This window comes from Lissotriton helveticus, chromosome 6, assembly GCF_964261635.1.
Source record: "Lissotriton helveticus chromosome 6, aLisHel1.1, whole genome shotgun sequence".
Taxonomy (NCBI): domain Eukaryota; kingdom Metazoa; phylum Chordata; class Amphibia; order Caudata; family Salamandridae; genus Lissotriton; species Lissotriton helveticus.
In genome coordinates this window covers 1187772558-1187844646 of record NC_136067.1, presented here as the reverse complement: position 1 = coordinate 1187844646, position 72089 = coordinate 1187772558, and positions in this window count along the sequence as shown.

Below are 72089 nucleotides of genomic sequence, written 5' to 3'. Positions count from 1 at the left end.
CCAATGAAAAATGTTGTTTTCGAGTCACATGACTTGACCTTTTTTTTAAAAATTAAATTGCGAGGTGCGCGCACCCCGCAAATTTTTCAAGAATAAAAAAAGTTTTTTTTGCCCGTCGGAGTTGTTTAGGGACCCCCTGAGAAGCTCTAGGGGGTCAGGGACTGTCTACCTTGCCTCCTTTTCACGTTGTGAAACTTTTATGTAAATCGGGTAAAACGCCATTTTAAACCGACGTGCGCGACCGGGTGCGCGCACCCTGCTATGTTTTCAACAAAAAAGAGGGTTTTTGGCCTGTCGAGATTCTTCTGGGACCCCCTGAGAAACTCTAGGGGGTCAGGGAGTGTCTAGCTTGCCTCCTTTTCACGTTTTGAAACTTTTATGTAAATCGGGCAAAACGTCATTTTCAAGCGACGTGCGCGACCGGGTGCGCGCACCGCGTGCGTGCACCCGAGCGCGCACGTCAAGTCATGTGACTCGAAAACAACACTTTTGATTGGTTTATAGTAGTTTCTTCCCTCACTATCTGTTTTACTCTCATGGGAGAAGGAGCCTTTTCAAGTTTCCTGAGAATTTTCTGAAATGGCTGCAAGACAGGATTCATCTTCTGATTCTGGGGAAGATTATCGGCTACCTCAAAGAAAAGGGAAGGAATCTTTCATATGGAAATTTTTTACGTTTCCTGAAGGACTAAAAAAAGTGAATGCCCCGAAAGTCACTTGCACTATATGTGGCACTGTTCTATCAAGAGGAAATCCTTAAAAAAAGTACTCATTTTCAATACATACAATGATGAGGCATGTCAGACAAGTGCACCCTGTGCAATTTGCACAGGCATCAACAAGAGCTCTGGCCACACAAATACCACCAGCTGTGGCCAGCACATCATCTGGAGGACCACCTGCATCTCTATCCACTGCAGAGATGGACTTAAGACCATTCTTGACAAAAGTCCACATGAGATGTAACAAATGTTTTGAAATTATTGTGTACGGGGAGCAGAGCCTCACTCTGATCGAGCGGAGAATTAATGAACATCAATGCTCCCAGAGAAGATGAATTTTTTCAAAGTTTGAATTTATTTTGTTCCTGTTGAACAGTGTTTCAGTTGAAGATTTCTGTTCCTGTTAGAAAAATCAAAAAAAAAAACTTTCAAAAAATAAAACAAAATATAAAACAACAAAACAAAAAAAAAGTTATTTTCAGAACTAACTTATTTTTCCAAAAAGAGCTCTATTTGTTACGCACTGTGTCATCTTTCTTTTGTATGAATGTGTAGTGTATAAATGACTAAATGAAATGAATGACAAAAATGGAGTAAGGGACTGAGCAAATGAGTGAGGTAAAGGAAGTATAGTGACTGAAGATAGTGAACTACAAGAGTGACTGAAACTAGGGGACAGATGTATGTTACATGGTGCATCTCTGCAAATCAGCAGGGATGCGCCAAGTAATCTACGACAAGCAAAACCACCCGTGCGCCACCACTGATGTGCCACATTTACAATGTGGCGCACCATGGGGCACAAAAGGCACACATGGGTGACGCATCTGTGCCGTAAAGGTGTCGCATTGCTGGAGTTGCGTCACATGCGCGATGCAGCTCCAGCAATGCTCCTGGGGGGCCCATTCAACTAATGCTGCTTCAAGCCTTACGCCTGCTTCAAGCAGGCGCAGGGTTTTGACATAGCATTGGCCTAAAAGTGATTGAGTGAAATCTTGTAGATTTCACTTAGCCACTTTTAGCAGGCGTTCCTGCGTAGGAACGCCCCCCCCCCCAGCACCAGAACGCCTCCTTAAGGCGCAGGGCTTTACAACGTGACGCATCTCCCAGATGCATCACGTTGTAAATAGCCCACACCATGGGACATCTTTTGCACCGCCGCTGCATCACAAAAGTGACGCAACAGCGGCGCAAAAGAGGCGTAAAGGGCTTGTAAATCTGCCCAAAGATGTCTAAAGGTAGGGTAGTGAGTTAAGGGAAATTAAAAATTATGGGAAGAGCAGTATGGAAAAGAAAGTAAAGGTGGAGGAGTCACAGAAGGGGAGTGAGGATGGATATATGGACAGAGAGTAAGGGACAAAGAGAGATACATAGAGTAGGGTTAGGGGAGTGAAGGTAAAAGAAATGGAAAGATGATGAAGGAAGGGGATTTGAGGATGATAAAAGGGAGGTAAGTGAAAGTGAGAATTGGGAAATAAGTGAATAAAAAATTGAGTAAGAGAATGAAGGGACGTAGGAAAGCATAGAAAGGGAATGGAACAGAGGGACAGATTTATGTTACCCAACACATCCCAGGAAAGATGTGATACACAAATTAATCTTTGCACCACTCATGATGCACCGCATTTGCAATGCGGTGCACCATGGCACAGGAATAAACAGATGCATGTCACATCTAGGGCTGAAAGTTTGCACAGTATTGAAATTCTGTTCCATGCAGGACGCAACTCCAGCACTTTTCCAACTTGCTCTATCTGCAACGTGCTACGTCTACCTTCACACCTGCTTCAACAGATGCAATGTTTTGACACATCAATGTTGGTGAAGTGACTCAGTGAAATCTAAATCACTAAATCACTTTTTAAAGTGGTTCTTGTGACGGAACGCCTACCCCTGCATGGAAATGCCCACATGAAAGCTGAGACTGGTTTCATGTGGTGCAGGGTTTTACAACGTGATGCATCTCCCTGCACTATGGCACTTCTTTTGCACTGCCACTGCGTAAGAAAAGTGACGCACAGGCGGTAAAAAAGAGCCACAATGGGCTTCTAAATTTGCCCCTGAGGAATTAAATGAGTGAAAGAGTATGAGGGAGAGTAATGGAAATAGAGAGGAAAAGAGAAAATGGGTTACAGGAAGAGAAGTTAGACTGAGTAACACAATAAAAGAGGGAGAAAAAAATATTCAAAATATGAGTGCGAGAGTAAATGAAAAGGAGGTAGCACAAGGGAATGAGAAAAAGAAATTAGGGAGCAAGATTGACAGATGAAGTGAGGAAAAGAAAATGAGGGGTATTGAAGAAATTGGAGAAGAAGAAAAGGAATGGGAGTGATGCACAGAGAAGAGAACATGAAGTGAGAGAAGAGGAGTGAGATTCAGTAAAGGGCAGTGATAGTGAGGGAAGGGATATAAGAGTGAGGGGAAAAGAGTAATGGAAAAAAGCAAGATAAACGTAGTGATAGTAGAAGATAGGAAAGACAAGTAAAGGACAGAGAGAGAAAAGGGTAGTTAGACAAGGTGAGTGAGGCTGAAAAAACAGTATTAATAATGACAGAAAGACTGTAAAGAAGAAAGAAGGGAAATAATGGGAATAAGTAAAGGAAACTAAAGGAAAGTAAAAAGAGTTAAGGAAGGCGAGTAAGAGATAGATTTAACAATGACCAAGAGACAAAGGGAAGTAAGAGAGTGATTAAAAAGTATTTTTGTTCATCATACTTACCTTAGAAATAGTAACAAACTAATAGTACATTTCTTTTAAAAATATACTATCTGTGGAAGAAAAGAAAAAATAGAGTTATAATATACATTTCATAAAACAAAAGAAAAGTAGGAGTGCAGGAAACAGAAAGTGAAACAAAGGAAGAGAAAGGGAGAGAGAGAGAGGGACAGAATATGTAGTGTATAAATCAATGACTAAGATGACTGAGTGAAAGAGAGGAGGGATTGAGGGAATGACTGTGGAAAGTTAAGTATGGTGAGGGAGGAAAGTAGAGTGTGATGAGTAATGGAAGATGAGAGAAACAGTGTGTAAAAGAAAAGGACTAAGGGTAGAGGAGTGAGTTAAGGAGAGTGAAAGGGCACTAAGAATGAAGAAGAGTGAGTGAGAGAAGGTGAATGGGGTAGAGACAGGGAAGGAGTGTAAGGGATGGACAAAAGGTAATAGAGTAGGCTAAGGGGACTGAAGTATGGATTGAAGGATGGTGAATGAGGATAAGTGAAGGAAGAAGAGTAAGGGAACAGGGGTGAGGTAGGGTAAGAGAAGGGCATTGAGATTGAGGAAACAGGGATGATAAAGGGTGGATAAAGGCAAGTGAGCATGGGACAAGGGGAGTGAGAAAGTGAAGAGACAGAGGGAGTGAAGGAAACAGTGACAGAAGGGGACTCAGGGAAGGAGCAAAGAAAAGTAAATGACGAAATGTGGATGAGTTAAAGGGAGTGAGCGTGAGAGAAGGGGACTGACAAAGTGAGGGGATGAAGGGAGTGAGGGTAAGAGAGAGGGAGTGAGGGAAGGATAGGGAGAAACAGAAATAAAAAACTAATGAAAAAGTCTTTTTTATTAGTCGTACTTACCTTATAAATGTAACATCTGTGGAAGAGAATAAACAAATCAGTTATAATAAATATTTGTGAATACAAAATACAAAATAACTTGTACAATATGTTATATGGTTTATTTTTGCTGTTCTCAGAATATATTGATTTTCACTATAAACAGTGAGTTCAATACTACTCATCATGTAACAGCGGGGAAAAAAAACACAATCAAAATGATTGTGTTTAAAAAACCCAGACAACATTTGATTATATAATGTAAATATTTGAAAAAAACATGTCTTAAATGTTTTTCTCTAAATCGCAATTTCTTGTGTAAGGATGCTACATCTTCAACAATCACAAAGTAATAAAATAATATGACTTATTTTTAAATACCTCTCAATAAAATTCCGTACAAGCATGTTTTAACAACATTTATCTGAAGTAGTCATTTTGTTCTCAGATACTATTCCTCACGGCCAAATAGTATGAGTAAAGTCCTTATTTTGCAAATTACTTAATTGTACTCTTAACCATTCTTTTCCCGACATTTAGAATAAAACGTTCCAACGTGTTCTGTACCATGAAACATTACTTAAACCTGTACCTGATACTATCACTATGCCAAATACAAGTTTCATTTTTAAATTTGGTCACCCTCACTCGCACGATACTTCTGAACAACAGAGTATCTTTTCTTAACAGCAGTAATCTTCCTACGCCAAGTAATTTTACTGAAATTTGGGTTGCAAAAACACCAGATAAGAATTTGGTAAGTCAAAGGGCAAACGTTTTTAAAAGTCAATTGACTATCATTACAGTGAGTCCAGCCTGTTGGAGATTTCAAATAAGCTGTGTAATGTCCTGATGTTGTTGAAGGACCTTCATGGAAGATAATTGCTACAGTTACAAAAGTTCTTCCAGAAATTGATAGTTGAGAAGCCACAACATTTTTAATTGAAGTTGTCAATTTTGTTCCATCAGGTCTGCATCGTTGGAACATTAAAATTACATACTGTCCATATCTTCGGATAAATAATGTTGATAACATTTCTGAGTTACATTGAGAACAGACCATGTTTTGATGCGCATCTCTAACTAGATTATTGAAAGACACTGCTTTACAGTCTGGTAATGTTAAATATATAAATCTTTCAGTGTGTATGTCAGTATAACTTGAAAATGAACAATTGTCACAGTTATGTTGCTATTTATAATAAAGGCCAAAAAGACTATCAATATCCTCACCTTCATCTTGTAAAACTGTAAGCATATACATAATAAATTCTTGACAATCTTGCTGAATATTCTGATAAAATTGATTTAGTCCAGCACATATGTCTAAAACATTTGCTATTTGACTATTATCACTATTACATTTCTGAAACACAGAATTTAATGAACAACAAAATGTTTGGTCCCGATTTTCAACAATCTGTTGCTGTAAACTTTTAAGAAAAAAAACAACATGAACCACTACATTTGCATAGCAGATGACACAAGAACTGTTTTCAAATGTAAATCCAACAATCTCTTCAGTAGTAACTTTTTTCTTTTTGCTACCAATCACAGGTTCATCTATTTTTTTTTCGTTTCTCTACTACTTCAGTACATTTTTCCTCATATCTCCTTTTTCGACCTACCACACACTTTTCAATTAAAGATATTGAGGTAAACTTGGAGCATATTCTCTTCTTAACCTGTTATACTCCTTCACACAATTTAGATCTGCACTAATCTTTGTCTCATCAAAATCAATCAGATACAATCCAGATAAAGTTCTAACATGAGATAAAGCAACATAGGCCATACCCTCTTTGAACACAGTACTTCCAATATTTATCAAAGCACTATCTACACTTAAACCTTGAGATTTATGAATAGTCACCGCATATGCCAAACAAACAGGAAACTGTTTTCATCGGACATATAAATCTTTTACAGGCAAAAATCGATTTGAACAACAACTGACTTGTTGTATCTCTATTTGGGTAATTCACAAAACCAACAACATTACCCATTGCTCCATTCACCAAACCTCTTTCCACATGTAAATTTCTTCGTGAAATAATCCGACATTTTAAACATACATACAGATTCTTTTCTAAACCAGCAGTTTTAGATATTGATTTCTCTAAAGAATCCAATTTTAACTTCAACCTTTCTGACAAAATAATAGTACTTCCTTCATGCTCTATTCTATCTTTAGCTTCCAGTTTCTTAATTTCTTGATTTTCTAACTTCAAAATTTTTTCATTGAACATTCTTATAGAGTTGGCATCAAGCATATAACTGACTTATCTTCTGCCTCTTTACTATATATTTTCTCTGCCACATCATTTTCGTTTGGAAACAAAGTGTAAAGGAATCGTGTTTGTAAAGTTTCTTTGGCATGTTCACTTAGTTTTCCAATTCTTATATCTTGAAGAATATTTCCATATTTAGCATCCTTTGCCTGTCGCATATTTTGAATGAGTTCAGTATATTTGAAATGTGACCATATATTAACATTTCCAATACTTCCCAGGCACTTTCTGGTTTCTTCATGTGTAACAGTTTTAAATACAGGTTGTCCTTTTACAGGAGTTAGCTGCAGTAGATCTCCAAAAACTATGATGTGTTTGCCTCCAAATAACACATCATACTCTGCTTTAAGAATCTGTTGCATTCTTAAATGCACAAAGGCAAGCATTAAATTTGATACCATGCTTACCTCATCAATAATGAGAAGTTTCATTTTTTTAAGGACTCTAGAAACTTCACAACAAGCTTCTCCAGATAGCTTGTGGTATTGTAATTTATTGCATGTTACACTTGCAGCATCAATAAACGATGTAAAGTAATTCCTTTAATGTTGTGTGCTGCCAACCCAGTTGGAGCAGTAACAACACAAGAGAGTGATGACTCCGTTCTTTGCTGTAGATATGTGGCAATTCCTTTAATTAGAAAACTTTTACCAGTTACAGCTTCTCCACTCACATATAGTCGGACAGGTTGAAATTACATGCATGAGCATTCTTTTTTTTCATGACGAAAACCATGCTCAATCTGCTCTGTCACTTCATCATATATTTGTTTTTGCTCAAGATTAAGTTGCTTTTCCAATTCCCCTAAGTTTATTACATCCTCTTGAACTTGTTCCATTGCTCTTTCCACCTCATTCATGGCAGTGGCTGCTTCATTTTGGATAATTGGTTGTCCTAGTGGATCTTGACTCAACGAAGCAGATCTTTGACTATCTTGAGAACTGTCTCTAGAAATCTCCGCTGCTATTGTTCCTTCTTGCTCTATTTCGTCGTTCAACATTTGCAGATAATTACTAAAAACAGGACATTCTATACTATTTTTAGATGCGTTGAATGAATCTTCATAACTGTCAAAGTCACCAAGTAGTTCCTCTTCTTTACGCCATGGTTTAAAGAGTTGCAAAAGAGCTAAATAGAAAAATTCTCTTTTTTCAGGAGTTTCACCACTCAGTTTTCGGTGATTAATTAAATATCCTTTTCTTTGTTTCACCAGACATCCTTCACATCCAATCACAGCATATACACCTTTATCAATATCCTCTGTAATATTCCTTTTAAAAGTGTAGTTTTGTAGTATTTCATACAGACAAATGTTTTCAAGCAGATTACTTCTATTTGGATAGTATGTATCCAACATGTTTGACTTCAGAATGTCTGTACTGTTTGGTTCTTTCTCTGCTAAATATTCAATTTCTTGAACAGGTTTCAAAACTCGGTTTCGTGTTCTTGCAAGACCTAAACTCACCCAAATGATTGTTCGAGATTTTGCATAAAGACTTGCTGATGATAATCGATCACAACATTCATATGCTCCAATTTCAAACTGTAGGTATACAATTTCTTACTTAGGCTCTTTTCATGAGAAATGTCTTCCCACATATCCTTTAGTTCCGTCTTTTCAGATTTGGTGATGTAAGACGTTACATATCGAGCCACAGCAATAGAGTTGTCTGAAACATATTGAATATCCATGTTAGCATTCCACATGGACAAAATGGCTGGGTTATAGTCATTTATGTATTTTGACTCTTCATTTCTTCTTAAATTGTACGTATTTTTTGGTGATCTTCTTGTGACAGTATGTCGCAAAGACGACATAAAATTGTTCACTCTTCCTTTTGAAATTACTGGTCGTGGAAATCCAAAACAACATTTGGTATAGAATTTATCCTTTGATTTGAATTTTCGTCGACAATATTTGCCACAACGATGGCTTTGAAATTGTAACACTTTCCCTCTTAAGTCCTTATCAATTGTACTATTGGGTATATCACATGTTGCATATTCTTCAATGAAAGACAGTACAGTGTCATCTGAGTCTTTTCCAAATTTGGGAGCATCTTTGATCCATAATAGCATATGAATATGAGGAGCACCTCTCGCTTGATACTCTTTTCTCCAAAAGAAATCCAGAACTTCGCCAAGGGGTGGTTTTTTTTGTTTGTAATAAAAGACATCATAGCTTCAAATCTATGATTAAAATATCTGCAAACATTAACTGGATCCAAAGAGCACAGTTCTCCAGGTGTCTTGTACTCTATATTTTCGATGTTTGCATTTGCCTCTCGAAGATATTCAAGTAAATCTTCCCAAGCATACCCAGCACAGCTTAGAGTTAGAAACCATGTAGGTGCTCCTAAGTTTCTTAGCATACATTTCAAATCCCCATGAGGACGGTACCAATACTCATTAGTACCACGCTGACATGCCATTAGATTAATTAGGTGAGAATCCAAAACAGTGTCTTTCTGTTGGACTTTATCCATAAACTCCCTTGCTAAAACATTTTGCAGATGTACTCCACTTTTTAGTATATGGTTTACTGCATAAGAAAGTCCAGATAAGTCACTCTCAAACAGAAGATGAAACAAATATGGAATACATTGACGAAATCTCGGATCTTCTGCATATAATCTTGTTGTCCGGTATTCAGATGCAGGAATCTGCATAGGTCGGTCATCATATCATGCACCTTGACCTGTTGGAAATAACTGAGCAAAACAACGAGCTTCCAAGCTTTTTTCCCATACACTAATGGGAGTTCCTTCTGCTTTTTTCATCTGAAATAATTCAATAGCATTCCCCATTGCTTCTTTGGAATGCAGTGGATGAACACTGTAATGTTCATAAATTTCTTCACTTCTGGACACATCCACTTTTTCAATTTGTCCAGCAGACAAATCATTATCATCTTCTTCATTTATTTCTTCTTCTCCTACGTATATATATAGTATTTATTGTTTTTGACCAAATACAACGTTGCCTTTTTGACTTTTCTAACATCCACTAAATCTTGCCAGATTTTCTTACTCTTTGTAGGCACACCATTAACTAGAATAACTAAAGGTTCCTCTTCTACATTTTCAACACCAATTGTCTCAATGTTTTTCTTTAAATCAAGAGGCAAATATACAACTCTTCCCTTTAATCCTCTTTGTAAATCTGAAGGATTTAATTTCCCTGTCTTAGGCTCCATACGAACAATAGCCTCAAATGGATGCACACATTGAATCAGAATAGTCTCATAGGTATTTAAATCCTTCAGTTCAGATATAATATTCACCAACTCAAGATTATTATGTACAGCTCTAGCATGCATTCTATTATCACTTAATTTATTATAACAATATTTACAAATACGTTGATCAGAACCCAAATCAAAACAATTTTCTACCAACAAATAAGTTGCAAAATTTTTCCACTCACTATTATTTTCCTCTTCACTTTTTAAATATAAATCAACTAACCTGGTTTGATTTTTGTAATGAGTGCGTCGACAACACACACAAGGAAATATTGTTTTTTCACCTGCAATAACCTTAAACTTTGTTATTTCCTGTTCAAAATTTTCAGTATTAAAATTCCGGACATTTTCTACCACATTTCCTTCTATTACTGTATCAGTTTCTGCACTGTCTTCTTCTGGACCAAAGTAACTAACCTCAATTTCTTCACAGATCTTCTTAACATCTAATTCAGTTCCATGCAAAAGAGCACTATTTAACTGTTTGAGCTTAAGTGCTGGACTTTTTGCATAGTACAACCTTCTCACTAATTTCCTCACTTCAGTATGATGCACTGCTAACATCCTGAAATGGTGAAAAACACTCTGGCATACTTTTTTAGAAAGACAAGCCAGAGAATGCCCTTGCAGACCTGTTTTTTCTCTCACTCTGCAAGGGTCTAATTCTTGCAACATTTTAACTTTTGTTTAAGACTTTTCTAAGCATTCTTATGTGAGAAATTGCAAAAGAAATCAATTGAACCTTGTTGTACACTGCAAATACTACTACAATTCCAAGTGTACACAGGAGCCTTAGGACGTCTCCCTAAAACTTCATCAGCTATCACCTCTTCTGTATTTCTAGGCACAATTTTCTCTTTTTCAATAGAACAACCGTCCTTCACCTCATATGCTTGACCACTGGTGTTAACTGCATGCAACAAATCATTACTTTGAAAGTAACTCTCTTCATTAAAAAATGACTCACAACTTGAACTATGCATTCATTTTCCAGAAACAACTTTACAAAAATTACTTCTATTTATTTGTCTTTTCCATTTACTCTTAGCTTTTAAAACTTTGATTCCCTTATTCAGTGTATTTATTCTATTAATTACTAAAACAAATAACTTTTTTTGTCTCAAATGCGCGTTCAACAATATTCTCAATATACTTTTTTTTTCTTATAAAAAGCGATTTCCTTTTAGAAATGTTTACATTTTTTAATAAATTCGAAACTACTCTATTATAAAACATACGCTTCCTGATTTCCGCAAACTGATTAGTACGTCTATTAATTTGTTCACCGCAGAGTTGGGAAACATTTTTCTTTTTTCTCTGATTTCTCCTTGTAGATAATGCCAAATGTTTTTCCTTTCCCACATTATCCAAAATTTTTGTCCTTTGACATAATTTCTTTATAAAATCCTTGGTTGTCTTACCAGGAGCACTCTTCTTTTTGTCCATCCTTTGTTGATTACGTAATTCTTCTAATTGTTTTCTCTTGGAATAGTATGTCTGTTTTTGTTTTTTGTTTTTTCGTTTTTGTTCGGCATGTTGATTTTTCTTTCTGTTCAAAATTATAATCTGTTATGAGTAAAGAAAAAAATATTATAGACCTCTACTAACATATAACATATAAATTATAACCACTAAATAATGTTAACACTGGTTCAGTTTATAAGTAAAATTAAGGCATAGCAACAGTCTCTGAACAGAGTAGGAAATCATGTAGTGAGTGCTGTTTGTGACTTGATGGCAGTGCATTGGTGTGTCAACATTATAGACGTATTTGCTGAGAATATTATTTCAGGGTTAAGAACAGTACAGTGGTTTTCAGGCGGTGTAGGGGGTCATAGTGGAATTAATGTTTCTGACCCTAATCTCTAATACACTTCATTAAAGCATTTATTCTCATTTTGATTAAACACATGAACGATCAATACTACAAGAAGACTGACTCAAAAAATGTTTTATTATATAAATTATAAATGTATTCGTCAAACATTTCATTTTCCAATAAAACTTGCAACATGACTTCATCCGGTATTTCATTTTCATCATAAACAAAATTTTCATTTTCCAATTCAAAATCTTCTACCACTTCAACAAAAGCACTTTCCAAACTCTCATCAAAAAAATCTTTATTTCCAGTATCATTTTCCTCTGGAAAAAGTCCATCTTTCACTTCCTCTAATAAATCACTTGAGATGTCAAAATTCAAAGCAACGTTTTCTTGATGCTCTTCCATTGTATCAATACTATTTGGTTGCTGGTCCTTCCAAAAAAATATAAAGACTTAATTATATCTTTTTCACAAATAGATAATTAAAAACTACCTTTACCAATTTTATAAGTACATACATTACCATACTTTTAAACACATTAACTACACAAATTAATCTGCCACCTTCCTCTTTTTTGAAAACAGACTCACACTGTGATCCTAGACACATAACACTATCCCTTGCAATTTATTTAAATAATTACTGCAGTCAAAGGGGGTCTTACTGTGAGTTTTGTTTAAGGGTTTTCTGGAGTGTAGAACTGTTGAAAGACTTTATAATTTATTTCTAGGGATGGATTTTCTGAGTTTAGTACAATAAACTGGTGTTTAAACTGTGTACAGACTGAAGGTGGAACTCACAGTGCACAAATGTAAATTCACTAAAAAGATTACTACTTGCCACAGAGACAGTAGCTTTTGCCTTTCAACAGCACACTCAGCATCTAAATTGCACAGCATGTGCAAAATTTCATGCTAAGCATGAGCAACCATATCATAATAGACCTCTGCAAATGCATATAAAAGGGTGCAGAGAGATGGTACAGGCACAGAAATAGAGAGATGGTGCTGACGAAAAATGAAATAACGCAGGCAGACAGTAAACTGTTACAGTCAGAAAATAGATGGTGCACTGCTGCAAGTAAAAGAACAGATGGAGCAGTTACAAAAAAAGAAGGTGCAGAGACAGTGAGATGGTATTAGCAGAGAGACACATAGTGTCAGGGTTCGGGCTCCCTTCGCGCCTACCTAGCCTATGAACTACAACTCCCATGCTGAAGTACAACTCCCATGAGCCTTGGTACCAGGAAGCTACTTAGTGACTGCATGCGCATCGGCTCATGCGCGTAATTCTGATTGTTCCGGGTCCTGTTGAGGTCCGCAGGTTCGGGGCTTGTGGCGTCGCTTGACTGCTCCAGCCTCGCTGTTTGGAGGCGTTCCTGATCTCCTCTTGGTCGCTGTGGGTGAGTGATCGTCCTTCGGCCCCCTCGTTAGTCAACGGAACGTAGTGTGTCGGCCGACCTCACGTTACCGTTGTTCTTCCTTCTTCACATGTTCTCGGGGCTCCGAGAGCATCAGCGTGGCTGCGCTAATACTGTTCCAGTACGCGTAGTGCCGGCTATCCACGCGTGTCTGCATCGCTCCTCCCTGTTATCGATAGATTGCGGAACATAGTGGTGGTCGCCACATGTTACCGTGTTCTCCATTTCCTTTCTGCTAAGAGCGGAGCGTTGTGTGTCGGCTGGCCACGCGCTACCGCTAAATCATTAATCATTTCTTCGTTTGTAGCGGAGAAAGGTGTGTTGGCCAACCACTTGCTGCCGTGATTCATTGGATTTAATGGATTCCCATATATAGAGATTTATCGTGGTGTCTGCCACTATCTACAGTTCGTTTGTGTTGGTGGGAATTCAACCTCTGGCACATTTCCTTTTGCAGCAAGCTGGATATGGTGTTACAATATTCCAGGTGTTGAAGAACTTTGGTGTACTTTGCCTGTGCTGTGCTTATAAGTAGCTGCTGACTTTCAGTGGTTATATGCAGGTGGAGAGAGCTAAGACGCCTTCCTTTGTTTTCCCTGTTTACTCTGCTGGGTATAAATAGACTCTGGTTCAGGTGTGTAAGTGTGTTCAACTAATGTTCCTTTCTTAGCGAGAATTGAAGAGAGTAGCTATGATGTTGCTATGTTGCGTTTTACTGTGTTGTCTGTTCTTATATCATTTCAGAGCCTTTGTCCCAGCAGTCCCCTCCCCGTTCCTGACTTCCCTCGCTTAATGGTTCCAATTCCCTGTGTTCTAAGATCAGGGAGTTGGTAACGTTAGGAGGTGGACCCCCATTATCAACGACCGGATCCTGTGGAACGTAATCTTGACACATAGTGCAGGCAGAGACAGACATAGTAGATTGCATGTAACATACTGGTCATGTGTCTAAGATTACACTGTGAGTCAAATTTGATTTTAAATTAATCTGGGTGAATAATTTGCTTAGTTGATGTGTTTTAAAATCATGTTTGGAAGACAATTAGGCTTTAGGATATGTACTGTTAGAGAATCTTAGGCAGCATATCTGTTAGGCCTCTTATTTGCTAAAAAGGCTCAATGTTGTGCAATAAAGATCAAGGGTGTGCTGTTGAAATGAAAAAGGAATGTTATTTCTTGCTTACATGTATATGGTCTGTTTTTTGCCAGTAGAGACGGTGAGATGGTATGAAAACAGACACAAATAGTGCAAGCAGACTCAAACATGGTAGACACAGATGATACAGTGGTACAATAGAGAAAAAAAGCTAGAAACAGACACTGAAATGTTACATCCAGAGGCTACATGAAGCACACAGAGGCGCAGATAGAGAAGACAGAGATAAAACAGTACAACCAGAGAGTGCAAAACTACAGACAGAGAGGGAAAATATTTATCATGGTAGGACTGCATAACACACACCAACAGCCATATCATAATAGGCCTCTGCAAATACACAAGAACGGGTGCAGACAGATGGTACAGCCAGAGTTAGAGAGATAATGCAGATTTAGCAAGAAATAATGCACGCAGACACTAAACTGTTACAGGCAGAGGATAGTTAAAGTAGGATTGCAAAGAATACAACACATGGAGCAGTCCCATAAAAAGATGGTGCCGAAAGACAGTAAAATAGTATGACAACATACATAAATAGTGCAAGCAGATACAGACAAGGTACACATAAAAGATAAAATGGTACAACACAGAACAAATGGTGGAAACATTGAGAGAATTTTTTCTTATTATTTTAAACTGTACAAAAATAGATCCCCTTTACAAATTAGCAACTCACCTTTAAAAATGGTTTTGAAGGTTCACAACACTCTCAATTACACTCCAGATTCTTGGATTTGAGCAGCAAACACGAAAAAAACCCAAAAAAACACTACTTTTATTACCATGTTACACACATCTTTATTACACAGCATAGAGCCTTTTTGGCAAGTAAGAGGCCTAACAGACATGCTACCTAAGATTTGCTAGCATTACATATCCTAAAGCCTAACTGACTTCAAGAAATGATTTTTTAACACATCAAGTAAGTAAATTATTCACCCAGATTCATTTACAATCAAGCTTGACTCATAGTGAGATCTTAGACATATGACCAGGATGTTATATGCAATGTTTATGATATGTACTGCTAGAGAATCTTAGGCAGCATGTCTGTTAGGCCTCTTACTTGCCAAAAGGAATCACCATGGATCTTTTGGCAACTAAGAAGCCTAACAGACATACTGGCTAAGATTCTCTAGCAGTACATATCATAAAGCCTAACTGATTTCAAGAAATCATTTTTTAACACATCAAGTAAGCACATTATTCACCCAGATTCATTTAAAATCAAGCTTGACTCACAGTGTGATCTTAGACACATGACCAGGATGTTACATGCAATCTTTATGATATGTACTGTTAAGAATATTAGGCTTCCTTGTCCAGCCAGACAGGGAATTTATTTAACAAAAGATAAAAGATAATCGGTTACAATACATTTCTACAGCATTGCAGTAAGACACAATCCTGTGCCGTACCAGGGGGGAAAAAAGGAAGGATAGAAAAGAGTGAAAGGGGTGTCTCAGGCAAAGGAAAGGAGCAGGCAGGGTACTGTTGTGAATCAAGAGTTTGACAGTATCGCCTGGAGTAGTACATACAACTTAAAATACAAATTGTTTTCATCAATGGCCACCAATAGGTGTCGACAGACGTTTCGATCCCTCGCTCAATTAATAAAGGGGATCATCTTCAGGACTTAGTTTTCCCTGGGTTACGGGCACCGGCAGTAGGATCTGGGACGCCGACATTCACCACGGCTGCATCCAACAACCTGCGGATCATTCACGGCAGTGACCGCACCGCGGCGACGGCCATCAAGCCCTCCCCGCCCATCTCCACATTGTTCCCTATTCAGAGTAATAATTCTCCCAAGGATCGCATTTACACCGCCCACGGGTCCTGCACACGGCAATAAGCAGAGCCGTGAGAAAGTTTTTACTGGAAGCACTCAACGGACCCTCAATTACTACGCCCGAAGAATTCAAACTCATCATTTTGCATTACTCTAAAGCCCCTGCGACGCTGGCAGCTTCGCAACTCGACACCTCCATCCAAGAGGCGACCGTAATCCAGGCAAAACTATTATTTAAGTCCTGAAGATGATCCCCTTTATTAATTGAGCGAGGGATCGAAACGTCCGTCGACACCTATGAGTGGCCATACATGAAAACAATTTGTATTTTAAGTTGTATGTACTACTCCAGGCGATACTGTCAAACTCTCGATTCACAACAGTACCCTGCCTGCTCCTTTCCTTTGCCTGAGACACCCCTTTCACTCTTTTCTATCCTTCCTTTTTTCCCCCCTGGTACGGCACAGGATTGTGTCTTACTGCAATGCTGTAGAAATGTATTGTAACCGATTATCTTTTATCTTTTGTTAAATAAATTCCCTGTCCGGCTGGACAAGGAAGTTAAATATATAGCAGCCTATTGTGTTCTATATAATATTTGATCTTTATTGTCACAAATGCTAAGGACCTTTGTCTCCTAAAACGTAACTGATACCCATGGTCCATAGCTACCCGCTGGGTCCCCCTTGTTTCTTAAAAATCACAGAATATTAGGCAGCATGTTTGTTAGGTCTCTTAGTTACCAAAAGGAATCTCCATGGATCTTTTGGCAACTAAGAGGCCTAACAGACATGCTGCCTAAGATTTTCTAACAGTGCATATCATAAAGCGTAACTGACTTCAAGAAATAATTTTTTAACACGCAACACATAACATTTATTTCTCATTACATGTAACATCCTGCTCATGTGCCTAAGATCACACTGTGAGTGAAGCTTGATTCACCCATCAGTGTGACCTTAAGCAGATGACCAGGATGTCACGTGTAATCTACCATGTCTTTAAAAAACATGTACTCCCATATTTTTAAAGACATCAACTAAGCATATTATTCACCCAGATTCATTTAAAATGAAGCTTGACTCACAGTGTGATCTTAGGCACATGACCAGAATGTTACATATAATCTACCATGTCTGTCTCTACAAGCAGTATATGTGTCTCTGCTCATAATATTTCACTGTCTCTGCTGGCCAAAAACAGCCCACCTATATATAAGCATATATATATACCAGACTTTTTACCAGAAAACATTTTCCACAGTAAATCGTTTTTAAACACAGCACAGCCCATTTAAATGCCCACTACAAAGCAAAGCAGAAACCTAACTAATTTCCAAAATACATTTCCAATATGCACCATACAATTTTTAAACAGCATTACAAAACAACATGACACACAATGCAAAAATAAAAAGCACAATTTGCTTCTTAATCTTCCCCATACTGCATACAGCAGTGTTCTTCATTAAATGAATCATATTTCAGATAACACACAGGCACAGAGTAAGATGAGACACAGGCACAGAATACCATTTAAGCTAAAAGAGGCAAACTGTTAGAAGGCACATGTGATATTATTTAAAATTATAAAAATATAATTTCTTACTTTAAACAGACACTCAGTGTAATCCTTGACCAAAATTTAAAAACCAGACTTTTTACCAGAAAACATTTTCCATAGTAAATCGTTTTTGACACAAAGCACAGCTCATTTAAATGACCACTACAGAAACAAAGCAGAAGCCTAACTCATTTTCAAAATACATTTCCAATATGCACAATTCTATTTTTAAACAGCATTACAAAAAAACATGACACAAAATGCAAGAATAAAGAAGCACAATATGCTTCTTAATCTTCCCCATAGTGCATACAGCAGTCTGTCTTTATTAAAATAATCATTACTCACCTTTAAAAATGCTTTGGAAGATGTAGAACAGTGTCAGTCACACTCAACAGATTTTTTAAGCAGAATCTCTGAATAATGCTTCTTTTACTGGAACCTGAGAATAATGGCACAGATTCTTTCTCATTTCAGACCCATATTCTTGTACATAGCCAATAAAAATTGTTCCCACACAAATTCAAAACCAAACTGCACATTTTAATTGGTTGTACATTTGAACACTTTGAAAGTCACATAACATTCACCCATCCCCCAGTGCTCATTCCCCTGTTACCATGGTAACTCCCTCCTCACCCAGCACACTGTTGAAAAGTTCATCATACTATGTTGCAAAAAAATGCAACAAGGGTGTTTGACCTCTCAATGTACCAGCTAATCATGTGCAATGTTTCTTGAAATGACTTTTCCTCAACCATTGAAATGACTTCTTTAAAAAAAAAGCATGCACCCTAATTTTCAGTGCTGAATTTTAAGAAAGCACCAATCATTTTTTGTTTTTCAAGTGCACTGAATCTCAACCACTTTTTTCATAACTCCTACTTTCAAACTGCCATTTCATTTCCACAACTCATCTGAAGACAAGCACATCTACCTTCAAGATGCCAAAAGTCTGGTTTGTGGGTCATAGCTTTGTCCACTGGAGTCAAAAATACGCAGCTAACAGAGGTATTTATAACCTTGATTTACCAAATGTGGACATTGTATGGATTGGACAGAGAAGATTGAGAAGTCACTAATTGATACCATTGGTAAAATCCTTTATGCATTTACCACACCGTGACCTCATAATTGTGCACTGTGGTGGAAATGGTTTAGGCACATTGACTGGGGTAGGTCTGGAAATGCTTTTAAAGGACATCTTTGGGCAATTGATGTCACTTTTTCAAAAAACTGCCTTGGTATATTCTAATATATGCCAAAGGTAAAAATGGACCTGGTCCACCAATTTTGTCCACAGATTGAGAAAGCTAGGAAACATGTAAATAAATCTGTTTCTTCTTACATGAGAGACTATGGAATGGGTAGTATATACCACAACAACTTGCGTTACAACATGCAAGGCATCTATAGGAGAGATGGTGTACATTTCACCGATGAGGGGAATAGAGTCTCTGCATCGGTACTTACTTGTAGGTACCAAAAACACCCAATTAACACAACGGCTCTTTTTAGAGCCAACTAACATCTAAACACTCAAACTTGTAATTTAACTCCATTTTTTAATCTTTTTTTTGTCGCTGTGCGCGCACCTTGCAACTTTTTTGCGAGGAGAAAACAAAAAAAAGTTTCTTTTTGGCTTTGGGGGTCCTTAATGGACCCCCTGAGAAAGCCTAGGGGGTCAGGGAGTCTCCACCTTGCCCCCTTTCCACGATCTCCGCTATAGTTTTTAACAGTCTTGTAGATCGAGGTGCGCGCACCCCGCAACTTTTGAGAAAAAAAATAAAGATTTTTTTGGGCCTTGGGGGTCCTTAATGGACCCCCTGAGAATACCTGGTGGGTCAGGGAGTATCTACCAAGCCTCCTTCTCACATTTTGAAACTTTTATGTGAATCAAGTTAAACGCCATTTTGAGACGGGGTGCGCGTTCGGGAGTGCGCACCCTGCAACTTTGTAGAAAAAAAAAGATTTGTTTGGCCCTTGGGGGTCCTTAATGGACCCCCTGAGAAAACCTAGAGGGTCAGGGAATCTCCACCCTGCCCCCTTTCCACGTTCTGCCCCTTTGTTCTCTACAATATGTTGACTCGCACTGACAAAATGGCGGTCAACACTTCCTGATTTCCTCCGAATCGAATGTTGACAGACGTCAAACAGCAAATCAGAATTCCGCTCGCGCACATGGGTGCGTGCACGGGTGCGCGCACGGGTGCGCGCTTCTGGTATATAATTGATTTCAACTTTAATTTTCTCATCAACTACTGGAGGGATTTACACAATTTAAAGAAAAGCGTAATCTGCGAGCCAGACTCTACCTTTTTGCCAAATTTCTTATTATTCCATTCAGCCGTTCGGGCTGTAGCCGTGTCTAATCGTCCTATGGAAAATAACATAGGGAAAACGTAATGGGACCACCCTTTTATCTCAGCCCCCACTTGACGAATTCCCCCAAATTTTCAAGGAAGGAGCGGAGTGGAGCGGGCCATCTTCTTTGAGAAATTCATGATGATTCAACAACCGGCGCCAAAGTAATTCCCAATAGAATGTTGCGGATTTCCTATGGAAACTAGGTCCTAACTATAACTACCTACTGGCATCCGCCAGTAGGTAATATATATATATATATTCACTGAAAAAACCATAGGTTATAGACCATATATAGTTAGGGATTAGCATTTAAAAAACCTTATTTTACTCACACAAAACCATTGAAATTCCATATATAGTTAGTTGTACTAACTATATATCACGCACCCGCAATCCACTGCTGATGATGTCACATATTACATCATTCATGACATGGTCAGTGACATCACTGATGACATCACTGATGACATCTCAAATGACATCACTGATGACATCACTGATGACATCTCAAATGACATCACTGATGACATCACTGATGACAACATCCAGTGACTGTATTTTTCTGTAAAGTTAAAATATGTCTTACATATTTATGAATGAGTCGATGTATAAGTGTCTGGACGAAGGATTTAGTAGGTGCATGACTGAATGTATGAGTGAGTGATTAAATGTGTCTCACTGAGTGCATGGGTTAGTGACTAAACTGTCTTAATTTGTGCATCATTATGTCTGTTGTTCTGTAAACTGCTGCATGTGTTGATCAGTAGCTATATGAGTAACTATATAGGTTATTGATTGGTTGCCCAAGCATTTGTATGGGAGACTGAGTGTGTGTGTGGGTGGCTGGGAAGTGTATGACTCTGTGCATAGATGTATGGGTTCAAAAGTGCATGTTGGAAACAGCTGTATGGGCGGTTGACTGTGTGCATGACTGTATTGGTGAGTGAATAGATATCTCAGTGCTACATGTCAAATTAAGTACATATGTAAAATACAGTACATGTGAGAGTTGACATATATAAATAACTGTGCATAAGAGCCAGTGAATGTGTGAGTGGCTGTATGGATCATTGTGAACTTGTATCCAGGATTGTATAAGTGAGTAAATATGTTTTAGTATATGTTTGAATAAGTAAGGTGTGTTTAACTGTATAGTTAAGGAAATGGAGGTGTGATTGATTGTTTGCATGACTGTCTAGGTGTGTGTGTAACTTCATGGATGAGTGACAATCTGTGAGTCTGTGTTTACACTGAGTGTATCTAAGGTTATATTAGAGTCTGAAGAGGTTCATCGTATTATCACATGAATGATTTTATCAGTGATGTCATCAGTAATGTCATTTGAGATGTCATCAGTGATGTCATCAGTGATGTCATTTGAGATGTCATCAGTGATGTCATCAGTGATGTCATTTGAGATGTCATCAGTGATGTCATCAGTGATGTCACTGACCATGTCATGAATGATGTAATATGTGACATCATCAGCAGTGGATTGCGGGTGCGTGATATATAGTTAGTACAACTAACTATATATGGAATTTCAATGGTTTTGTGTGAGTAAAATAAGGTTTTTTAAATGCTAATCCCTAACTATATATGGTCTATAACCTATGGTTTTTTCAGTGAATTTTTAAGGTTTTGTAAATGCTAATTCCTAACTATATATGGTCTATAACCTATGGTTTTTTCAGTGAATTTCATTGGTTTTTTAATAGCTAATATCAAAACCTTTACAATGTATTATTCTTTAAAAAGAAAAATATTTTTTACATGTTTTTTATACAATTTTTTTTTTATTTTTTTTTTGTTTCGCTCCCAGTACGCGTACCGGTTAGCTTCCCGTTAGCTCAATCCGGAGGCGCGACCCGGTACGCGAACCGGTAAACGTTCCTTTTGCGCACCTCTCGCGTTACAAAACAACATCGTGACGCTTCGCGTCAGCATGACGTTTCGCGTTCTCGCGTAATACGTCATATTACGTGCTACGTTCGCGTACCCGGAAGCGCAGCGGTACGCGAACCGGAAGCGATCCGCGGCGCGGCGCCGACCGCGTAACGTAAACATAGCAGGTCATGTGACTCGGTAATAACACTTTTCATTGGTTCATTTCACTTTTGGTTTCCTAATGATGTAATACTAGGTCATGTGATCTAAAATGAACACTTTTCATTGGTTTAGAACTTTTGTTTTTCCCAAATGATGAAAACCCCTCCTTCTTTCCTCACTCTGACTTTCATCTTGGTGAGAGAAAGACCCTTTTTTGAGACTTTGAGATGGCTTCATTAGTAGCTTCAGCTGGTGCTAGCCCACCACCTCCACCAAATCCAAGAAAGAGAGGACCACCTGCAGAAGTAATTTTGCAAGAAGAGGAAGAACAGGAAGAGGAGGAAGATGAGGAAGAGCCAAGGTTTTTGCCAGAGGAGCCCAGGAGGTACAATCGAAAGGAGAATTACATCTGGCAATTCTACAGAATTCCTGAGGGGCAAAAGAAAGTGAATGCACGCTACGTGTTTTGCCGTATATGCGGTGATAGATTGTCAAGGGGCACTGATAAAAAATACAGTTATGGCAATCATACTATGCATCGGCATATGAGTAGGTGGCACCCAAATAATTATAGTGCTGCCCAGCTACGTGACGAGCAACAAAATCCCCTCCCAATGGCAAGAAGATCGGTGGTTCCAGAGGTGTCGGGACCAGAGGCGAGGGAGATGATCGCAAACATCCAAATGTTGTTTGGGCACGTAAAGCAAGTGTGCGTGGAATGTGGCACTTTCATCTGCTACAGAGAAAGTAGCATCACTTTGATTTTGCGAGCAATTCAAAATCATATTAATGTTTGTACGAAACGCACCAAAAAATAAATTCTTTTTTTTTTTTTTGCTCCTGTTGAGCCCTTTATAATGGATCGTTTTTGTTTCCCCCCCCCCAAAAAAACCAAATTTTTTTTAAAAACGTTCAGAAAATACAAAAAAAGTAAAAAAATGTTCAAAAAATACAAAAAAAAATATAAAACAACAAAAACCTAAAAAAAAAAGTTCTTTTCAGAACTACCTCCCCATTATAAAAAAATTGGTAGAATATTTGGAACTCTGCGAACCTCTATTTCTCTTAGTTCGCTCCCCGGGGCGCTACCCGGTACGCGTACCGGCAGCTAACCAAAAAAAATATTTTAAAAAAAAAAGAACAGTAAGTATAAGGTAAGCAAACAGACAGTTATGTGAAAAGAAAGACAGCTCTAGGGAGTAAACAAGAGATACTGTTACCTACAATCCACTGCTGATGATGTCACATATTACATCATTCATGACATGGTCAGTAACATCAACAGCAGTGGATTGTAGGTAACAGTATCCTTAGTTTACTCCCTATAGCTGTCTTTCTTTTAACATAACTGTCTCTTTCCTTCCCTTATAGTTACTGTTCTTTTTTAAAAAACATTTTTTTGATCAGTCATAAACAGTGACATTAATAGAAACAGAGAGAGTGAACAAGAGTGAAGAACTATGGTCCTCCTCAGCCACCCTCAGAAAACCAAGGGGGTCAAGATACATCTACCGTGCCCCCTTCTACCCATTCTGAACATTATTTGCCCTCCATCTTGTATCTTGATTCGACCGAAACACAAAATGGTGGACTCCCATAACGCTGCTGGTTTGCGAACCGGGCAACTTCCCGGGAAGCGGTCCAAAAAAAAAAGTTGGGAAAGTAATTCACAGACACTAAGAGTAATAGAGATGGAGTGAGTGAACAAGACTGAGGAACTATGAGAACAGAGGGACTGAGAAAAAGAGTGGAAGGAGTTGAGTAAATAGGTAATAGAGAAAGGAATGAGGAAAGTAGCAAAGGCAGGAAACTGAGGATTAAAGAAGTGAAGCAGTGGATCTAATAGTAGGTGAATGTGATAGAAATGTAACGAAAAGAGTACAACTATTTACCTTGTAATTGCCGTTAAATTAATCACATTTTATTTTTATACTTTCAATCTGTGAAAGAGAGAACCAACATTTGAAAAATATTAAAACATGTATTTAAAAATTACAAAAGACAAGGGAAAATATTGATGGACAAATAGTTTTTCAACAACTTTGACACTGACAGAAGCTTCTGCTTCTCCAGGTCCTCTACACAATCCTAAAGATATACATTTTAAACTAACAGTATCTTGATGCAGATGAAGTGAGGCCTATCTTAAAACATGGTGCATCTTTTGCATTGCTCTTGTTTCAGAAAAGTGTCGCTTCAGGATGCCAATAACATGTCTCCTATCCAGAGATTTGTTTGAGGTGAGGCCTACTCAGAGTTCAAGATGAGATTTACACTTGTTGAAGTGTACAGAGGAGATAATATCTGTGAAAGTCTACTAATGAAGTGAGTCATGTCCACTGCACTCTTCAACAAAGTAGAAACCTCCTATGTTTCCCTGGACAGACCTAAACTTGATCTGCACAATGTGATTCGTAATGATAGGAAACACAGGTGATGTAATTGAAATATGTGCAATTTATTTTGCTCATTTCACAATCACATCACTTGTGTTTCCTTTGCTTAGGTATCTCATTGTGCAGATGTAGTCCAGCATATGAAAGAATACGTAGAAGTGCAGCACTGCATGCAATAAATTTAACACTTACAGAAAACTCACCTTCTCCATGCCTCCTACACAGTTCTACATATACATCATAAATGCAAACAGTACAGAATTAATTATACATGTTAAATGGTTTATTTTTGCTGTTCTCAGAATGTATCAAAATTCACTAAAAACAGTGACTTGAAGGTATTCATCATGTAACAGCGGGGAAAAAAAAACACAATCAAAATGATTGTGTTTAAAAAACCCATACAACATCAGAAATTAAAATTCAGAACTCCTTAAAGTTAACTTACTTTCCATGACGTCCAAGGATGTCCTATGAACAGCTTACACTCTTTTGTGCTGTTATTACTTTCAGCCCGCCACTTTCTGAAAGAAAACCTCCATCGTTTTTAAAAACACGTTACATGCAATAAATGACTTCTTGCTCTCTACCACTATTTTCCACAAGGCCAAATCTAGTCAGAGATATTTATAACTCTTGGATTTCTTGTAAGCCAATCCCATCATTTGGCATTTCCGCAACTTTCACAATTAAAATGTTGAAGATCATTTTCACAATCCTGGAATAGTAATATCTTCCCCTTCTTGCTCAGTCATGTTCTACATTTCCTATGACACTGATACTGCTTAATATGAAGCAGACTTACACTACCTCTATGAGTACTACAATTATTTAATTCTCTACATCACTTTTAATCACAAAGCAATGTAAAACAGTAGACAGCATTGCAGACTTACATTCCCTCTACTGCATGTTTTGATTGGCTGCTTCAATTAGCTTATGAAAAGAAACAGTTTTTCTGAACTCATTCAAAGTGCACATACATCTCCATGATGTCCAATCCTATGATTAGAAGTTATGTCTCTGAACTACACTTATCCTCAAGGCCAAATTGTGTAGGAGCCATTAGAACTTCTTGAAATTCCACAGAGCACATCCCGAGATTATTTCCCTAAAATTTTGGTTTTAAAAACACCAGGTAAGAGTTTTTAAGGTCATACGGCAATTTTTTTTTGAAAATTAAAACAGAATCATTGCAGAATGACCAGCCATTTCTAGACTTTAAATAAGCTGTGTAATGTCCTGATGATATTGAAGGGCCGTCATGATATATAATTGCTGTAGTTACAAAAGTCCTTCCTGATATTGACAACTGCGAAGCTACACATTTTTTTATTAAAGTTGTCAATTTTGTTCCATCAGGCCTACATCGTTGGAACATTAAAATGACGTACTGGCCATATGTTCGTATAAATAATGTGGACATCATTTCAGATTTACATTGGCTACACTCCATGTTGTGATTAGCAGCTTTTACTAGCTTATTAAAGGAGACTGATTTACTGTCTGGCAAAGTTAAATATATAAATCTTTCTGAGTCTACACTAGTAGTACTTGATACCATACAGTTCTCGCAGTCATGCTGCCATTGATAAGAAAGCCCAAACAGCTGATCTACATCTACACCTTCAGCATGTAATACATCAAGCATATACATTAAAAACTCCTGACAATCTTGCTGAATATTTTGAGAGAATTGTGTTTGGCCTGAACATCTATCTAACAGATTTCTAATTTCAGACACACTTTCTATGTTTCTTCTATCAGTGGTACATTTCTCTAACACAGAATTTAACAAACTGCAAAATCTTTGATCAGAATTGACCACAATCTCTTCTTTTACATTTTTTAGAGAAAACAAAACATTAATTACTACATTAGCATAGCAGTTGACACCAGAACTGTTTTCAAACTGAAAACCAACAACATCTTCAACAGAATCCTCTTTGTTTCTGCTTGTAATTTTAGGTTCATTCACTTTTTGTCTTTTTGCTACAACCTCCCCAGTATTGTTCTCATTTCTTCGTTTCCGGCCTACCAGACGTTTCTCAAACAAAGGAAACTGAGGCAAATGTGGCGCATACTCTCTTCTTAACCTATTGTATTCCTTAACACAATCTAGATCTGCACAAATGTTTCTGACATCACACTCAATCAAGTACAATCCCGATAAAGTTCTAACTCGTGACAATGCCACATATGCCATACCCTCCTTGAACACAGAACTGCCAATATTCACCAATGCAGTGTCTACACTTAAACCTTGCGATTTATGAATTGTCACCGCATATGCCAAGCAAACAGGGAACTGCTTACGGCGAACATATAAGTCTTTTACAAGCAAAAATCTAGCAGAACAACGAGCAATTAGCTGTACTTCCTCAATGCCATCAAATTTAATTTTTAAAAATTCAATTCCATCTCTATTTCTGTATTTCACAAAATCAACAACATTACCCATTGATCCATTTACCAGACCTCTTTCAACATGTAAATTCCTTCTTAAAATTATACGGCAGTTCAAGCACACATTCAGAGTCTTTTCAAAACCTGCAGTTTTAGATATACTCTTCTCTAATGAATCCAATTTTGTTTTCAGATTCTCAGACAAAATAATTGTTGATCCCATATGCTCTACTCTATCAATAGCTTCCACTTTCACAATCTCTTGCTTTTCTAAATGCAACATTTTGTTGTTAAATTTGGCACATTCTGCAAGAGTTGGCATCAAACATATTCCAGATTTCTTATCAGTAATTTTCTGAAAAATATTCTCAGGCACAACATCTTGTTCTGGATATAAATTTGACAGTAATCGTGCATGTAAAGCTTCTTTCCCATGCTCGGTCACTTTTCCAATTCTAACATCTTGTAGAATAGTCTTGTAAACTTCATCCTTTGCCTGACGCATATTTTCATGCAGTTCAGCATAATTGAAGTTTAACCATATATTGACGTTGCCAATGCTGCCTAGGCACTTCCTGGTATCTTCATGCGTGAGCATTTTGAACACAGGTTGCCCTTTCACTGGTGTCAGCTGCAGAAGATCTCCGAAAACAATGATGTGTTTGCCACCAAATAACACATCATACTCTGTTTTGAGAACTTCTTGCATCCTCAAATGCACAAAGGCAAGCATGACATTGGAAACCATGCTTACTTCGTCAATGATAAGAAGTTTCATTTTCCTCAAGATTCTTGAAACTTCAAAACAAGCATCTCCAGATAGCTTGTGATATTCTAATTTGTTGTCATGCTCCACTGGCAGCATCAGTAAACGATGTAAAGTAATCCCTTTAATATTATGTGCTGCCAGTCCAGTTGGAGCAGTGACAACACAAGACAGCGATGACTCTGTCCTTTCCTGCAAATAGCATGAAATTGCTTTAATGAGGAAACTTTTTCCAGTTCCCGCTTCTCCACTCACGTACAGTCGGACAGGCTTCAACGACGTACATGAGCACTCTTTCTTATCATGACTTAATCCATGATCAATTTGCATGGTAACTTCGTCATATATTTTCCTCTGCTCAACGTTAAGTTGCTTTTCCAACTCTTCTAAGTTAACCGCATCCTCTTGAGCATGTGCCATGGCTCTTTCCACTTCATTCATAGCAGTGGCAGCTTCATTTTCAATAAGAGGTCCTCCTAGTGGATCCTGACTCAATGAAGCAGAACTCTGACTGTCCTGAGAACTGTCTCTGGCAATCTCGGCTGCAATCGTTGCTTCCTGCTCAATTTCCGCATTCAACATTTCTACATATTTGGGAAAAGCAGGACATTCTATGGTCTCCTTGGCGGCATTGAAAGAGTCTTCGTAACAGAGGAAATCTCCAAGCAGTTCCTCTTCTGCACGCCAAGGCTTGAAAAGTTGCAAAAGTGCTAAATAGAAAAACTCCTTTTTTTCAGGAGATTCGCCACTCAATTTTCGATGGTTTATCAAGTGGCATTTTCTTTGCTTGACCAGACATCCCTCACTTCCTATTACAGCATACACTCCTTTCTCAGTATCTTCTTTGATGTTCCTCTTGAACATGTAATTTTGCAGAACCTCATACAGACAAACATTCTCTAGGTGACTGCTTCGATTTGGATAATATGTATCCAACATGTTTGTCTTCAAAATGTCGGTACTGTTTGGCTCCTTTTCCGCCAAATACTCAATTTCCCGCACAGGTTTGAGAACTCGATTACGCGTTGCAGCAAGACCAAGACTCGCCCAAACGATACTCCTGGACTTGGCATAGAGACTTGCTGAAGACAACCGGTCAGAACATTCGTACGCTCCGATTTCTCGATGCGACAACATCTTCAGACTGAAACTGTACAACTTCTTGCTGAGGCTCTTTTCATGGGAAATGTCCTCCCACATATCCTTCAATTCTGTCTTCTCTTTTTTGGTGATGTAAGACGTCACATACCGAGCCACAGCCATACAGTTATCAGCCACAAACTGTATATCCATGTTAGCATTCCACATGGACAAAATCACCGGGTTGTAGTCGTTGATGTACTTGGACTCTTCGTTCCTCTTCAAATTGTAAGTGTTTTTAGGTGATTTCTTCATCACATTATGTCGCAGCGAAGACATCAAACTGTTTACTCTTCCTTTAGAAATCACCGGTCGTGGAAAGCCGAAACGACATTTGGTGTAGAACTTGTCTTTGTTTCGGAATTTACGTCGGCAGTACTTTCCACATCGATGGCTTTGGAAACGCAGAACTTTTTCTCTTAGGCTTTTCTTCTCCTTTGCGTTTGGAACAGCACACGTAGAATACTGTTGGATGAAACTCATCACTGAGTCTTCTGGATCCGTTCCAAATTTAGGTGCATCCTTGATCCACAGCAACATATGTATATGAGGAGCACCTCTTGCTTGGTACTCCTTTCTCCAGAAGAAATCCAACACCTCTCCAAGAGGTGGATTCTTCTTATTCATGATGAAAGACATCATAGCTTCAAATCTATGATTGAAGTACCTACATACATTGACTGGATCCAAAGAGCACAGTTCTCCGGGTGTCTTGAATTCGATGTTATCTACGTTAGCATTTGCCTCTCGTAGAAATTCAAGTAAGTCTTCCCAGCCATACTCGGCACAGCTCAGAGTGAGGAACCATGTGGGAGTACCTAAGTTCCTCAGCATACATTTTAAATCACCATGACGACGGTACCAGTACTCATTAGTACCACGCTGACACGCCATGAGATTAATCAGGTGAGAATCCAAAATACTATCTTGGACATTGACTTTATCCATAAAGTCACTTGCCGAGATGTTTTGCATGTGTATACCACTTTTCAAGATGTGGTTCACTGCATATGACAGTCCAGACAGATCGCTTTCAAACAGGAGATGAAACAAATAGGGAATGCATTGTCGAAACCTAGCATCTCCTGCATACAATCGCAAAGTCCGGTATTCAGAAGCAGGAATTTGATGAGGTCGCTCATCATATCTTCCTCCCTGACCTATTGGAAAAAGCTGTGGGAAACACCGAGCTTCCAAACTTTCCTCCCAAACACTAATGGGACTCCCTTTGGCTTGTTTCAGTTGAAACAACTCAATAGCATTCCCCATGACTTCCTTGGAATGCAAAGGATGAACACTATAATGTTCATATATTTCTTCACTAGTAGAGGTTTCTACTTTCTCAATTTGACCAGCACACAAATCGCTATCCTCTTCCTCACTTACTTCCTCTTCTGCAACATATACATTCTTATAGTATTTATTATTTTTTTTCAAATACAATGTTGCCTTTTTAACTTTCCTAACATCTACTAAATCTTGCCATATTTTCTTATTCTTTGTCGGAACCCCATTAACTAAGATAACCAGAGGTTCCTCTTCCACTTTTTCTACTCCAATTGTGTTAATGTTTTTCTTGAAATCTAGAGGCAAATAAACAACTCTTCCCTTTAATCCTCTCTGTAAATCTGATGGAGGCAATTTCCCTGTCTTTGGCTCCATTCTTACAATAGCCTGAAAGGGATGGATACTTTGAATCAAAATAGATTCATAAGTATTTAAGTCCTTCAATTCAGAAGGAATCTCAACCAATTCCAGATTATTATGAACTGCTCTAGCAGGCATCTGGTTTTGTTTTAATTTGTTACAACAATAAGTACACACACGTTGATCCAATCCCAAATCAAAACAATTTTCTACCATCAAGTATGTTGCAAAATCCTTCCATTCACTATTATTTTCCCTTTCACTTTTTGCATATAAATCCACTAACTTAGTCTGATTCTTATAAAAAGTGCGTCTACAACACACACAAGTGAAATTAGGCCTCTCACTTGATTTCATGTCAAACGTCGCAATTTCCCTCTGGAAATTATCTGTACTGGAAACATGTACACTATCTTCCAAATGACCCTCTACTTCTTGCTCAATTTCAACATTCTCCTCTTTACTTCCAAAGTAACAAAACTCAATTTCTTCACATATATTCTTCACATCTATTTCAGAACCATGCAAAAGAGCAGCGCATAATTGTTTCAGCATAATTGCTGGACTCTTAGCATAATACAACATTCTAACTAACTTCCTCACTTTGTTATGATGCACTGCTAGCATCCTGAAATGATGAAAAACACTCTGGCATACTCTCCTGGAAAGACAAGCCAGTGAATGACCATGCAAACCTGTCACTTCTCTTACTCTGCAAGGATCTAATTCTTGCAACAACCTCATTTTCTGCTTCAAACTTTTTTTGTTAAATGACCGTACAAAATCACAAAGCAAATTGATGGAATCCTGTTGCACACTGCAAATACTACTACACTTCCAGGTGTACACAGGACCCTTAGCACGTCTTCCTAAAACCTCATTACCTAACAACTCTTCTGCCTCTGTTGTCACAAGTTTTTCTTTTTCAACTGGACAACCATCTTTCACTTCATAAGCACGACCACTGATGTCAACTGCATGCACCAAATCATTATCCTGGAAATAACTCTCTTCATTAAAAAATGCCTCACAGCTTGAACTATGTATCCATTCTCCAGAAAAAACTTCACAAAAATTACTACGATTAACTATTCTCTTCCATCTACTATTTCTTTTGAAATCAAAAATTGCCTTGTTTAGCTTCCTAATTCTATTGATTATCAAAATAAATAACTTACGTTTAATTTCAAATGCCTGATCAATAACTTTCTCAACTTTTTTTTTCTCTTATAAAAAACTAATTTCTGTTGACCTTTCTTAATATTTTTTAACAAATTGCCAATTATCCTGTTACGGAACATTTGTTTACGAATCTCCCTAAACTGTTGTTTCCTTCTACTATCATGCACAGATTTATCTCTTGCTCTAGCAGTAACATTTTCATTTGTCCTTTTCTTTCCATTTGATTTACTTCTCGTGTTATGGATTGAAACATTTTCTGTACTAATATTTTTTTTATTAGAAATATTTCTTATGAAATATTTAGAGCTCTTACCCGGTGCTTTCTTCATGGCTTGAGAAATCTTTTTGTTAGAGGACTGCTGCGTTTTTTTTTTCTCCTGCTGTCTTTGACGTTTTGCAGCCTTTATCTCTCTTATTTTTGTAGGCATATTTAAATCTTGAAATGATCTGCAGTTGAATCTGAGGAAAAATATAATAAAAAATGTTAATAAACATTATTATCAAACAGTAAATCAGTAATAGTGATCAAAAACATAACACACTACTTACAATCAGATAGGAGAAAGCTGCGTCAAAACCCTGCGCCTGCTTGAAGCTGGCATAGGTCTTGACGCAGCATTGTAGAGATGGGGGACCCCTGAGCCTTGCTGGAGCTGCATCGCACTTGCGATACAACTCCAGCAATGCGCCACCTTTACGGCACAGATGCGTCACGCATCTGTGCCGTTTTTGCCCCATGCTGCGCCGCATTGTAAATGCAGCACAACATGGGTGGCGGAACAGTGGCGCTGGATGACTGTCACATCCCTGGTGATGCGCCACTCATCATAAATCTATCCCTAAGCTTCTTATCTTGTTACAGATGAACTGCCATATGTATCATCAAAATATTTTACATTTTCTAAATAGCGAATTTTAAGGAATAAATAGCGATTCTTTACCATTCCTAATTTGCGATGAGCAAATTGCTAATTGCAAGTTACCCATTCATTTCCATGGCCTAGGAGGCTAATATGAATGAAGGTTTAATTTGCGATTAGCAATTTGCTCATCACAAAGTAGGAATTTTTCCAAGGGTGCAGGGGTGTCTCAAGAACACCCTGCTGCACCCCTGAAAAAGAAATTTAGGGGCATATGGCACACATACATGCCTTAAGGGCATGTGTTGGCGTCATATGGCACCTTTTGTTTTTTTGAAAAAAACTTTTTGAAAAGAATTCACAAATTACCACTAATTTACCACAATAGTTTCCAAATCCTTAATGTCATTTTTTACATAGTTTTTGTTTGATACATTGCATTTAAGTAGTCACAAAATTTACAAATGCTTCAGTGCAATCGCAAAATAAGGAATAGCAAATTTTGCTACTCCTTATTTTGCATCAAAGTTGTTTGATACATACCATTTGTCTAATTAACATTCGCAAAGGCCGAAATTCATAGAATTTTGATCTTTGCAAATGCTAATTAGCTTGATACATATGGCCCCAAGTGAGGCCTGTCTTGCGACATGGTGCATCTTTTGCATTACTGCTGATTGGGTTTTATGTGGTACGTTTTTTTTTTACACCATGACATATCTGCCTAAATGCATCAATTTTTAATGTTGTCACCTCATAGCAAATATTATGCACCACCGCTGCATCATAAAAGTGACGCACAGTGGCAGAAAAAAGGCATACACCTATCATAAATCTATCCCTAGCATTTTAAATGATTAATCCAGGATGACAATAAAGTGTGTCCTATCCAGAGGTTTGTTTAAGGTGAGGCCTACTCAGGATTGCAGATTAAAGTTACGCTTGATGAAGAATACAGAGGAGATAATACATATAAAGGACTACCAATGAAGTAAGTAATGTGCACTTTATTGCGCCAGTCATCATAAATGTATCCCTAAGCTTCTTATCTTGTTACAGATGAACCACCATATGTACCATCAAACTATTTTGCATTTCCTAAATAGCAAATTTTAAGGAATAAATAGCAATTCTTTACTATTCCTAATTTGCAATGAGCAAATTGCTAATTGCAAATTACCCATTCATTTCCATGGGCTAGGAGGCTCATAGGAATTAATGTTGCAATTTGTGATTAGCAATTAGCTCATCACAAAATAGAATTTTTTTCAAGCGTGCAGGGGTATCTCAAGAACACCCTGCTGCACCCCTGAAAAAGAAATTTGGGAGCACATGGCACACCTACATGCCCTAATGGCATGTATGGGCGTCATATGGGACCTTTTTTTTTGTTGAAAAAAATGCTTTTTGAAAAGAATTCGCAAATTACCACAAACTAGAAGTTGGTGGTAGTTTCCAAATCCTTAATATCATTTTTTACTTATTTTTTTTTGGATACATTGCATTTAAGGAATCACAAATTTTGAATTATTGACATTTTAAGTAATTTCCACATGTGCAGTGTTTTCAAAATATAATTTGAAAATCATTTTTGTGGAAAAGTAATGGTTTGCAAATTTATGACAAGGACATAATGGTGTATGCTTCTCTATAAAGCATTTCAGTATCTCTAATGTCATTTTTCCCATATTACATTATAAGACCTTTCCCCATGAAGCACATTCCTTGTAAATATGCTCCCACCTGTGCATTGCAAATTTAGATTTTGACTGTTTCAGACACATAGCCATGTTGAAAGTGACCCAAAAAAATTGCAAACGTTTTAAAATAACACATTCATGTGTCTTAAGGACATTTTAAGTCATTTCCCCATGGACAATGTTTTCTAAGTGGCACAAAAGAGGTATACACCTATCATAAATCTGTCCCTAGCATTTTAAATGATTAATTCAGGATGACAATAAGATGTGGCCTATCCAGAGGTTTGTTTAAGGTGAGGCCTACTCAGGATTGCAGATTAAAGTTACGCTTGATGAAGAATACAGAGGAGATAATTTATTGTAAAGGCCTACCAATGAAGTAAGTGATTTCTACTTCATTGCGCCAGTCATCATAAATGTATCCATAAGCTTCTTATCTTGTTAGACATCAACCGCCATATGTATCATATAACTATTTTGCATTTCCAAAAAAGCGAATTTTAAGGAATAAATAGCGATTCTTTACCATTCCAAATTTGCTTTGAGAAAATTGCTAATTGCAAATTACCCATTCATTTCCATGGGCTACGAGGCTCATATAAATGAAGGTGCAATTTGCGATTAACAATTTGCTCATCACAAATTAGGAATTTATTCCAAAGGTGCAGGGGTGTCTCAAGAACACCCTGCTGCAACCCTAAAAAAGAAATTTGGGGGCATATGGCGCACATAAATTTTAACAACATTCCTTTACCTCAAAAACGATTTTCAAATCATAACTTCAAAACACTACACATGGGAAAATTACTTAAATTGTCCTTAAGACACATAAAAGCGTTTTTTGATTGGCTTTCCTGCATGGTAGGGTCACTTTTAACATGGCTATGTAACACAAACATTCAAAATCAAAATTTTCCATGTACAGGTGGGAGCATATTTACAAGCAATTTGCACCACAAAGAAAGGTCTGACATTAAAATGGGAAAAATAACATCAGGGACAGACAATTGCCTTATAAAGAACCATACACCATTATGTCCTTCTCATGAATTTAAAAACAATTCCTTTTTCCCAAAAACGATTTTCAAATCATAATTTCAAAACACTGCACATGAGAAAATGACTTAAAATGTCATTGAAACACATGAAAGCGTTTTTTGATTGGCTTTCCTGCATGGTTGGGTCACTTTTATCATGGCTATGTAACACAAACATTGAAAATTAAAATTTTCCATGCACATGTAAGAGCATATTTACAAACAATTTGCGCCACAGAGAAAGGTCTTACACTAAAATGAGAAAAATAACATCAGGAACAGTCAATTGCCTTATAAAGAACCATACACCATTATGTCCTTGTCATGATTTTATAAACAATTCCTTTTCCCCAAAAACGATTTTAAAATCATAATTTCTAAACACTGCACATGGGAAAATGACTTAAAATGTCATTAAAACACATGAAAGCGTTTTTTGATTGCCTTCCCAGCATGGTTTGGTCACTTTTAACATGGCTATTTAACACAAACATTCAAAATCTAAATTTTCCATGCACATGTGAGAGCATATTTACAAGCAATTTGCGCCACAGAGAAAGGTCTTACACTAAAATGAGAAAAATAACATCAGGGACAGTCAATTGCCTTATAAAGAACCATACACCATTATATCCTTGTCATGAATTTAAAAACAATTCCTTTTCCACAAAAACGATTTTCAAATCATAATTTCTAAACACTGAACATCAGAAAATGACTTAAAATGTCATTAAAACACATGAAATCATTTTTTGATTGGCTTTCCAGCATGGTTGGGTCACTTTTAACATGGCTATGTAACACAAACATTCAAAATCAAAATTTTCCATGCACATGTGAGAGCATATTTACAAGCAATTTGCGCCACATAAATCATAATTTTCTCCTTAAAGCACACTATTCTCTATCTAAAGTAAAGAAATATTTTCTCACCTTAGCAAATACTTTGAGTTTGAAAACAGTCTCAGAAACACACCAATTTGTCTTCAGCAGAGCAAAAGGTATGCACTCCAGAGTCTGCAGCTATCAAAAGCACAGAAATGCTGTAATTCTTCACACATATTTCTCATGTCACCCAATCAAAACTCTTCCCTCACTTTTTTTCAAATGAAAACCCTTCCCCCTCTGCCCTTTCTGCCTATTTTCCATAGCAACCACCTCTTGGAGAAACTCTGGTGTTTGCAAGTTCACACAACAATGTTGCAATTGAACTCTGAACTCTCAGTGCACCTGCATATCCAGTGCTTTCTTTCATTTAATGATTTTTTATTGACCACTCAAAATACATCTTTCAAACAACACATCTGTACACCCTAACTTTCTGTTTTCATCAATCAAAATCCACCAATCACTGTTACTGCTTCATGAACACAGAAACTCCACAGTTTTTTTCATTTCAAACTCTCATTTTTTCAACTGCCATTTCATTGCCACACTTCATCTGACTGCAGGAGAACCTTCTCTCACCATGTTTTCTGTCTGGATTGTTGGTCATAGTTATATTCACTGGGCTCAAAGGTACGTTGAAAGCAGGAATTTACCTAACCTCAATTTACAAGATGTGGAAATTAAGTGGTTTGGCCACAGAGGATTAAAATGTCACCAATTGATACCATTGGTGAAAACCTTTATGCATTTGCCAAAACCTGACCTGTTAATTGTGCACTGTGGAGGTAATGACTTGGGCACTTTGACTGGTGTAGGTCTGGAAATGCTTTTAAAGGACACCTTTGAGCAATTAATGGCACTTTTTCTTTAGACTGCCTTGGTATATTCAAATATATGCCAAAGACAGAAATGGAGGTGGTCAAACCAATTTTGTCCACAAATTGAGAAGTCGAGGAAGCATGTAAACAAATCTGTTTCAGCTTACATGAGAGACCATGGAATGGGCTCCCTGTACAACAATAACTTGCGTTACTACATGCAAGATATCTACAGAGGAGATGGAGTTCACTTCTCAGATGAGGGCAACAGAATTTTCACTCTGAATTTAAAAATGTGCATTGGTACCTACTTATAAGTACCTAAATGTACCATAAACCCAAAAGCTCTTCTCAGAGCTACCCTACATCTAATCACTCACAATTATTATTTTACTCTAACTTTTTTCACTAATTTTCAACAAAGTACACTCCCTGGGCCGCTACCCGGTACGCGTACCGGGAGCTAACCTCGCGAAATTTTTTAAAAAAATGTTTTTTTTTCGCACATATAAACCTCCTCAGCCACCCTCAGAAAACCTAGGGGGTCAAGATAAGTCTACCGTGCCCCCTTCTACCCATTCTGAACATTATTTGCCCTCCATCTTGTATCTTAATTCGACCGAAACACAAAATGGTGGACTCCCGGAACGCTTAAGGTACGCGAACCGGGGCGCTCAACGGTTCGCGTACCGGGTCGCTCCCTGGGAAGCGCACCATCAAAAAAGGTGGGAAAGTTGTTCACAGAAAAGCCACTTGAGACAATTTCACCAAATATAGATTAGCTCATACTACATACCAATCCCTACCATTTTCACAAATTTGATTGGAATTCCATTTAGACATTTAGCCTGTAGACCTCTCTAAATACCGTGAGGTAAATTACTTCACAAAACACATCTGAAATGTTGGAATTGACAACCAATTAAAATGTTACTTTCATTTTCTACTTTTTTTACCTGACATTTGATTGGTTATGTACCCGAATATATATAAAGGAAGAGAAGGAAACACAGCCATTTTGACTACTACTTCCTGGTGTACATTTCAATAGGATTTTCATTAATAACTTCAACTTCTTTTTAAAGGTAAGTTGTTATTTTTAAAACTGAAGTATATTGTGCACTTTAAGTTAATATGGCAAACTTTTTCTGTTAGTTATATACTATCCCTCTGTAGTACTTATAAATTTAGATACACTTTTTTATATTCCTACTTCCACTCTGATACTATACACTGCCCAAAGATAAATTCTCTGTTAAAAACTGCCTATCTAAAATTAATCCCAACAGTGCCCTACCTCTACTAATATATATTTTTTTTATGCAAATTTCAGGGAAAATGGAAAGTGAACAAAACATTTCATTTGAAATTGTCCTTCCAGAGTCCAACACAGAAATCATTGATCCAAATGAGATTGAATTTATGGATGAAACTTGGGACCAAGAACTACTGCAATGTGTACAAGCAGTAGATAACCTCCTTGCAAATGAGGACATTTTACAACCTCAGAGACTACAATCTATATTCCATGATTATTATGAAATTTCTGACAATGAAATGTTAGAAAGTTTAATAAATTATGAAACACAATAAAAAAAGCTTAAAAAATAAAAAAAAATAAAAAATAATCAACAAAACCAACAACCAATTAACATACAGCATTTGAAAAGTCTATCATTCATTTTTCATTGTGGTACGCTCCCCAGAACGCTTCCCGGTTCGCGTACCGGGCGCTAACCACGAAAAAAAACAAAAAAAAAAATGTTTTTTTTGCTTCGCGGGGCCCCTTTAAAACCTCCACATTAAACCTAGGGGGTCAGCGAGGATCTACTATGCCCCCTTATAGTTATTTCCCCCTTTGTTTTGGCCTCCTCTTGTCTCTCGATCCTACCGAGAGACAAGATGGCGGCCGCTCCGGACTGTTTAGAATGTTGACAGACACCGGAGAGCCAATCAGCTTCGCTACGCGAAGTTCCGTTACGCGTCAAGTACGCGAACCGGGGCGCTGCCTGGTCCGCGCTTACAGATATATATCTTTTTTTGAACGTTAATTTCTCAAAATCCACTGCAGCACATATATTGAGACCTACAAAAGGCACATCGGGCTACCAGTCCCTACAATTTTGCCAAGTTTCGTGCAAATCCATTCAGCCGTTCGGGCTAAAAGTGAGGCTAACCGCCCTATGGAAAACTCAATGTAAAAAACACGTTTTGGGACCCCCCTTTTTTCTCGGCCCCCCCTGGACCAACTCCCCCCAAATTTCCAGGGGCTGCTCAGAAACAAAATGTTCCATTTTGCTGAAAATTTCAGCCAATTCCGTCCACAAACGCCAAAGTTATTAGACATAGAATTTTCAAAAATCCCATAGGGAAAAAATCCTAACTATATATACCTACTGGCGACCGCCAGTAGGTAATATATATATATATATATATATATATATATATATATATATATATATAGATATATATATTACCTACTGGCGGTCGCCAGTAGGTATATATAGTTAGGATTTTTTCCCTATGGGATTTTTGAAAATTGTATGTCTAATAACTTTGGCGTTTGTGGACGGAATTGGCTGAAATTTTCTGGAAAATGGAACATTTTGTTTCTGAGCAGCCCCTGGAAATTTGGGGGGGGTTCGTCCAGGGGGGGTTGAGAAAAAAGGGGGGTCCCAAAACGTGTTTTTAACATTGAGTTTTCCATAGGGCGGTTGGCCTCACTTTTAGCCTGAACGGCTGAATGGATTTGCACGAAACTTGGCAAAATTGTAGGGACTGGTAGCCCGATGTGCCTTTTGTAGGTCTCAATATATGTGCTCCAGTGGATTTTGAGAAATTAACGTTTAAAAAAAGATATATATCTGTAAGCGCGCTCCGGGCAGCGCCCCGTTCGCGGACCTTACGCCTACCGGAACTTCGCGTAGCGAAGCTGATTGGTTCTCCGGTGTCTGTCAACATTCTAAACAGTCCGGAGCGGCCGCCATCTTGTCTCTCGGTAGGATTGAGAGACAAAAGGAGGCCAAAACAAAGGGGGAAATAACCATAAGGGGGCATACTAGATCCTCCCTGACCCCCTAGGTTTAATGTGGAGGTTTTAAAAGGGCCCCGCGGGGCAAAAAAAAATAAAAAAAAATTTTGTTTTTTTTCGTGGGTAGCGCCCGGTCCGCGAACCGGGAAGCGTTCTGGGCAGCGTACTGCAATGAAAAATGAATGATAGACTTTTCAAATACTGTATGTTAATTGATTGTTGGTTTTGTTGATTATTTTTTTATTTTTTTTATTTTTCAAGCAATTATTTATTATTGTGATTGTGTTTCAAAATTTAATAACATTTCTAACATTTCACTGTCTGAAATGTCGTCATTTTCATTGAACATAGCTTGTAATCTATGAGGGTGTAAAATGTCCTCATTTTGAAGGAGGTCATCCACTGCTTGCACACATTGCAGTAGTTCTTGGTCCCAAGTTTCATCCATAAATTCTATATAATTTGGATCAATTAATTCTTGGCTGCTCTGTTGCAGGACAATTTGAAATGAATGAAACTTTCTGTTCGCCTTCCATGTTGCCTGAAATTTGGATAAAAAAAATATATATTAGTAGAGATAGGGCACTGTTGGGATTAATTTTAGATAGGCATTTTTTAACAGAGAATTTATCTTTGGGCAGTGTATAGTATCAGAGTGGAAGTAGGAATATAAAAAAGTGTATGTGATTTAACGTAAGTAAATTCATAATTATAAAAGAGAAGCCTAACTCCATCCATAACTATAACAGAGAAGTCTATCTAAATCTATAACTACTACAGAGGGATAGTATATAACTATCAGAAAAAGTTTACCATATTAACTGATAGTGCACAATATAGTTCAGTTTTTAAAATAAACAACTTACCTTTAGAAAGAAGTTGAAGTGATTAGTGAAAATCCAATTGAAATGTACACCAGGAAGTAGTAGTCAAAATGGCTGTGTTTCATTCTCTTCTTTTATATATATTCAGGTACATAACCAATCAAATGTCAGGTAAAAAAAGTAGAAAATGAAAGTAACATTTTAATTGGTTGTCAATTCCAACACTTCAGATGTGTTTTGAGAAGTAATTTACCTCAGGGTATTTAGAGAGGTCTACAGGCTAAATGGCTAAATGGAATTCCAATCAAATTTGTGAAAATGGTAGGGATTGGTATGTAGTATGAGCTAATCTATATTTGGTGAAATTGTCTCCAGTGGCTTTTCTGTAAACTACTTTCCCACCTTTTTTGATGGTGCGCTTCCCAGGGAGCGACCCGGTACGCGAACCGTTGAGCGCCCCGGTTCGCGAACCTTAAGCGTTACGGGAGTCCACCATTTTGTGTTTCGGTCGAATTAAGATACAAAATGGAGGGCAAATAATGTTCAGAATGGGTAGAAGGGGGCACGGTAGACTTATCTTGACCCCCTAGGTTTTGTGAGGGTGGCTGAGGAGGGTTATATGTGCGAGAAAAAACCATTTTTAAAAAAAAATTCGCGAGGTTAGCTCCCGGTTCGCGTACCGGGTAGCGCCCCGGGGAGCGTACTTTGTTGAAAATTAGTGGAAAAAGTTAGAGTAAAATAATAATTGTGAGTGATCAGATGTAGGGTAGCTCTGAGAAGAGCTTTTGGGTTTATGGTACATTTAGGTACTTATAAGTAGGTACCAATGCACAGTCTTAAATTCAGTGTGAAAATTCTGTTGCCCTCATCTGAGAAGTGAACTCCATCTCCTCTGTAGATATCTTGCATGTAGTAACGCAAGTTATTGTTGTACATGGAGCCCATTCCATGGTCTCTCATGTAAGCTGAAACAGATTTGTTTACATGCTTCCTCGACTTCTCAATTTGTGGACAAAATTGGTTTGACCACCTCCATTTCTGTCTTTGGCATATATTTGAATATACCAAGGCAGTCGGAGGAAAAAGTGCCATTAATTGCTCAAAGGTGTCCTTTAAAAGCATTTCCAGATCTACCCCAGTCAAAGTGTCCAAATCATTACCTCCACAGTGCACAATTAACAGGTCAGGTTTGGGCAAATGCATAAAGGTTTTCACCAATGGTATCAATTGGTGACATTTTAATCCTCTGTGGCCAAACCACTTAATTTCCACATCTTGTAAATTGAGGTTAGGTAATTTTCTGTTCTCAGCATACCTGTGAGCCCAGTGGATATAACTATGTCCAACAATCCAGACAGAAAACATGGTGAGAGAAGGTTCTCCTGCAGTCAGATGAAGTGTGGCAATGAAATGGCAGTTGAAAAAATGAGAGTTTAAAATGAAAAAAACTGTGGAGTTTCTGTTTTCATGAAGCAGTAACGGTGATTGGTGGATTTTGATTGCTGAAAACAGAAAGTTAGGGTGCATGGATGAGTTATTTGAAAGATGTATTTTGAATGGTCAATAAAAAATCATTAAATGAAAGAATGCACTGGATATGCAGGTGCACTGAGAGTTCAGAGTTCAATTGCAACATTGTTGTGTGAACTTGCAAACACCAGACGTCTTCGAAGAGGTGGTTGCCATGCAGAAAAGGCATGAAATGGCAGAGGGGGGAAGGGTTTTCATTTGAAAAAAAGTGAGGGAAGAGTTTTGATTGGGTGACATGAGAGATATGTGTGAAGAATTACAGCATTTCTGTGCTTTTGATAGCTGCAGACTCTGGAGTGCATACCTTTTGCTCTGCTGAAGACAAATTGGTGTGTTTCTGAGACTGTTTTCAAACTCAAAGTATTTGCTAAGGTGAGAAAATATTTCTTTAATTTAGATAGAGAATAGTGTGCTTTAAGGAGAAAATTATGAATTATGTGGCGCAAATTGCTTGTAAATATGCTCCCACCTGTGCATGGAAAATTTAGATTTGGAATGTTTGTGTTACATAGCCATGTTAAAAGTGATACAAACATGCTGCAAAGGCAATCAAAAAACGCTTTTATGTGTCTTAAGGACATTTTAAGTAATTTTCCCATGTGCAGTGTTTTGAAATTATGATTTGAAAATCGTTTTTGGGGAAAAGGAATTGTTTTTAAATTTATGACAAGGACATAATGGTGTATGCTTCTTTATAAGGCAATTGACTGTCCCTGATGTTATTTTTCCCATTTTAATGTAAGACCTTTCTCTGTGGCGCAAATTGCTTGTAAATATGCTCCCACCTGTGCATGGCAAATTTAGATTTTAAATGTTTGTGTTACATAGCCATGTTAAAAGTGACCCAACCATGCTGGAAAGGCAATCAAAAAACACTTTCATGTGTCTTAAGGACATTTTAAGTAATTTCCCTGTGGGCAGTGTTTTCAAATTATGAATTGAAAATCGTTTTTGAGGTAAAGGAATGTTGTTAAAATTTATGTGCGCCATATGCCCCCAAATTTCTTTTTCAGGGGTGCAGCAGGGTGTTCTTGAGACACCCCTGCACCTTTGGAAAAATTCCTAATTTGCGATGAGCTAATTGCTAATCGCAAATTGCACCTTCATTCATATGGGTATCCTGGCCCATGGAAATGAATGGGTAATTTGCAATTAGCAATTTGCTCATTGCAAATTTGGAATGGTAAAGAATCGCTATTTATTCCTTAAAATTCCCTATTTAGGAAATGTAAAATAGTTTGATGGTACATATGGCGGTTCATCTGTAACAAGATAAGAAGCTTAGGGATAGATTTATGATGACTGGCGCATCACCAGGGATGTGCCAGTCATCCTGCGCCGCTGTTCCGCCACCCATGGTGTGCTGCATTTACAATGCGGGGCATCATGGGGCAAAAATGGCACAGATGCGTGACGTATCTGTGCTGTAAAGGTAGTGATTGCTGGAGTTGTATCGCAAGTGCGATGCAGCTCAAGCAAGGCTCAGGGGTGCCCCATCTCCACAATGTTGCGTCAAGACCTATGCCTGCTTAAAGCAGGCGCAGGGTTTTGACGCAGCTTTCTCCTATCTGATTGTAAATACGGCACACCATGGGTGGCAGAGCAGCGGTGCACGTTAACTGGTGCATGCCTGGGGATGTGCCATTTAACATAAATCTGCCCCTTTACATTTAAGTATGTGCAGGGGACACAGAGTTGGTGAGGCTTATCCAAGGTTAAGAAGAGATGAGTCCTGTTCACTGAAAAATTAGACATAGGCTTCACCTGCTCAGCATCGCTGGACATGGCTAAATAATAGCTGCAAAATGTTACTCTTGTTAAACAATTTCACTATTATAATCTCTGAGATTTGTCTCTTACTCTGCAACATCTCATTGTTGTTATCTTTCTTTAAAGATAAAGACAACATCAACATGAGCGACAATCTGCAATCAGTTGATTTTGACCTCATCATTGAACTTGTAATTGAAACATCAGTGGATGTTGATCCCTTGGATGATTTAAATCCTGAGGATGAAGAAGAGCGTGATGAGGATGCAGATTTGTCCGAATTATATGACATAGGGTGGGAAGCTGACCTGCTTGAGCCTATGGAACTATAAACATTTATTTTTAAAATTTATAATAAATAAAAAGTAAAAGTGTAAACCGTTTAATTTAAAAATAAAGACACCTTCAAAAACAGGTTATGTGTAGTGTCTTCAATAAAATATTAAAATATGCTCATAAAATTAGATCAGATTCACATATAAAATAGCACAGGTAACATGAATATAAATTCCATTTCTTTTCTGCTATTTCTGTATTGTAAATTTGCCAAGGACTAAAAAATCTTCTATTTAAAATGTCAAGTAGTGTGTTAAGTTTTTGATCACTGTTATTGATTTACTGTTTGGTAATAGTGGTTAATAAAAATTTTTAATATATTTTACCACAGATTCAACTGCAGATCATTTCAACATTTCACCATGCCAACGAAAGAAAGAGAGAGAAAGGCTGCAAAACGTCAAAGACAGCAGGTGAATCAAAAGAAGCAGCAGTCCTCTAACAAAAAGATTTGTCAAGTCACGAAGAAAGCACCGGGTAAGAGTACAAAAACATTCATAAGAAATATGTGTAGTAAAAAAAATATTACTACAGAAAATGTTTCAGTCCATAAAAAGAGAAGCAATTCAAATGGAAAGGAAAGGCCAATCAAAAATTTTACTGCTGGAGCAAGAGATAACTCTGTGCATGATAGTAGAAGGAAACAACAGTTTAGGGACATTCGTAAACGAATGTTCCGCAACAGGATAATTGGCAATTTGTTAAAAAATATTAAGAAAGGTCAACAGAAAGTGGTTTTTTATAAGAGAAAAAAAAAAGTTGAGAAAGTTATTGATCAGGCATTTGAAATTAAACGTAAGTTATTTATTTTGATAATCAATAGAATTAGGAAGCTAAACAAGGCAATTTATGATTTCAAAAGAAATAGTAGATGGAAGAGAATAGTTAATCGTAGTAATTTTTGTGAAGTTTTTTCTGGAGAATGGATTCATAGTTCAAGCTGTGAGGCATTTTTTAATGAGGAGAGTTATTTCCAGGATAATGATTTGGTGCATGCAGTTGACACCAGTGGTCGTGCTTATGAAGTGAAAGATGGTTGTCCAGTTGAAAAAGAAAAACTTGTGACAACAGAGGCAGAAGAGGTGTTAGGTAATGAGGTTTTAGGAAGACGTGCTAAGGGTCCTGGGTACACCTGGAAGTGTAGTAGTATTTGTAGTGTGCGACAGGATTCCATCAATTTGCTTTGTGGTTTTGTACGGTCATTTAATAAGAAAAGTTTGAAGCAGAAAATAAGGTTGTTGCAAGAATTAGATCCTTGCAGAGTGAGAGAAGTGACAGGTTTGCATGGTCATTCACTGGCTTGTCTTTCCAGGAGAGTATGCCAGAGTGTTTTTCATCATTTCAGGATGCTAGCAGTGCATCATAATAAAGTGAGGAAATTAGTTAGAATGTTGTATTATGCTAAGAGTCCAGCAATTATGCTTAAAAAATTATGTGCTGCTCTTTTGCATGGTTCTGAAATAGATGTGAAGAATATATGTGAAAAAATTGAGTTTTGTTACTTTGGAAGTAAAGAGGAGAATGTTGAAATTGACCAAGAAGAAGCGGGTAATGTGGAAGATAGTGTACAGGTTTCCAGTACAGATAATTTCCAGAGGGAAATTGCCACGTTTCAGGTCAAATCAAGTGAGAGGCCAAATTTCACTAGTGAAAGGGAAAATAATAGCGAATGGAAGGATTTCGCAACATACTTGATGGTAGAAAATTGTTTTGATTTGGGATTGGATCAACGTGTGTGTACTTATTGTTGTTGCAAATTAAATCAAAACCAGATGCCTGCTAGAGCAGTTCATAATAATCTGGAATTGGTTGAGATTCCTTCTGAATTGAAGGATTTAAATACTTATGAATCTATTTTGATTCAAAGTATCCATCCCTTTCAGGCTATTGTAAGAATGGAGCCAAAGACAGGGAAATTGCCTCCATCAGATTTACAGAGAGGATTAAAGGGAAGAGTTGTTTATTTGCCTCTAGATTTGAAGAAAAACATTAACACAATTGGAGTAGAAAAAGTGGAAGAGGAACCTCTGGTTATCTAAGTTAATGGGGTTCCGACAAAGAATAAGAAAATATGGCAAGATTTAGTAGATGTTAGGAAAGTTAAAAAGGCAACATTGTATTTGAAAAAAAATAATAAATACTATAAGAATGTATATGTTGCAGAAGAGGAAGTAAGTGAGGAAGAGGATAGCGATTTGTGTGCTGGTCAAATTGAGAAAGTAGAACCCTCTACTAGTGAAGAAATATATGAACATTATAGTGTTCATCCTTTGCATTCCAAGGAAGTCATGGGGAATGCTATTGAGTTGTTTCAAATGAAACAAGCCAAAGGGAGTCCCATTAGTGTTTGGGAGGAAAGTTTGGAAGCTCGGTGTTTCCCACAGCTTTTTCCAACAGGTCAGGGAGGAAGATATGATGAGCGACCTCATCAAATTCCTGCTTCTGAATACCGGACTTTGCGATTGTATGCAGGAGATGCTAGGTTTCGACAATGCATTCCTTATTTGTTTCATCTCCTGTTTGAAAGCGATCTGTCTGGACTGTCATATGCAGTGAACCACATCTTGAAAAGTGGTATACACATGCAAAACATCTCGGCAAGTGACTTTATGGATAAAGTCAATGTCCAAGACAGTATTTTGGATTCTCACCTGATTAATCTCATTGCGTGTCAGCGTGGTACTAATGAGTACTGGTACCGTCGTCATGGTGATTTAAAATGTATGCTGAGGAACTTAGGTACTCCCACATGGTTCCTCACTCTGAGCTGTGCCGAGTATGGCTGGGAAGACTTACTTGAATTTCTACGAGAGGCAAATGCTAACGTAGATAACATCGAATTCAAGACACCCGGAGAAATGTGCTCTTTGGATCCAGTCAATGTATGTAGGTACTTCAATCATAGATTTGAAGCTATGATGTCTTTCATCATGAATAAGAAGAATCCACCTCTTGGAGAGGTGTTGGATTTCTTCTGGAGAAAGGAGTACCAAGCAAGAGGCGCTCCTCATATACATATGTTGCTGTGGATCAAGGATGCACCTAAATTTGGAACGGATCCAGAAGACTCAGTGATGAGTTTCATCCAACAGTATTCTACGTGTGCTGTTCCAAACGCAATGGAGAAGAAAAGCCTAAGAGAAAAAGTTCTGCGTTTCCAAAGCCATCGATGTGGAAAGTACTGCCGTCGTAAATTCCGAAACAAGGACAAGTTCTACACCAAATGTCGTTTCGGCTTTCCACGACCGGTGATTTCTAAAGGAAGAGTAAACAGTTTGATGTCTTCGCTGCGACATAATGTCATGAAGAAATCACCTAAAAACACATACAATTTGAAGAGGAACGAAGAGTCCAAGTACATCAACGACTACAACCCGGTGATTTTGTCCATGTGGAATGCTAACATGGATATACAGTTTGTGGCTGATAACTGTATGGCTGTAGCTCGGTATGTGACGTCTTACATCACCAAAAAAGAGAAGACAGAATTGAAGGATATGTGGGAGGACATTTCCCATGAAAAGAGCCTCAGCAAGAAGTTGTACAGTTTCAGTCTGAAGATGTTGTCGCATCGAGAAATTGGAGCTTACGAATGCTCTGACCGGTTGTCTTCAGCAAGTCTCTATGCCAAGTCCAGGAGTATCGTTTGGGCGAGTCTTGGTCTTGCTGCAACGCGTAATCGAGTTCTGAAACCTGTGCGGGAAATTGAGTATTTGGCGGAAAAGGAGCCAAACAGTACCGACATTTTGAAGACCAACATGTTGGATACATATTATCCAAATAGAAGCAGTCACCTCGACAATGTTTGTCTGTATGAGGTTCTTCAAAATTACATATTCAAGAGGAACATCAAAGAAGATACTGAGAAAGGAGTGTATGCTGTAATAGGAAGTGAGGGATGTCTGGTCAAGCAAAGAAAATGCCACTTGGTAAACCATCGAAAATTGAGTGGCGAATCTCCTGAAAAAAAGGAGTTTTTCTATTTAGCACTTTTGCAACTTTTCAAGCCTTGGCGTGCAGAAGAGGAACTGCTTGGAGATTTCCTCTGTTACGAAGACTCTTTCAATGCCGCCAAGGAGACCATAGAATGTCCTGCTTTTCCCAAATATGTAGAAATGTTGAATGCGGAAATTGAGCAGGAAGCAACGATTGCAGCCGAGATTGCCAGAGACAGTTCTCAGGACAGTCAGAGTTCTGCTTCATTGAGTCAGGATCCACTAGGAGGACCTGTTATCGAAAATTTAGCTGCCACTGCCATGAATGAAGTGGAAAGAGCCATGGCACATGCTCAGGAGGATGCGGTTAACTTAGAAGAGTTGGAAAGACAACTCAACGTTGAGCAGAGGAAAATATATGACGAAGTTACCATGCAAATTGATCATGGATTAAGTCATGAGAAGAAAGAGTGCTCATGTACGTCGTTGAAGCCTGTCCGACTGTACGTGAGTGGAGAAGCGGGAACTGGAAAAAGTTTCCTCATTAAAGCAATTTCATGCTATTTGCAGGAAAGGACAGAGTCATCGCTGTCTTGTGTTGTCACCGCTCCAACTGGACTGGCAGCACATAACATTAAAGGGATTACTTTACATTGTTTACTGATGCTGCCAGTGGAGCATGACAACAAATTACAATATCACAAGCTATCTGGAGATGCTTGTTTTGAAGTTTCAAGAATCTTGAGGAAAATGAAACTTCTTATCATTGACGAAGTAAGCATGGTTTCCAATGTCATGCTTGCCTTTGTGCATTTGAGAATGCAAGAAGTTCTCAAAACAGAGTATGATGTGTTATTTGGTGGCAAACAGATCTTTTGCAGCTGACACCAGTGAAAGGGCAACCTGTGTTCAAAATGCTCACGCATGAAGATACCAGGAAGTGCCTAGGCAGCATTGGCAACGTCAATATATGGTTAAACTTCAATTATGCTGAACTGCATGAAAATATGCGTCAGGCGAAGGATGAAGTTTACAAGACTATTCGACAAGATGTTAGAATTGGAAAAGTGACCGAGCATGGGAAAGAAGCTTTACATGCACGATTACTGTCAAATTTATATCCAGAACAAGATGTTGTGCCTGAGAATATTTTTCAGAAAATTACTGATAAGAAATCTGGAATATGTTTGATGCCAACTCTTGCAGAATGTGCCAAATTCAACAACAAAATGTTGCATTTAGAAAAGCAAGAGATTGTGAAACTGGAAGCTATTGATAGAGTAGAGCATATGGGATCAACAATTATTTTGTCTGAGAATCTGAAAACAAAATTGGATTCATTAGAGAAGAGTATATCTAAAACTGCAGGTTTTGAAAAGACTCTGAATGTGTGCTTGAACTGCCGTATAATTTTAAGAAGGAATTTACATGTTGAAAGAGGTCTGTTAAATGGATCAATGGGTAATGTTGTTGATTTTGTAAAATACAGAAATAGAGATGGAATTGAATTTTTAAAAATTAAATTTGATGGCATTGAGGAAGTACAGCTAATTGGTCGTTGCTCTGCTAGATTTTTGCTTGTAAAAGACTTATATGTTCGCCGTAAGCAGTTTCCTGTTTGCTTGGCATATGCGGTGACAATCCATAAATCGCAAGGTTTAAGTGTAGACTGTGCATTGGTGAATATTGGCAGTTCTGTGTTCAAGGAGGGTATGGCATATGTGGCATTGTCACGAGTTAGAACTTTATCGGGATTGTACTTGATTGAGTGTGATGTCACAAACATTTGTGCGGATCTAGATTGTGTTAAGGAATACAATAGGTTAAGAAGAGAGTATGCGCCACATTTGCCTCAGTATCCTTTGTTTGAGAAACGTGTGGTAGGCCGGAAACGAAGAAATGTGACCAATACTGGGGAGGTTGTAGCAAAAAGACGAAAAGTCGATGAACCTAAAATTACAAGCAGAAACAAAAAGGATTCTGTTGAAGATGTTGTTGGTTTTCAATTTGAAAACAGTTCTGGTGTCAACTGCTATGCTAATGTAGTGGTTAATGTTTTGTTTTCTCTAGAAAATGTAAAAGAAGAGATTGTGGTCAATTCTGATCAAAGATTTTGCAGTTTGTTAAATTCTGTGTTAGTGAAATGTAGCACTGATAGAACAAACATAGAAAGTGTGTCTGAAATTCGAAATCTGTTAGACAGATGTTCAGGCCAAACACAATTCTCTCAAAATATTCAGCAAGATTGTCAGGAGTTTTTAATGTATATGCTTGATGTATTGCATGCTGAAGGTGTAGATGTAGATCAGCTGTTTGGGCTTTCTTATCAATGGCAGCATGACTGCGAGAACTGTATGGTATCAAGTACTACTAGTGTAGACTCAGAAAGATTTATATATTTAACTTTGCCAGACAGTAAATCAGTCTCCTTTAATAAGCTAGTAAAAGCAGCTGATCACAACATGGAGTGTAGCCAATGTAAATCTGAAATGATGTCCACATTATTTATACGAACATATGGCCAGTATGTCATTTTAATGTTCCAACGATGTAGGCCTGATGGAACAAAATTGACAGCTTTAATTAAAAATTTTGTAGCTTCGCAGTTGTCAATATCAGGAAGGACTTTTGTAACTGCAGCAATTATATATCATGACGGCCCTTCAATAACATCAGGACATTACACAGCTTATTTAAAGTCTAGAAATGGCTGGTCATTCTGCAACGATTCTGTTTTAATTTTCAAAAAAAAATTGCCGTATGACCTTAAAAACTCTTACCTGGTGTTTTTAAAACCACATTTTTAGGGAAATAATCTCGGGATGTGCTCTGAGGAATTTCAAGAAGTTCTAATGGCTCCTACACGATTTGGCCTTGAGGATACGTGTAGTACAGAGACATAACTTCTTACCATAATATTGGACGTCATGGAGAAATACGTGCACTTTGAATGAGTTCAGAAAAACTGTTTCATATATTTTCCTCTGCTCAACGTTGAGTTGTCTTTCCAACTCTTCTAAGTTAACCGCATCCTCCTGAGCATGTGCCATGGCTCTTTCCACTTCATTCATAGCAGTGGCAGCTTCATTTTCGATAAGAGGTCCTCCTAGTGGATCCTGACTCAATGAAGCAGAACTCTGACTGTCCTGAGAACTGTCTCTGGCAATCTCGGCTGCAATCGTTGCTTCCTGCTCAATTTCCACATTCAACATTTCTACATATTTGGGAAAAGCAGGACATTCTATGGTCTCCTTGGCAGCATTGAAAGAGTCTTCGTAACAAAGGAAATCTCCAAGCAGTTCCTCTTCTGCACGCCAAGGCTTAAAAAGTTGCAAAAGTGCTAAATAGAAAAACTCCTTTTTTTCAGGAGATTCGCCACTCAATTTTCGATGGTTTATCAAGTGGCATTTTCTTTGCTTGACCAGACATCCCTCACTTCCTATTACAGCATACACTCCTTTCTCAGTATCTTCTTTGATGTTCCTCTTGAATATGTAATTTTGCAGAACCTCATACAGACAAACATTCTCGAGGTGACTGCTTCGATTTGGATAATATGTATCCAACATGTTGGTCTTTAAAATGTCGGTACTGTTTGGCTCCTTTTCCGCCAAATACTCAATTTCCCGCACAGGTTTGAGAACTCGATTACGCGTTGCAGCAAGACCAACACTCGCCCAAACGATACTCCTGGACTTGGCATAGAGACTTGCTGAAGACAACCGGTCAGAACATTCGTAAGCTCCGATTTCTCGATGCGACAACATCTTCAGACTGAAACTGTACAACTTCTTGCTGAGGCTCTTTTCATGGGAAATGTCCTCCCACATATCCTTCAATTCTGTCTTCTCTTTTTTGGTGATGTAAGATGTCACATACCGAGCCACAGCCATACAGTTATCAGCCACAAACTGTATATCCATGTTAGCATTCCACATGGACAAAATCTCCGGGTTGTAGTCGTTGATGTACTTAGACTCTTCGTTCCTCTTCAAATTGTATGTGTTTTTAGGTGATTTCTTCATCACATTATGTCGCAGCGAAGACATCAAACTGTTCACTCTTCCTTTAGAAATCACCGGTCGTGGAAAGCCGAAACGACATTTGGTGTAGAACTTGTCTTTGTTCCGGAATTTACGACGACAGTACTTTCCACATCGATGGCTTTGGAAACGTAGAACTTTTTCTCTTAGGCTTTTTTTCTCCTTTGCGTTTGGAACAGCACACGTAGAATACTGTTCTATGAAACTCATCACTGAGTCTTCTGCATCCGTTCCAAATTTAGGTGCATCCTTGATCCACAGCAACATATGTATATGAGGAGCACCTCTTGCTTGGTACTCCTTCCTCCAGAAGAAATCCAACACCTCTCCAAGAGGTGGATTCTTCTTATTCATGATGAAAGACATCATACCTTCAAATCTATGATTGAAGTACCTACATACATTGACTGGATCCAAAGAGCACAGTTCTCCGGGTGTCTTGAATTCGATGTTTGCTACGTTAGCATTTGCCTCTCGTAGAAATTCAAGTAAGTCTTCCCAGCCATACTCAGCACAGCTCAAAGTGAGGAACCATGTGGGAGTTCCTAAGTTCCTCAGCATACATTTTAAATCACCATGACGACGGTACCAGTACTCATTAGTACCACGCTGACACGCCATGAGATTAATCAGGTGAGAATCCAAAATACTGTCTTGGACATTGACTTTATCCATAAAGTCACTTGCCGAGATGTTTTGCATGTGTATACCACTTTTCAAGATGTGGTTCACTGCATATGACAGTCCAGACAGATCGCTTTCAAACAGGAGATGAAACAAATAAGGAATGCATTGTCGAAACCTAGGATCTCCTGCATACAATCGCAAAGTCCGGTATTCAGAAGCAGGAATTTGATGAGGTCGCTCATCATATCTTCCTCCCTGACCTGTTGGAAAAAGCTGTGGGGAAACACCGAGCTTCCAAACTTTCCTCCCAAACACTAATGGGACTCCCTTTCGCTTGTTTCATTTGAAACAACTCAATAGCATTCCCCATGACTTCCTTGGAATGCAAAGGATGAACACTATAATGTTCATATATTTCTTCACTAGTACAGGGTTTACTTTCTCAATTTGACCAGCACACAAATCGCTATCCTCTTACTCACTTACTTCCTCTTCTGCAACATATACATTTTTATAGTATTTATTATATTTTTTCAAATTCAATGTTGCCCTTTTGACTTTCCTAACATCTACTAAATCTTGCCATATTTTCTTATTCTTCGTCGGAACCCCATTAACTAAGATAACAAGAGGTTCCTCTTCCACTTTTTCTACTCCAATTGTGTTAATGTTTTTCTTCAAATCTAGAGGCAAATAAACAACTCTTCCCTTTAATCCTCTCTGTAAATCTGATGGAGGCAATTTCCCTGTCTTTGGCTCCATTCTTACAATAGCCTGAAAGGGATGGATACTTTGAATCAAAATAGATTCATAAGTATTTAAATCCTTCAATTCAGAAGGAATCTCAACCAATTCCAGATTATTATGAACTGCTCTAGCAGGCATCTGGTTTTGATTTAATTTGTTACAACAATAAGTACACACACGTTGATCCAATCCCAAATCAAAACAATTTTCTACCATCAAGTATGTTGTAAAATCCTTCCATTCACTATTATTTTCCCTTTCACTTTTTCCATATAAATCCACTAACTTAGTCTGATTCTTATAATAAGTGCGTCGACAACACACACAAGTGAAATTTGGCCTCTCACTTGATTTCACCTCAAACGTCGCAATTTCCCTCTGGAAATTATCTGTACTGGAAACCTGTACACTATCTTCCACATTACTCTCTTCTTCTTGGTCAATTTCAACATTCTCCTCTTTACTTCCAAAGTAACAAAACTCAATTTCTTCACATATATTCTTCACATCTATTTCAGAACCATGCAAAAGAGCAGCGCATAATTGTTTAAGCATAATTGCTGGACTCTTAGCATAATACAACATTCTAACTAATTTCCTCACTTTATTATGATGCACTGCTAGCATCCTGAAATGATGAAAAACACTCTGGCATACTCTCCTGGAAAGACAAGCCAGTGAATGACCATGCAAACCTATCACTTCTCTCACTCTGCAAGGATCTAATTCTTGCAACAACTTCATTTTCTGCTTCAAACTTTTCTTATTAAATGACCGTATAAAATCACAAAGCAAATTGATGGAATCCTGTCGTACACTGCAAATACTACTACACTTCCAGGTGTACACAGGACCCTTAGGACGTCTCCCTAAAACCTCATTACCTAACACCTCTTCTATCTCTGTTGTCACAAGTTTTTCTTTTTCAACTGGACAACCATCTTTCACTTCATAAGCTCGACCACTGGTGTCAACTGCATGCACCAAATCATTATCCTGGAAATAACTCTCCTCATTAAAAAATGCCTCAGAGCTTGAACTATGCATCCAATCTCCAGAAAAAACTTCACAAAAATTACTACGATTAACTATTCTCTTCCATCTACTATTTCTTTTGAAATCATAAATTGCCTTGTTTAGCTTCCTAATTCTATTGATTGTCAAAATAAATAACTTACGTTTAATTTCAAATGCCTGATCAATAACTTTCTCAACTATTTTTTTTCTCTTATAAAAAACCACTTTCTGTTGACCTTTCTTAATATTTTTTAACAAATTGCCAATTATCCTGTTGCGGAACATTCGTTTACGAATGTCCCTAAACTGTTCTTTCCTTCTACTTTCATGCATAGAGTTATCTCTTACTCTAGCAGTAACATTTTTCATTGGCCTTTCCTTACCGTTTGAATTGCTTCTCCTTTTCTGGACTGAAACATTTTCTGTAGTAATATTTTTTTTACTACAGATATTTCTTATGAATGTTTTTGTACTCTTACCCGGTGCTTTCTTGGTGACTTGACAAATATTTTTGTTAGAGGACTGCTGCTTTTTTTCATTCACCTGCTGTCTTTGACGTTTTGCAGCCTTTCTCACTCTTTCTTTGGTTGGCATGCTGAAATCTTGAAATGATCTGCAGTTGAATCTGTGGTAAAATATAATAAAAAATGTTATTAACCACTATTACCCAACAGTAAATTAATAACAGTCATCAAAAACTTAACACATTACTTAACATTTTTACATAGAACATTTTTTTGTACATGGCAAATTTAGAATACAGAAATAGCAGAAAAGAAATGGAATTTATATTCATTTTACCTGTGCTGTTTTATATATGAATCTGATCTAATTTTATGACCATATTTTAATATTTTATTGAAGACACTACACATAACCTGTTTTTGAAGGTGTCTTTATTTTTAAATTAAACGGTTTAAATATTTACTTTTTAATTATTATAAATTTATAAAATAAATGTTTATAGTTCCATAGGCTCAAGCACGTCAGCTTCCCATCCTATGTCATACAATTCTGACAAATCTGCATCCTCATCACGTTCTTCTTCATCCTCAGGATTGAAATCATCCAAGGGATCAACATCCACTGATGTTTCAATTACGAGTTCAATGATGAGGTCGAAATCAACTGATTGCTGATTGTCGCTCATGTTGATGTTGTCTTTATCTTTAAAGAAAGATAACAACAATGAGATGTTGCAGAGTAAGAAACAAATCTCAGAGATTATAATAGTAAAATTGTTTAACAAGAGTAACATTTTGCAGCTATTATTTAACCATGTCCAACGATGCTGAGGAGGCAGCCGCGGGCCGTGGAGGGAGTTACGGTGGAGCAGGGAGGCGCTACGAATTTCGTTTAAATAATTAAATTATGTACTTACCTGCAATTATCCATATGCCAGTTTTTAGGTCCCTCCACCCTGCCCCTCCCCCTCCCCGCCTCCCTGCCCCACCGTAACTCCCTCCACGGCCCGCGGCTGTGAGGAGGTGAAGCCTATCTCCAATTTTTCACTGAACAGGACTCATCTCTTCTTAACCTTGGATAAACCTCACCGACTCTGTGTCCCCTGCACATAATTAAATGTAAAGGGGCAGATTTATATTAACTAGCACATCCCCAGGGATGCACCAGTTAACGTGCACCGCTGCTCTGCCACCCACGGTGTGCCGCATTTACAATCAGATAGGACAAAGCTGCATCAAAACCCTGCGCCTGCTTGAAGCAGGCATAGATCTTGACGCAGGTAGGCTGAAAGCTAAAGCAACAACTAAGTGTCGTGTGCAGAAGTTGCAAAAAAGGAAAAATGGCGTTTAAACCAGTAATGAGCCCATGCTAACTTAACACAGTGTAAAGATATCCAGGATCTACATCAGTTTGGGGTTCACGAACCTGGCAGGTACAAGGCACTGAGGCTTTGCACCGTGCATGTCTCATCCCAAATCATATGTTGTTTGTGAATGAAACAATTTCCCAGACCAAATGCTTTGGATTGGCTACTTCTAAAAAATTAAACACCCCTACTATCCCGGAGTTAGAGGAATATGATGGTTGGAGTAATTTTACTCGGTTGTCCATTAAAGATTTACAGGCCCTACTCCATAATTCTTCCTTTAACATTTCCAGTATAAATCCAAAAGGTTGGCTGCTTTGGCAACGTGCCTTATCCACGGTTTAATAACGTTGCCTTTTGCTTTATATAAGTTTTCAAATTGTATGAAATATATACCAATAGGTCGTTATGAACCTTTAGGTAGTGGTTTTCTTCATGAGGTCTGGTCGCTTCCATACACATACAGATGTTTCAAAGATGATCAAGAAGTTTATCTGAATGGAGAGGAATGCACTGAGACGCCAGATCATTCACTAATGTGTAGGCACATACAGTTACACGGTTCATGCAACAAACACCGACCAAATATGGCTTGCGTGTTGCAAGGCACACCAGTTCCTGCTATCATCCCCACGTTCAAGTTGTTGGAAAATGGTAGTTATTTGATGCTCAATAATGAAGATTGTTCTGGGTTAATTAAAAGTATTCCTTTTATCGTAACAGTAAGTGAACGGGTTATTTGCTGCAGAAATGTTCTATTTCCTCCCACACATGAACATAGGGAGTTTTCAATCTGGCCACAAATACCAACCTTGGGAGCAGATTTCAACGGCATGGCAAGAATAAGAGCTCTTTTGTCTCAGAGAGAGGTGGCCTTGAGTTCGGCCCGTGAGACTTTCGTGCTTCACATAGCGAACACCCGTACAGAGGTGCAGACCCTTTTAAATACTGATTCGCCTTTGCATTTCAGCGACATGGTTCGGACTATCTTTAACGCGTCCTCCACAAAGGGCCTGGCGCACTTTTTTAAAGTTGTTACCAGTGGTCTCGTGACTTCATTTGAGAAAATCTTTGGAGTCATCCCTGCTTTCTTTCATTCTATTTTTTCCACTGTGCTTGGTGGATTCCCATTTTTACTTGCATTAGCAGCGGACGCTCTTGTGCTTTTTTACATTTTTAAATATGGATGTCCCTCCTGTGCAAGCTCCCGCCCTGCAGCTGCTGACGCTGTTCCGCAATCGCATGCTTGAATATTATGGCACAATGCCATTGGCGATATTAAGCACGGCATATGGATTATCTTTTCGGTTCTCCTACTTCACCTGTGTCCAGCCTGTATTTCACTGCCTGACCTGTGATTTCGATTGGGCCATTGATTTGTGTCTCTGCGGACCGGTTTCTCCTGACGTCGACTTTAATCAGCTGATGAGTCCTATCATTACTCACGACTTGGTTTGTCCTGGCGAAAGGATTATGGCTGTGGCATTGATGCATGGACTAATTGGTCCCTGGAATTTACTGGCGGCAACACAGTCTTTCTTGGAACAGAGCTTTCTTGAAAACCCACCGAGCTGTCCTCTGATGGTGATAGAGGATCCGGTGCTGGGAGAGCACGTATGTTCTTTTCCGCTTTTAAATTGGATGGCTGAACTCTTTTCGGATGAAGACGGTGACTTCCTATTGGAGGCTGTTGCAGCTTATTTTGCATACACAGTTATGTCATAGACCTTTTTCATGTTTGATATGCTGAGTACTAGCATTTCATTGACAATTCATTGACTTATTTGTCAAGTTTTTATTATTTAGCTTGCCTATTGGCTTAAGCCTCGATAAAGTAGTTGGCTGTTTTATTTTTCTTTAGCATTAAATTTTCCTAGTTTTTAATGTTTTACCTTGCGGACCGTCCACATATAAAGTTGCAATCTGCTCTCATGAGATGGCACTTCTATTATCTTATTCAGTTCGTTTCCGGATCATGGGGAGGTGTCATCTAGATCCTGGATATCTTTACACCGTGTTAAGTTAGCATGGGCTCATTACCGGTTTAAACGCCATTTTTCCTTTTTTGCAACTTCTGCACACGACACTTAGTTGTTGCTTTAGCTTTCAACCTAGTAGTTCATCGTGGTTTACATGAGAATAATATGTTATTGCTCTACTATCTGCTTTGCTTGTTAAACTATATCTGTACAGCGAGTGCTGAAGTTTCAAGAACAACACGATACAGAATTGTTATGAGGTCTGATCTCCACGACTTCATACTCATAACATAAGTGCAGCTTCTGCCAATTCTGGGCATGAGGCGGGTTTTATATTGCTTTGCCGAACACACATACACAACACTTGATGTGGTTCACATGAAGAGAGAGCTGGTGTATGCTGATGTGATTCCTTCAAATCTAAGACACTAAAGTATGGGCACACCCTAAAGCAACACAAAGAGACCTTCTTAGCAAATAATATAATATGTGTATTAGGGAGGGTGAGATATAAGCAGCCGCGGGCCGTGGAGGGAGTTACGGTGGGGCAGGGAGGCGGGGAGGGGGAGGGGCAGGGTGGAGCCCTCTCCACCCTGCCCCTCCCCCTCCCCGCCTCCCTGCCCCACCGTAACTCCCTCCACGGCCCGCGGCTGCTTATAAGTGTTGCTAACTCTTATTCATTTACAGCATGTTAACATACTGTCACCATTCGCTTTTTATGTACTAGTAACTATGCTGGTAATTTTGCTACTGATAATATGTGTACTTGTATTATCTAAGATACTACGCCTGAGAAGACGGCATTAGTAAATAAACATTTCAAATACACATGTGTTCTTCTTAACTCCATGTTCTGGTTTCTAAGAAATATATAACGACCGAGTGTTCATGAGTTCCACGTATCCTGAGGTACTATAAGTTCATATTCTGGATTGTCTAAACATTGAGAGTTTGTTATATCCAATGTGACACTGTACCTAGCTTGCTAAGGGGTTTTTGATTACTAAGGTGAGTTTTGGAACACCCTAATTCGCCGAGGTTCCAATCCTCTGTGCACAGTTCTGTGTGAGAACAGAAACCCTGCGACAGGGGCACCCCTGAGCCTTGCTGGAGCTTCATCACACTTGCGATACAACTCCAGCAATGCGCCACCTTTACGGCACAGATACGTCACGCATCTGTGCTGTTTTTGCCCCATGATGCGCCGCATTGTAAATGCAGCACACCATGGGTGTCGGAACAGCAGCGCAGGATGACTGGCACATCCCTGGTGATGCGCCAGTCATCATAAATCTATGCTTCTTATCTTCTTAGAGATGAACCGCCATATGTATCATCAAAGTTTTTTGCATTTCCTAAATAGCGAACTTTAAGGAATAAATAGCGATTCTTTACCATTCCTAGTTTGCGATGAGCTATTTGCTAATTACAAATTACCCATTCATTTCCATGGAGCAGGAGGCCCATACGAATGAAGGTGCAATTTGCGATTAGCAATTACCTCATCGCAAATTACGAATTTTTCCGAGGGTGCAGGGGTGTCTCAAGAACACCCTGCTGTACCCCTGAAAAAGAAATTTGGGGGCATATGGCGCACATACATTTTGAAAACATTCCTTTACCTCAAAAACGATTTTCAACTCATAATTTGAAAACACTCCACATGGGGAAATGACTTAAAATGTCCTTAAGACACATGAAAGCGTTTTTTGATTGCCTTTGCAGCATGTTTCGGTCACCTTTAACATGCCTATGTAACGCAAACATTCAAAATCTAAATTTGCCATGCACAGGTGGGAGCATATTTACAAGCAATTTGCTCCACAGGGAAACGTCTTACATTAAAATGGGAAAAATAACATCAGAGACACTCAATTGCCTTATAAAGAAGCATACACCATTATGTCCTTGTCATAAGTATTAAAACCATTCCTTTTCCTCAAAAACGATTTACAAATCATAATTTGAAAACACTCCACAGCTCCTATGCACATAAAAACCCTGTCAGTACTAATACTTCACATTTTCTCCAATTACAATTTCTCAAAGAAACAAAATCTATTTGTAAAACACTTGAGACAAAGCAACATTTGAAAAACACAACTTTCTTCATAATTTTCTCCTTAAAGCACACTATTTTCTATCTAAATTAAAGAAATCTTTTCTCACCTTAGCAAATACTTTGAGTTTCAAAACAGTCTCAGAAACACACCAATTTGACTTCAGCAGAGCAAAAGGTATGCACTCCAGAGTCTGCAGCTATCAAAAGCACAGAAAGGCTGTAATTCTTCACACATATCTCTCATGTCACCCAATCAAAACTCTTCCCTCACTTTTTTTCAAATCAAAACCCTTCCCCCCTCTACCCTCTCTGCTTTTTTGCATAGCAACCACCTCTTGCAAGACCTCTGGTGTTTGCAAGTTCACACAACAATGTTGCAATTGAACTCTGAACTCTCAGTGCACCTGCATATCCAGTGCATTCTTCCATTTAATGATTTTTTCTTCGCCACTCAAAATACATCTTTCAACGAACTCATCCATGCACCCTAACTTTCTGTTTTCAGCAATCAAAATCCACCAATCACTGTTACTGCTTCATTAACACAGAAACTCCACAGTTTTTTTCACTTTAAACTCTTATTTTTTCAACTGCCATTTCATTGCCACACTTCATCTGACTGCAGCAGAACCTTCTCTCGCCATGTTTTCTGTCTGGATTGTTGGACATAGTTACATCTATTGGGCTCAGAGGTACGCTGAAAACAGGAATTTACCTAACCTCAATTTACAAGATGTGGAAATTAAGTGGTTTGGCCACAGAGGATTAAAATGTCACCAATTGATACCATTGGTGAAAACCTTTATGCATTTGCCAAAACCTGACCTGTTAATTGTGCACTGTGGAGGTAATGACTTGGGCACTTTGACTGGGGTAGGTCTGGAAATGCTTTTAAAGGACACCTTTGAGCAATTGATGGCACTTTTTCCTCAGACTGCCTTGGTATATTCAAATATATGCCAAAGACAGAAATGGAGGTGGTCGAACCAATTTTGTCCACAAATTGAGAAGTCGAAGAAGCATGTAAACAAATCTGTTTCAGCTTACATGAGAGACCATGGAATGGGCTCCTTGTACAACAATAACTTGCGTTACTACATGCAAGATATCTACAGAGGAGATGGAGTTCACTTCTCAGATGAGGGCAACAGAATTTTCATTCTGAATTTAAGTACTTATAAGTACCTAAATGTACCATAAACCCAAAAGCTCTTCTCAGAGCTACCCTACATCTGATCACTCACAATTATTATTTTACTCTAACTTTTTTCACTAATTTTCAAGAAAGTACGCTCCCCAGAACGCTTCCCGGTTCGCGAACCGGGCGCTCCCCACGCAAAAGAACTAAAAAAACGATATTTTTTTTTTTTGCCCTGCGAGGCCCTTTTAAAGCCTCCACATCAAACCTAGGGGGTCAGGGAGGATCTACTATGCCCCCTTATGGTCATTTGCCCCTTCGCTTTGGCCTCCTCTGGTCTCTCGATCCTACCGAGAGACAAGATGGCGGCCGCTACGGACTGTTTGGAATGTTTACAGACGCCGGAGAACCAATCAGCTTCGCTTCACAAAGCTCCGTAACGCGAAAAGTCCGCGAACCGGAGCGCTGTTACAGATATATATCTTTTTTTGAACGTTAATTTCTCAAAATCCACTGGAGCACATATATTAAGACCTAGCAAAGGCACATCGGGCTACCAGTACCTACAATTTCCCCAAGTTTCGTGCAAATCCATTCAGCCGTTCGATTATTATTATTTTTATTTTTTTTTGCCCCGCGGGGCCCTTTTAAAACCTCCACATCAAACCTAGGGGGTCAGGGAGGATCTACTATGCCCCCTTATGGTCATTTGCCCCTTCGCTTTGGCCTCCTCTTGTCTCTCGATCCTACCGAGAGACAAGATGGCGGCCGCTACGGACTGTTTGGAATGTTTACAGACGCCGGAGAACCAATCAGCTTCGCTTCACAAAGCTCCGTAACGCGAAAAGTCCGCGAACCGGAGCGCTGCCCGGTCCGCTGTTACAGATATATATCTTTTTTTAAACGTTAATTTCTCAAAATCCACTGGAGCACATATATTGAGACCTACAAAAGGCACATCGGGCTACCAGTCCCTACAATTTTGCCAAGTTTCGTGCAAATCCATTCAGCCGTTCGGGCTAAAAGTGAGGCCAACCGCCCTATGGAAAACTCAATGTTAAAAACCCGTTTTGGGACCCCCCTTTTTTCTCGGCCCCCCCTTGATGAACCCCCCCCAGATTTTCAAGGGCTGCTCAGAAACAAAATGTGCCATTTTCCTGAAAATTTCAGCCAATTCCGTCCACAAACGCCAAAGTTATTAGACATAGAATTTTCAAAAATCCCATAGGGAAAAAATCCTAACTATATATACCTACTGGCGACCGCCAGTAGGTAATATATATATATACTGTAGTTTTCTTCAAAACATCCAGTAAACAACGATAGAAGAATAGCGGACCCAAAAAGTTCTTCGTGCCAGAAATATTTATTTTGAAACACCCTGCATCACCGCCATGACGTGTTTCAGTCCCACCTATATACATACATATACATATATATATATATATATATATATATATATATATATATATATATATATATATATATATATATATATATTCACAGAAAAAACCATAGGTTATAGACCATATATAGTTAGGAATTAGCATTTACAAAACCTTGAAAATTCACTGAAAAAACCATAGGTTATAGACCATATATAGTTAGGAATTAGCATTTAGAAAACCTTATTTTACTCACACAAAACCATTGAAATTCCATATATAGTTAGTTGCACTAACTATATATCGCGCACCCGCAATCCACTGCTGATGATGTCACATATTACATCATTCATGACATGGTCAGTGACATCACTGATGACATCACTGATGACATCTCAAATGACATCACTGATGACATCACTGATGACATCTCATTTGACATTACTGATCACATCACTGATGACATCATTCATGTGATGATACAATGAACCTCTTCAGACTCTAATATAACCTTAGATACACTCAGTGTAAACAGACACTCACAGACTGTCACTCATCCATGGAGTTACTCACACACCTAGTCAGTCTTGCAAAGAATCAATCACACCTCGATTTCCTCAACTATATAGTTATACACACCTTACTTATTGGAACATATAATAACACATATTTACTCTGTTATACAATCCCTGATACAAGTTCACAATAATCCATACAGCCACTCACACATTCACTGGCTCTTATGCACAGTTATTTATATATGTCAACTATCACATGTACTGTGTTTTACATATGTACTTACTTTGACATGTAGCACTGAGATATCCATTCACTCACCAATACACTCATGCACACAGTCAACCGCCCATACAGATGTTTCCACATGCACTTTTGAACCCATACATCTAGTGAATCAACTGCTCACACATCTATGCACAGAGTCATACACCTCCCAGACACCCACACACACACTCAGTCTCCCATACAAATACTTGGGCAACTAATCAATAACCCATATAGTTAGTCATATAGCTAATGATCAACACATGCATCAGATTACAAAACAACAGACACAATGATGCACAATTTAAAACAGTTTAGTCACTAACCCATGCACTCAGTGAGACACATTTAATCACTCACTTATACAGTCAGTCATGCACCTACTAAATCCTTCATCCAGACACTTATACATCCACTCATTCTTCAATATGTAAGACATATTTTAACTTTACAGAAGCATACAGTCACTGGATGTTGTCATCAGTGATGTCATCAGTGATGTCATTTGAGATGTCATCAGTGATGTCATCAGTGATGTCACTGACCATGTCATGAATGATGTAATATGTGACATCATCAGCAGTGGATTGCGGGTGCGCGATATATAGTTAGTGCAACTAACTATATATGGAATTTCAATGGTTTTGTGTGAGTAAAATAAGGTTTTCTAAATGCTAATTCCTAACTATATATGGTCTATAACCTATGGTTTTTTCAGTGAATTTTCAAGGTTTTGTAAATGCTAATTCCTAACTATATATGGTCTATAACCTATGGTTTTTTCTGTGAATTTCATTGGTTTTTTAACAGCTAATATCTGTAGCTGTAAAATGTATTCTTCTTTAAATCCAAAAATATATTTTATATGTTTATGAATAATTTTTTTTTAAAATATTTTTTTTTCTTCGTTCCCGCTTCGCGAATCGGGAAGCTTCCCGTTAGCTGACCTTGATGCCGCGAAATAGACCGCGAGCCGGTAAACGTTTCTTTACCGCAAGTGCCGCGTTAGAAAACAACATCGTGACGCCTCCCGTCCGCATGACGTTCCACGTTGTCGCGTGATACGTCATATGACGTGCTACGTTAGCGAACTGGTACGCGAAGCGAGTGCCAAAGCGCAGGTTTCTGGAAGCAAACCGGGAGGCCCTGCAAAGCGCTTAACGTAAACACAGCAAGTCATGTGACTTGGTAATAACACTTTTCATTGGTTCATTTCACTTTTGGTTTCCTAATGATGTAAGACTAGGTCATATAATCTAAAATGAACACTTTTGATTGGTTGAGAACTCTTGTTTTTCCCAAATGATGAAAATCCCTCCTTCTTTCCTCACTCTGACTTTCATCATTGTGAGAGAAAGACCCTTTGTGATCACTGAGCAATGGCTTCTTTAGTAGCTTCAGCTGGTGCTTCCCCACCACCTCCACCACATCCAAGGAAGAGTGGACCACCTGCTCAAGTTGTAATTCAACAAGAAGAAGAAGAAGAGGAACAGGAGGACGAGCACGAAGAGAGGCAGTTTTTGCCTGAGCAGCCCAAGACGTCTCACCGGAAAGAAAACTTCATTTGGCAATTTTTTAAAATTCCCAAAGGTCAGAAAAAAGTAAATGCAAGATACGTAACTTGCCTTATATGTCAAGATAGACTGTCCAGAGGGACCGACAAAAAATACAGTTTCGGAAACTACACAATGCATCGCCATATGACTAGGTGGCATCCTAACAACTACAGTGCTGCACAGTTTCGGAACGACCTAGATAATCTCCCTATTATGGCCAGAAGATCTGTTGTACCGGAAGTAACGGGACCAGAGGGCAGGGAGATGGTGCCAAATATACAAATGAGATTTGGTGAAGTAAAACACACCTGCGTATTTTGCGATGGATTCATTTCCTACGGAGAAAGAAGCATCACTCTGATCAACAGAGCTATTCACTATCATATGCAAGTTTGTCCGAAACGCCCAAAATAATAAATACTTCTTTTTTTTGTTTTGTTGCTCCTGTTGAGCCCTTTACAATGAATCGTTTTCATTGCCCCCTCCAAGAAAACCCCCCAAAAATATAAAACTGTTCCGAAAAATTCAAAAACAGTAAAAAAATGTTCAGAAAAATAAAAAAAAAAGTTCTTTTCAGAACTACCTCCCCGTTATTAAAAAATTGGTACAATATTTGGAACTGTGCCAACCTCTATTTCTCTTAGTTCGCTTCCTAGTTCGCTCGCTGGTACGCGAACTGGAAGCGAACCAAAAACAGTAAGTATAAGGGAAGGAAACACACACTTATGTTAAAAGAAAGACAGCTATAGGGGAGTAAACTAGAGATACTATTACCCATAATCCACTACTGATGATGTCACATATTACATCATTCATGACATGCTCAGTGACATCATCAGCAGAGGATTGCGGGTTTTTTGGCAACATGCCTTATCCACGGTTTAATAACGCTGCCTTTTGCTTTATATAAGTTTTCAAATTGTATGAAATATATACCAATAGGTCTTTATGAACCTTTAGGTAGTGCTTTTGTTCATGAGGTCTGGTCGCTTCCATACACATACAGATGCTTCAAAGATGATCAAGAAGTTTATCTGAATGGAGAGGAATGCACTGAGACGCCAGATCATTCACTAATGTGTAGGCACATACAGTTACACGATTCATGCAACAAACACCGACCAAATATGGCTTGCGTGTTGCAAGGCACGCCAGTTCCTGCTATCATCCCCACGTTCAAGTTGTTGGAAAATGGTAGTTATTTGATGCTCAATAATGAAGATTGTTCTGAGTTAATTAAAAGTATTCCTTTTATCGTAACAGTAAGTGAACGGGTTATTTGCTGCAGAAATGTTCTATTTCCTCCCACACATGAACATAGGGAGTTTTCAATCTGGCCACAAATACCAACCTTGGGACACGTTTCAACGGCATGACAAGAATAAGAGCTCTTTTGTCTCAGAGAGAGGTGGCCTTGAGTTCGGCCCGTGAAACTTTCGTACTTCACATAGCGAACACCCGTACACAGGTTTGCCTTTCAATTTCAGCAACATGTTTCCGACTATCTTTAACGCATCCTCCACAAAATCCCTGGCACACTTTTTTAAAGTTGTTACCAGTGGTCTCGTGACTTCATTTGAGAAAATCTTTGGAGTCATCCCTGCTCCCTTTCATTGTATTTTCTGCACTCTGGTTCGTGGATTGGCATTTTTACTTGCATTACCAGCGGACGCTCTTGTGCTTTTTTACATTTTTAAATATGGATGTCCCTCCTATGCAACCTCCGACCCTGCAGCTGCTGACACTGTTCCGCAATCGCATGCTAGAATATTATGGCACAATGCCGTTGGCGATATTAAGCACGGCATATGGATTATCTTTTCGGTTCTCCTACTTCACCTGTGTCCAGCCTGTATTTCACTGCCTGACCTGTGATTTCGATTGGGCCATTGATTTGTGTCTCTGCGGACCGGTTTCTCCTGACGTCGACTTTAATCAGCTGATGACTCCTATCATTACTCACGAGTTGATTTGTCCTGGCGAAAGGATTATGGCTGTGGCATTGATGCATGGACTACTTGGTCCCTGGAATTTACTGGCGGCAGCACAGTCTTTCTTGGAACACAGCTTTCTTGAAAACCCACCGAGCTGTCCTCTGATGGTGATAGAGGATCCGGTGCTGGGAGAGCACGTATGTTCTTTTCCGCTTTTAAATTGGATGGCTGAACTGTTTTCGGATGAAGACGGTGACTTCCTATTGGAGGCTGTTGCAGCTTATTTTGCATACACAGTTATGTCATAGACCTTTTTCATGTTTGATATGCTGAGTACTAGCATTTCATTGACAATTCATTGACTTATTTGTCAAGTTTTTATTATTTACCTTGCCTATTGGCTTAAGACTCGATAAAGTACTTGGCTGTTTTATTTTTCTTTAGCATTGAATTTTCCTAGTTTTTAATGCTTTACCTTGCGGACCGTCCACATATAAACTTGCAATCTGCTCTCATGAGATGGCACTTCTATTATCTTATTCAGTTCGTTTCCGGATCATGAGGAGGTGTCATCTAGGTCCTGGATATCTTTACACCGTGTTAAGTTAGCATGGGCTCATTACCGGTTTAAACGCCATTTTTCCTTTTTTGCAACTTCTGCACACGACACTTAGTTGTTGCTTTAGCTTTCCACCTAGTAGTTCATCGTGGTTTACATGAGAATAATATGTTATTGGTCTACTATCTGCTTTACTTGTTAAACTATATCTGTACAGCGAGTGCTAAAGTTTCAAGAACAACACGATACAGAATTTTTATGAGGTCTGATCTCCACGACTTCATACTCATAACATAAGTGCAACTTCTGCCAATTCTGGGCATGAGGCGGGTTTTATATTGCTTTGCCGAACACACATACACAACAGTTGATGCGGTTCACATGAAGAGAGAGCTGGTGTATGCTGATGTGATTTCTTCAAATCTAAGACACTAAAGTATGGACACGCCCTAAACCAACACAAAGAGACCTTCTTAGCAAATAATATAATATGTGTATTAGGGAGGGTGAGATATAAGCAGCCGCGGGCCGTGGAGGGAGTTACGATGGGGCAGGGAGGCGGGGAGGGGGAGAAGCAGGGTGGAGCCCTCTCTACCTTGCCCCTCCCCCTCCCCGCCTCCCTGCCCCACCGTAACTCCCTCCACGGCCCGCGGCTGCTTATAAGTGTTGCTAACTCTTATTCATTTACAGCATGTTAACATACTGTCACCATTCGCTTTTTATGTACTAGTAACTATGCTGGTAATTTTGCTACTGATAATATGTGTACTTTTATTATCTAAGGTACTACGCCTGAGAAGACGGCATTAGTAAATAAACATTTCAAATACACATCTGTTCTTCTTAACTCCATGTTCTGGTTTCTAAGAAATCTATAACGACCGACTGTTCATGAGTTCCACGTATCCTGAGGTACTATAAGTTCATATTCTGGATTGTCTAAACATTGAGAGTTTGTTATATCCAATGTGACACTGTACCTAGCTTGCTAAATAGTTTTTGATTACTAACGTGAGTTTTGGGACACCCTAATTCGCCGAGGTTCCAATCCTCTGTCCACAGTTCTGTGTGAGAACAGAAACCCTGCGACAGGGGCACCCCCGACCCTTGCTGGAGCTTCATCACACTTGCGATACAACTCCAGCAATGCGCCACCTTTACGGCACAGATACATCACGCATCTGTGCTGTTTTTGCCCCATGATGCGCCGCATTGTAAATGCAGCACACCATAGGTGACGGAACAGCGGCACAGAATGACTAACACATCCCTGGTGATGCGCCAGTCATCATAAATCTATCCCTATGCTTCTTATCTTGTTAGAGATGAACCGCCATATGTATCATCAAAGTTATTTGCATTTCCTAAATAGCGAACTTTAAGGAATAAATAGCGATTCTTTACCATTCCTAGTTTGCGATGAGCTATTTGCTAATTAGCCGAATGTAGCCCAATGAAGCCCAATGTAGCCCAATGTAGCCCAAAGATGGCCGCCAGACACACAAAAAAACAAATGTAGCCCAAATATCAGCCAGATGTAGCCCAACTATAGCCCAGTGACAGAATGACCAATCAGCTTCGCAAACCTCCGTTACGCGAAGCGGAGCGCTGTTACAGATATATATCTTTTTTTGAACGTTAATTTCTCAAAATCCACTGGAGCACATATATTGAGACCTAGCAAAGGCACATCGGGCTACCAGTCCCTAATATTTTGCCAAGTTTCGTGCAAATCCATTCAGCCGTTCAATTATTATTTTTATTTTTTTTTTTTTGCCCCGCGGGGCCCTTTTAAAACCTCCACATCAAACCTAGGGGGTCAGCGAGGATCTACTATGCCCCCTTATAGTTATTTCCCCCTTTGTTTTGACCTCCTCTTGTCTCTCGATCCTACCGAGAGACAAGATGGCGGCCGCTACGGACTGTTTGGAATGTTGACAGACGCCGGAGAACCAATCAGCTTCGCTTCACAAAGCTCCGTTGCGCGAAAAGTCCGCGAACCAGAGAGCTAACCGGTCCGCTGTTACAGATATATATCTTTTTTTAAACGTTAATTTCTCAAAATCCACTGGAGCACATATATTGAGACCTACAAAAGGCACATCAGGCTACCAGTCCCTACAATTTTGCCAAGTTTCGTGCAAATCCATTCAGCCGTTCGGGCTAAAAGTGAGGCCAACCGCCCTATGGAAAACTCAATGTTAAAAACACGTTTTGGGACCCCCCTTTTTTCTCGTCCCCCACTGGACGAACCCCCCCCAAATTTTCAAGGGCTGCTCAGAAACAAAATGTGCCATTTTCCTGAAAATTTCAGCCAATTCCGTCCACAAACGCCAAAGTTATTAGACATAGAATTTTCAAAAAACCCATAGAGAAAAAATCCTAACTATATATACCTACTGGCGACCGCCAGTAGGTAATATATTAATTACTGGCGGTCGCCAGTAGGTAGTTATAGTTAGGACCTAGTTTCCATAGGAAATCCGCAACATTCTATTGGGAATAACTTTGGCGCCGGTGGACGAATCTTCGTGAATTTCTCAAAGAAGATGGCCCGCTCCGCTCCGCTCCGCTCCGCTTTTTCCCTGAAAGTTTTGGGGGGATTCGTCAAGTGGGGGCTTAGAAAAAAGGTGGGTCCCAAAACGTGTTTTCCCCATGCAATTTTCCATAGGACGATTAGACACGGCTACAGCCCGAACGGCTGAATGGAATTACATGAACTTTGGCAAAATGGTAGAGTCTTATTCGCAGATCGCCCTTTTGTTTAAATGGTGTAAATCCGTCCAGTAGTTGTTGAGAAAATCAAGTTTTAAAAAATGTATATATCTAGAGCCGCGCACCGTACGCGCACGGTCCTCACACCGTACGCGGACCCTGGCGTGCACGAGCGAAATTGTGATTGGCTGTCAGTCGTCTGTCAACATTCCAAACTGTCCAAACCAGGAAGTGTTGGCTGCCATCTTGTCTCTCTGGAGAACTGAGGCACAAGAGAGACCAAAACAAAAGTCGAAAACACAAAATGGGGGCATGGTAGAGACCCCCTGACCCCCTAGGCCTTCTCAGGGGGTCCCTGAAGGACCCCGAAGGCCAAAATAACCATTTTTTTTGTTTTAAGAATCGCGAGGTGCACGCATCCCTACGAGGACGGTGCGCGCACGTTGGCAAAAAAAAGTGACACAAGGGGATTTTAAAACTGCCCGTAATACATATAAATTCATCCACGCACTTTCATTAATAGTGCAAATTGAAGCATAGAGTTGTAACATATTTATATACATATGTTACATTTAAGTGTTCTGGAAGTACTACAGTATACTATAGGTAAACACCCTATAGATTTATGCTGACCCACATCCTTATAGTTTTGCACTTTCATATTCATTCATTCATTTATGAACTAGACATTCACTATGACAAACTAAAACATACAAACATACAAATATAGTTCTTTATTTTGACAGGTAGAGGTAGTTCTGAAAAGAACTTTTTCTTTTTTTGCTTCAAAAAAGGAAAAAAAAAATAACTTTGTAAACGAAACAAGTGTTCAACAGTAACAAAGAACTTAAAAAAAAATTATTGTGGGCATTTGTGGCTCCTGTTCTTTTAAAGAATTGTTTCTATGTTCTGTTGTCCATATGAAATTAATTGGTTGCAATGTATGCAGCGGGAAGCACCTTTGACATCGCATCGTCATTCACACCGCATACTACGACGGCGCGATGTCATTAACATCGCATGCAATTACAACGCATGCGATGTTAGCGATGTTAGCTTACAAGACGGGATATTAATGCAGCGGTTTTTACAAATGCACAAGACGGGATATTATTTCAAAACGGGGAAATGCAGCAGATGTTACTAAATGCAAATGCAGTATATTTCAAAATGCACAAGAACGGAAAAATGCTGCGGATTTTTAAAAAAACATCACAGATATTCACATGCCATGATGCATGGGTGAATGGATGGCTGTGTACAGCGGGTATGATGAATGGGTGAATGGATGGGTGATGATGGATGAATGGATGGATGGGTGGTTGCTGGGGGATGGATGGATGGATGGGTTTAGGGGTGGATGGATGGATGGATGCATGAATGAAGGATGGGTGAATGGATGGGTGATGGTGGATGAATGGATGGATGGGTTTAGGGGTGGATGGGTGCATGTATGAAGGATGGAT